The sequence below is a fragment of the Jatropha curcas genome, chromosome 5 (assembly GCF_041381405.1).
Source record: "Jatropha curcas cultivar XTBG-Jc1 chromosome 5, XTBG_Jcur_1.0, whole genome shotgun sequence".
NCBI lineage: Eukaryota > Viridiplantae > Streptophyta > Magnoliopsida > Malpighiales > Euphorbiaceae > Jatropha > Jatropha curcas.
The window spans coordinates 3,147,789-3,209,127 of NC_143155.1; the positions used below are offsets into that span (position 1 = coordinate 3,147,789).

At 31.8% G+C, this 61,339-nt stretch overlaps 6 protein-coding genes across 6 annotated transcripts; 1 reads left to right on the forward strand and 5 right to left on the reverse strand.

The window, feature by feature from the left end:
• Nucleotides 1–4,767: 4,767 nt before the first annotated feature.
• On the reverse strand, nucleotides 4,768–6,189 carry LOC149496075 (thaumatin-like protein 1b). The gene is made up of 2 exons (XM_089721019.1): nucleotides 6,045–6,189; nucleotides 4,768–5,537 (listed from the first exon to the last, which is right to left on the reverse strand). Exons 1-2 carry the CDS (start codon nucleotides 6,175–6,177, stop codon nucleotides 4,858–4,860), a joined length of 813 nt encoding a protein of 270 aa, XP_089577145.1. The 5' UTR covers nucleotides 6,178–6,189; the 3' UTR covers nucleotides 4,768–4,857.
• A 7,476-nt stretch (nucleotides 6,190–13,665) lies between these two features.
• LOC105635461 (stomatal closure-related actin-binding protein 1) lies at nucleotides 13,666–17,326 on the forward strand. The gene is made up of 3 exons (XM_089721888.1): nucleotides 13,666–13,824; nucleotides 14,177–14,326; nucleotides 16,991–17,326. Exons 1-3 carry the CDS (start codon nucleotides 13,705–13,707, stop codon nucleotides 17,033–17,035), a joined length of 315 nt encoding a protein of 104 aa, XP_089578014.1. The 5' UTR covers nucleotides 13,666–13,704; the 3' UTR covers nucleotides 17,036–17,326.
• A 1,346-nt stretch (nucleotides 17,327–18,672) lies between these two features.
• On the reverse strand, nucleotides 18,673–19,807 carry LOC105635117 (thaumatin-like protein 1b). The gene is made up of 2 exons (XM_020679711.3): nucleotides 19,653–19,807; nucleotides 18,673–19,485 (listed from the first exon to the last, which is right to left on the reverse strand). The coding sequence occupies exons 1-2, from the start codon at nucleotides 19,702–19,704 to the stop codon at nucleotides 18,698–18,700; spliced, it is 840 nt and encodes a 279-aa protein (XP_020535370.3). The 5' UTR covers nucleotides 19,705–19,807; the 3' UTR covers nucleotides 18,673–18,697.
• Nucleotides 19,808–28,171: 8,364 nt separating this feature from the next.
• On the reverse strand, nucleotides 28,172–29,516 carry LOC105635118 (glucan endo-1,3-beta-glucosidase-like). The gene is made up of 2 exons (XM_089721900.1): nucleotides 29,393–29,516; nucleotides 28,172–28,995 (listed from the first exon to the last, which is right to left on the reverse strand). The coding sequence occupies exons 1-2, from the start codon at nucleotides 29,442–29,444 to the stop codon at nucleotides 28,412–28,414; spliced, it is 636 nt and encodes a 211-aa protein (XP_089578026.1). The 5' UTR covers nucleotides 29,445–29,516; the 3' UTR covers nucleotides 28,172–28,411.
• Nucleotides 29,517–30,694: 1,178 nt separating this feature from the next.
• LOC105635462 (thaumatin-like protein 1) lies at nucleotides 30,695–31,387 on the reverse strand (the record flags this gene model as incomplete). Its single annotated transcript, XM_089720915.1, has 1 exon — nucleotides 30,695–31,387. A coding segment is annotated over one exon (693 nt), but the record flags the coding sequence as incomplete, so codon positions are not given.
• Nucleotides 31,388–40,538: 9,151 nt separating this feature from the next.
• Nucleotides 40,539–41,980, reverse strand: LOC105635107 (thaumatin-like protein 1b). The gene is made up of 2 exons (XM_089721740.1): nucleotides 41,834–41,980; nucleotides 40,539–41,315 (listed from the first exon to the last, which is right to left on the reverse strand). Exons 1-2 carry the CDS (start codon nucleotides 41,964–41,966, stop codon nucleotides 40,636–40,638), a joined length of 813 nt encoding a protein of 270 aa, XP_089577866.1. The 5' UTR covers nucleotides 41,967–41,980; the 3' UTR covers nucleotides 40,539–40,635.
• Between the last annotated feature and the right edge of the window lie 19,359 nt (nucleotides 41,981–61,339).

Below are 61,339 nucleotides of genomic sequence, written 5' to 3' on the forward strand. Positions count from 1 at the left end.
AATAGATTCATATTAAAATTACGATGTTATAAATTTAAACCCCAATCAATTAAAAAAGGTTAAAGAATTTAATTTTAACTAATGCGTTGACTTTAATCCTAATTAATCTTAGAAAGTGTGTTATTCAATATACATGATAAAAAAAATAACAAAAATGGCACCAAAATAAAATATTTAAGAAGAAAGAGATGATGGAAATTCACTCAATTCTATACATTCCAACCAAAATAAGCATTTCACCGCTAAAATACCACATGAGTAGTATCATCTATAGATGCGCGCATGCTATGAAAAATGGAAAAAATTTGCATAAATTGGGTCTAATTTAGGGGTGTCAAAACAGGTTGCTGTGTCGGGTTTGACACGGATTCGCCTAACACGCGACACAATTAGGGTCAGCATGAACATGATCCGTTTAATAATCGTGTCAAATTTCTCAACGCGAACACGACATAAGAATTAAGCAGGTGATATGAACACGACACGTATAATCCGCCTAATATCATAAGCAGGATAAGTGGGTCGTGTTGACCCGTGTAATCCGCCTAATATCCTAAATAGGTTAAGTGGGTTGTATTGACCCGTATATAACCCACTAAACCTGCTTATGATATTTTTAAGTTTTTACCTATTTAACTCAAATCATATCTAAAAATAAATTTTATACATAAAATGTATAGATTCTCCAAGATTCATAATTAAAATAGCAATAAATTTTAAATAGGATTTTAGTTGGGTATTTATATTTGACACTAAAATTATCTCTTTATCCTAAAGTAAATGGGTCACTCGTCTAACCCACGTGTCAACCCGTGATGCAACATGTTTATGTTCGTGTCATAAACAGGTGATACACTTGCTTGTGACACGAACTCCTTTAACCTCAATCCTAATCCATTTATTTCACGTGTTAAATGAATCGTGTTCGCGAGTCATGACCCATTTTAATACCCCTAGGGTCTATGGTCCCATTTATGGAACAAACAAATGAGATTAAATATTTTTTTTAAAAGCATTCTGACTTTATCTTTATTTTCCAAATGTATGGTCAGAAATGCTTTCATTTTAATAAAAATCCTTAATTTCTTTGGTTTGGTATATAAATGAGGCTATAGATCCGGTCTAGGTAAGGTTTTCCATAAAATACAAGGCCAAAATGTTTTAATTGGAGGATTAACTAATTAAGTAATGGGTGGTGAAATTTGATTAATTATGGTTCATTCAATTAAGGAATTATTTACCTGGATCCGGTCAATGAGCCAACCCATAAATTAAATCAACAAAAAAATAAATTTTTGTTGAAATGATGGTACTTCTTACTATACACCCAAAAAAAAAAAAAAAAAGAAGTATAAAGTGTAAAACAATATTTAGAAATGGATAAATTATAAATTCACTCCTTAACTTTGCAATTTTTAACTTTGTGGCACCCTGAACTTTGTGAATGACCCATTGCCCACTTAAACTTACAAATTTTGATAACATTGCATATATTTCCATGCTAATAGTAATATTTTTTAGGATTTTTTACTATTACATGCAAAATATTGATTCGATATATAGTTAGCATAATTTTTAGAACAATAATTTTCACATTTTTTAACTATGTAATAAATATTTAATTGATCTAATTTTACAAGTTGAAATGTTTAATAAAATAATCTTAAAAGTTGAAGTGTTTAATAAGTGCAATTTTATAAGTTAAAGTATTTAATATATCGAAGTAAAAATTGAGGATGTCACAAGGTTAAATTCACAAAGTTCAGAGGTGAATTTATATATTCAACCATTTAAAAATTTCTATTTCATTAGTTTGATTCATGAAGATACGTATAGGTTCAATTTTTTTACAAATCAATCCTTCAATTAATACCCTTCAACCCGTAATAGAAGCCACACAAACATAAATCAAGAGACTCAACAACTACAAACCCATTTACAATCTCGTCACGAGAGTTAAAAATATTATCTCCAAAGAAAAGATGAGCAAGATATGGAAATTTCTGCCTTTTTCTGAATGCAAATTTCTAAGCAGATTCAAAGTTGTAGGATCAAATTTCTGCCTTTTTCTGAATGCAAATTTCTAAGCAGATTGTACTTTCATCACTGAAATTTTCAACTTTATTCATAAACAATATATACAAACTTTTGTTTTTTTTGGCTTCAAACACCAAACCGTAACTAATAGATAGGCATTATCACAATCTTATAATCTTTCGAAACCATCAGTTTTAATTTTAAAAAAGGGTGAAACCATAATCAAACTCTTCTTAGACAGCTTTTAAAATAATTTTAGAATCTTCAATTTTAGTTTAAGATCAGATTTAGACAATTAAGCAGTGGAGGGTTAGATTTACTGAAAATTTACTGATTATGGGTCATTCAATCAATCACCCCTTTTTCAAAAAAAAAAAAAAAAAAAAAAAAAAAATTCAAAACATCACTCTAATCTTTTTTTTTTTTTTTTTTTTTTTTTTATAAAGGGCAACTGGTGAGCTCCCTTTTTCCTTCGCTAGTTTTTTTAATTTTCTTTTATTTTTTTTATTTCTTTTTCAAATAATTCTTAAATTTGTATTTTTTTTTATATAGATTTAAGTTATTGTTGCCTTCTTGGGATTAGTTTTATACATAATTAGGGATTAGTGTTCCCCATATCTTGGAATTCATCATCCCAATGATTTTATTTATAGTATTTTATTATTTGGGCAATTATGTAGAAAAAGTTAAAGATATTCTCTCTCATAAAATGAAGAAATTAGAAAGTAATCAAGACCATAGAGTCAAAAAGTGGTCATAAATACCTACCAAGTGAAACAAGCGGCCGTCTATGACACATATATTATATTCTATCGATTTGATCAGATATTTCAAATAAGATTGCATTTTTTTAAAAATGATTTATTATTAGACTTCCTATACACAAAAAGAAAAATCATTCATCAATATTCATACATGTATATTGTTCACCCTTAATGAAATTCTTCTGAAAAAAAAGTCAATTACCGCTTAACCCATAACAGAAGGCAGAAGCCACACAAACACACAAGTCAATAGACTCCACACCACCACAAACCCATTTACAATTTTCTCACGGGAATTAAAATCTTGTCTGCAAAGGAGATATGGTCAAGATAGGGAAATTTCTGGGTGTTTTCGAATGCATATTTCCAATCACAATAACAATTGTAGGACCAAATTAGGCACAGCTGATGGTGAATGTCACCCATTAATTCTGGTTTCCAACCTTAATTGGACTTCCATAAACAGATAGACAGGGCATTTGGGTGTCTAGTACTCTTTTTTAGTGGCTTCAAAAATTAAATCGTAACTAGTAATCATTTTTATTTTTAAAGAAGGAAAAAAATAAATTGGTCTCTTAGTTATTATTAAAGAAGAGATGGGCACGAAATATATGTTTGAGTGCATATACCTTTCATTATTCCAAGCACAATCAAAGTTGTAGGAGCACATTAGGCACCGCTGATTGGTGAATGTCACCCGTTAATTTCGGTTTTCATCAATTAAAATTTCCACCTTTAATTGGACTTAGAAAAACAATAAACCTTTCATCTTGCAATCACATTAAAGGAAGTAGAAGTAATTAAATATTATGTGTTATTGCAAACTCCAAATGCCAATAAAAGTGACTAAAATAAAGATGAAAATTAATAAAGTGGGAATTGTATTGAATAGTACTAAGAATTAAGAAAATGACGAAGTCACAGAGAATTTGTCCACTATAAAAAATGATTTTAATATTTTTAATAAATATACTAAAATATTAATTTTTTTTTCCAAATTTAAGGGAGCCTATTGTGCCCTTGGCCCATTCTGGGTCCGTCCTTGGCCACAAATGCCGAAGCAAAGTTAATCTTATAACAAAAAAAATAGTGGCTTCACCTACTAGCTGTGATTAATTAAGTTGGCAACGCAGGTCAAATATATAGGAAGAGCTCTTGGATTTGATTTTCATTAAATATACCTGCAGGAAAGGGTAAAGAGCATTAACTGTGACTAAATTCCGAACCGAATTAGGCGGTCCCTAGTAATAAAATCCGGATAGCATTAACTGTGACTAAATTCCGAACCGAATTAGGCGGTCCCTAGTAATAAAATCCGGATAGCATTAACTGTAACTAAATCTAAAGCTGGATTAGATGGTACATGGTAATAGGTTCTAGATAACCTTAACTATAATTAAGTCTAAGCCGGATTAGGTGGTCCTGGTAATAGGGTTCGGATACTGATGGTTTACCTTAAAAAAAAATAGTTGCTTCAAAAATCAAACCCTAACTAATATATATATTGACATGATCCTTATTTTAAAATTGCCGGTTTTCAATTTCAGAACCAATTGTAGATTAAAAACATTTTGAATTTTAATTTTATAAAATTATAATAAAATAAACTGTTTTTTTCTTTGATTTCACAATTCTTTCATTTCTTTATGTTAATGATCTCAAATCGGAACTACTAGCAATAAATTCAAACAGTTGGTTCGGGTTTTAAAAAATTAGGAATTAGAACCTATGTTAGGCACACAATCTCAATTCTAGTTTGAAATCGATTGAGCATCATTGATCAAAGTTTAATTCTAATTTTTACTTTTGATTTTGGTTTGATTTGAATTTAAAATTGAACCATCATAGTATAAGATACACAAAATATTATGTTTTGCACAAAATTGAAACAATCAAAACATTTTCCAACTTTTACACCAAAAGCATAATGTAATGGTAAGTGCATATAGGACCTGCAATAGACCCAGATTCGAATCTCCTTTCTGTTATTAAAAAAAAAAACGCATTTCCCAACTTTTCATTTTTTATTGCCTACAAATAAATAGTCCCAAAACAATCATGGACAAAATGTGATAAGATAATTTGCTCCACCACTACATGTAAAAGTGCTAGTCTTATCGTCGTAAGCATAACTATAAGCTTGAGGACATTGTTGCTTGAAAATCAGTGAATATTTCGTCGGCAGACATTTCTCTGGTGTACCAAACTCTCCGGTGCAACAATATTGCGGTTGATTAAATGCTACACATGCACTCTTGCAAGCAATAACCCCACCTACTCCAGTAACTGCAAGTTCCGGTGGACAATGGGGATTCAAATTAACCGGACAACCAGTGCTCTTACACTCACCGGCACCAACACTGCCTTGTGGGGTCACCGAAATGGGCAAGTTAAAGCCATCAACAAGACTAACATCATAAAAATCCCTTCCATTGTTTGGTGCTATAGAGAACTCTACAAGAGAGGCAGGTGGACTTCCGGCAACACCGTTACATTGGACTTGGCCGGTGCCACAATTTGCCTTGGCACAGTTGAACTTGCAGGAAGGGTCTGTAGTGCAACCGGTACGAGCCCAGAATCGGCCGCTCCATGGTGGCAGGGCGGTTAGGGTTAATGATGCTTTGGAGGCTAATTCAAAGCCAGTCGAAGACAATTGAGGGCCACTGCCTGCCAAGTTTGCCGGCCATATAGTGTAAGGACAATTGTTTGTGATGGTGAATGTTGTTGCTTGAGAACCTGCATGAAAAATTAGAGCTATTAATTTCTTGCAAAATCATTAGTTTTTAAATGGATCTCGTAAATCATCATTGTCTTCTAAAAGAAAAATCACAATCACTCATTTCCTTTTAAACAAACATTGATGTTATATAATAAAGTATTTGTCTATTGGGGATCCATATAACAAACCAATCAACAATAACTCTTTGGTTGAAATAATGGTATTTTTGACTATTGACGAAAAAAAAAAAAACAAAAGAAAAAAATTTATGGATTGACTAGGTATATGGATCAAGCGTAGACAATAATATATGTAATATATATATATATATATATATATATATATATATATATATATATATATATATATATATATATATATATACCATTAAATATGTTAGATTAAGAGCAAAAATATTTAAATCATTTCTTGAAAAAATGAGATTATAAAGAAAGAAAAAACAAGAAAACCAAACCTATATGATTTTTTTTTTTTTTTTAAGAAATAACAAGGAGGTTATTTACTAGAGAAGAAGAGGACGATCAAGGAAATGCCAAATATTGCTTCAATCGCCATTCTTGAGACTTCTTTGGTAATTCCTTTTTTAAGATAATTTTTTTGGGTCGAGATTCGTTTTATGTTGGACGAAACCCTCATATATAGGTAGGGCCATGCAAATCCCTACTTATATATAGAGTTGCAAAAGGCAATTAGTTGAGCAAATCCCTATAAGCATGACCTCTATATAATTTCCATTAGAGTGTGTCTTAATCTAGTAAAAAAAAAAAGGTAAACTTATGGTGTCAAAATTCAAATCTTCCTCCATCAAAACTTGGAAAAAAAAAAAACCTAATTTGAATTAGCAATCAATAGATGCATTCTATAATGGTTAGTTTTCTAATTCTAAGTTGGTTAGTTTCCTAATTTGGTTTGCTATTTTGGTAAGCATTTATTTTAATAAGTTGGTTAGTCCAGAGTTGCATCTTGTGCATATTGCTTTTGGAGTATGTCTCCTTGTTTGGTAAGTAAATCTCAATAATTTTTTTTTTAAGTGATATGAATCTATTTCAAACCAAAACATAAAATATAACATTTTAGTATTAGAGGAATTTTCAATTTAAGTAAAGAGATTGAAAATTTTATGAATCATTATCCTTGCAATAGCTTACCAAATGAATTCCAAAACATGACAATTTCTTATCAAAAGTTAAAAGAATAACATTTTCTTTTATTGTTCTATTTATCATGCTGTAAGCCCAACCATCACATGGCTCAGCTTTTTGATCTAATACTTTAAGAGTTCAACTTAGACTAAGACTATATTCGTCAGTAACTTTTTAAGTAGTTTTTTAGTGTTTTAATCAGTCAAAACGATAAAGGATATGTTTTATACTAATTCATATAACGCTTGGCTTTTAACGTTTTATGAAAAGCTACCGAAACAGCTAACAATTAAATGCACGTTTTATAAAAAATTTATGAAATAATTAACAATTAAATGCTACTAAAATAATTAACAGCGACCAAAACATCTAATTTTATCAAATAGACCCCTTATACAACGAGATCTAGGACACGTGGGCTCAAGTCAGGAATTGATTTGATTCTCATATGATTCTAAATATGCTCTTACGTGAATTTCTATAAAGGCTCTCGGGGTCTCCTTTGTTCCTTTTAAAATAGCTATTTTTGTTTGGAAAGCTTATTTAGATAGAATCCCGGTAAAATTATAACTTGGAGGATTGTGCGTGCCCTCCATGCGAAAAGGAAATTGAAACTCCAGATATCATTGTTTGATAGAATGTGATTTGGCTCATAATGTGCAGAATTCTTTTTTTGTTTTTTCTTCGTGGAATATCTCAATATCGCTTCTAAGTCCTTCAACAATCTAGGTTGGCAATGGGAAAGCATGGTCACTGTGAGAAGTAAAAAAAGCAGCTTGGAAGGGTGTCTTCTCATTTCCCATTTAAGGATTAGAAGAGAGTTTGATCCTTTTTGGGCTAAGCAGTGATTATATTTAAAGCCCTCCCTAAAATGCTAATTCCACGACTCGATGCTGTTATCACCGCTATCACCATGATGGTATCTAATGTGGTTTAACCACTAAACTAAACTATCTTGAGACGGATGTTTCTGTTTTTCGTTGTAACTTTGTCGTTGTGGTTGGAAAACAAAGCCTTATTTAGTTCTACCACACGAATTAAGTGATTGACAGTATAAAATTCAGAAGTTCAAGTGTAAATGTCATTCCCTTTCTTATGATGTTAAGACTGGTATTATGAACCTTTGCGTTGGAAATCTCTAACTGGTACTAGCTTTAAATTCAATGTCGATAGAGCCAATATAGTATTGGACAAATTTCAACTTAAACAGAGAAAAAGAAAATTTTATAAATCATTATCCTTGCAATAGCTTACTAAATGAGTTTTAAAACTTGACAATTTCTTGTTAGAATTTAGAAGAACAATATATATATATATTTTAATTGTTCTATTTATCAATCTTTAAGCCAAAACCATCACATGGCCCAACTTTGGCCCAATATTTTAACGGTTCAGCCCAATTCAATAAGGGCTAAAACAGATAGGCTTATGTCAGGAATTGATTTTGGCTAAAAATGAAATTTTGATTTTGAATGATAAATTCATATTTAAATAATGAATAACAATTAATTCATCCATCAAGCACTTCGAGCAATCATCATTACCATTATCATTATCATTATATTATTTTTTTTTATATAAATCTTATTTTTATAGTATTTTTATTAGAATTTTATAGTTTTTAATTATGTTGATTAATTTTTATTTAGATTTATTTATATTTTTAATAAATACTTTCTTGAATTTTATTTACTTGATTTGAAAGGCTTTTAATAGGAAAATAGCCATAATTTGCATCAAAAAAAATTAGAGCTAAAAATTAAAAATAAAAGTTCAACATGGCTAAGTCAGTAAAGTATACGATTTAGCCATGTCAGATGCGGCGGTCATATCTCCAAGAAAACTGAAAATTCAAGTGGCCTAAAATTAATTATTTCTCCCGTGTAGAATTGAAGCATGGACGTATCTTGTGCATAGAGCTGCATGGAAATAATAGAAGACTTACCTTGTTTCACTTCCGGCCCTATTTGGTCAAAGAAGACTCATAATTGGGAAGAAATACAACACAAAATCAGTTTCCTATTCAAATAATATTTCTTCCTAATTAGTTCAACTAGTTTCCTACTCTGATTCAAAAACACCTTATGAAGTCTGTATGAAGAGAGATCACAACAATAATTAAAGTATCAGGGATCATGGATCTTAGATCTGTATTCTACTCTTTTCTTAGTTTTCTTTTTTTTTAAGACTTCAAGTATTCAAGTCTGTGTAAAGAATCAAAGAAGTCGTCCACACTATTTATTTACTAATTTTATTTCTAAACTCTTAATCTTGTTTCTAATTTTCATTATTCATATTGACTATGCAATTATTTTCAAGTTTAATTGAATTTTATTTAATTACTATGTCAAACTAAATTTTCATATTAGGGATTTATTGTAGCTTAATTTCTATTCTAATTTATAATATTAGATTTGTTTTTCCTTGTTTAAGATATAATTTATTATAGAACTTAATACTTCCAGGCAAAGTCTTCTCCGAATTGATTTATTTCATTAATCACTATCGGGAGAATGGTTTTTGATATGAAAAAGGTAATAAATTACATGGGATAATAACTTGATGCAAAAGTTATATGGTTTGACTCATGGAGGATTTTCATTAGTTAACTACCTTAGATTATGAATTCATAAACAAATTATAAAACTTAATGATTTAATTTATATTTGATTGCGCTACTGGAATATAGATAATTATTCGGGTTAAAATAGCTATAATACATCAGGAGAACTTGTTAACGATTTTAGAGTTGTTTCGATTTTTGAAAAATCAAAATTGATTATCAAATTAATAAAATAAAATGGATATAATTAAGTGAAGTCAAAATTTCCAGTAGTTTTTAATCCTTTTTTTTTTCAACAATTGCTTGCTTAAGTTCTTTTTCATCGCTTTATTTTATTTCTTTTATTTTTACAATTATTCTCCTTATTATCGTTTAAAATAATAATATATTAACATAATTTTAGTAATTGGCATATAATTCTCGTGGAAATGATACTCTACTCATTCATTATTACTTATTTGAGATTTCGTACACTTGCGAATTTGCCCTGTCATTATTATTATTATTATTATTATTATTATTATATAATAAAGGAGAATCATAGAAGCTGACATGACGCTCTCTTTGGAGAGTGAAACTCTCTAAAAATTGAGAATTTCATTTTCACCTCATTAGAAAAATTGAAAATTTTGGAGAGAAAATATGTCTTCCTTGCCTCTTTCTAATTTAATGACTTTTATGAATTTTACTTTAAAATTCATTCTTTTTATGACTTTTGAGTACAATGCCTTCTTTTATGGTTTAACTTTTTTCACTTTCTTATTTTCTTTCCTATACTACTTTAATAGTGATGTTTCACTTTAACTAGAATAAAAAATTTGTATTTCTTCGTGATACATTTAAATTTTAATTGTATATAAATCTGCAGCTATACATTTAAATTTTAATTGCACCCATTTTCTAAGCAATTTACTTGATACTTAATAAGAATAACAACAATAACAACAATGGTATAAATCTGCAGCTATAACAATAAACAATCTAGCTATAAATCTGCAGCTGCACTTGCCATATCAGCAAATGGTATCATTTTGGAAAAATCATAACCTTGAATATTTGCAGAGGAACTATGTATGAAGAATGACACTAATATAGTACTTCGAAAGAAGTTCCACCGATGAAAAAATAAAAGGACTACTTATCGAAAAATACTTGGAACATTATGTGTGGAGAAGGTAAGGTAGAAGAAGATACAAGTAATAGGACAAGCAAATGCAATGAATTCAATAGAGGAAGAAATATATTACTTGAGACTGCTCTTGAGCTATGTTAAAATTACGGATTGTGAGATGATTACAATTATGCCATATAAATTATTATTGGTTGTTAATTACATGGTTTTAGGAAAAAACGATTATAAATACACACGTACATCAATTGAAACATGTTTATTAGATGATATTGTGATATTACACATATTTAGAGTGGATTTTAGATAAATAGTGATTTATAAATTGTTTTGACTATTATTTATTATTAATTTCAATATGAAATCATATTTATAATATGAGAGAAAAAATTATTATCAATACTGAATAGTATACAAAAATAATAATAAATGAATAACAAGTATAAAACGAGTAATGATAATATGCAATGCATGTGAAGGAAAAAACTAGTATATATAAAAGAAAGGATGTAGAGGAGAAACATTAGGGTTGACAAAATACCCTTGCTAAATTTTTGAATTGAAAAAAATATCTTTAAGGTTTTTAATTCCATTGATTGAAAAAATAAGGTGATTTAATTTGATTGATTAAATTGGTTTTCTATTTAAATCTAAATTTTATTGTCTAATAAACAAAATAAAAATTATTATTACAAAATACCATAATTATAAAATTTATTTTAGGAAGTTAGTTGTATGTTACACTTTACCCCCTTATGGGACAACGTCCTAGTTGAGGTTTGTCCCACCACCAATTAGAGGAGCAAGAATCGACACTGATACTAGATGCGGTGCTAGCTTGAGATGTTAGCTTACCGTTAGGCAAATTCCACATTGGATAAGTGCGCGAGAGAAGAGGTGGATATGTAAGTGCTAATATACTTTAGACTTGTAAGAGATTTTTTGAGGGCGATGGATTATCACTCTTAGAAATAAAATCAATATTAAGGCTTACCAATTTAATTAGAAACTTTTTTTTTAATTATAGGGGCAACTCTCCTCTTGGCTCACTAAATTGATGAAAACAACTGTGGTCGAAAGAACTCGAACTCGAGACCTTCCACTCTTCACATAACTTAATTAGAAACTTGAGACCTTGCACTCCTCATATAACTTAATTAGAAACTTTAAAGATTAATATTTTATAATTGACAGTAAAAAGAATCCATATTTAAAATGAATTATAAACTAAAAATTTTTAAAAAATGATATTTCAATATCAAAATTTATTAGAAAAGACAAATATTAATAAGAATTAATATTTAAATTTAAATTTATTATTAAGAAATATCAAAACACGGGTATGAAGTAAATGTTGTTAAAACCCAGTTCTCATAGAAACATATAACTTGGGAAAGGGAGTAACCATTGTTGTTATAATATTAATTTATCATAATTATTGTTATTTAAAAAAGGAGTCTAATATCATAATAATGGCTAACATTTACAGAATATTTAATTATATAAATTAAATTTGAATATTGCCATTTTCAAAATCATTTATGTAGAGATCCAAGTATAAATATTAAAAAATAATTTTAATGAAAAATGAAATATTAAAACTGCAAAAACTATAAAAAAAGACTAATTTTTTCTATTAAATTTGTATATGGCTACTATATCTAATAGTTATTTTACCAATGAAGTTAATTTAAAGACATATCGCATTTAACTATGTAGCTGGTCAAGACCCATAATATCTTCAGATATTTATGTTATGGTATGTCAGACTTGACACCTAATTGACTAAAAATAAAAATTCCAAATTTAAACAAGCTACAAATAAAAATTTAAAGGTGTAATTAACTTAAATCTATATCTATCTATACTATTTATAAAAGTGAGAATAGGAAGATAATGAGATTTTCGATGGCGCTTTTAATAAATTTTAGGATATTCTAAAATAACCTTAGTCATAGCGAATTAGAAAATTACATTTTATTAGAATACATTTATAAAAATTATTTTTTAAATGAATCATGTGTGGTCTAATAGTCTTTTCAACTTAGGATATCATATTGCATTACAATCTTCTTAGATAATTGAGGGGTGAGGATTGGAGATTGAAGAGACATGGAGAGGGAGGGCAGTGAAGAGATATGCAAGATTGGGAATAAAGAGGGAACCTGACCACCTCTTTAGAATATGTGGGCAATGGGAACTGAGACTTGTTTGTGTCCTTTTGCTCTTACATTCTCATTGTCTTGAGGCAAGAGTTTAAATAAATTAAAATAAAATTCATCCTGGTGTAAGGGGTGTTGAAGATTCAAAACCCACTTTGTCTTTTTGTGTTAGCTTAAACATTTTGGTCGACTGATTATTCAATATTCAACTCTCATTGAGCTAATGATTTCCAGCTACATTGCTCATATTTTTCTTCGTAATTGTTTTTTTCTTTCATATTTCAACAATTTTTTTTTTCTAATTGTTTACCTCTTATTTTATAATTGATAACTGTGCCTATAAGGCAATAACCTTTTATGTACCTGTTAAAACTGTTTCCATAACAATTTAAGAATAGTCTATTTCATAGAAACAATAATGCATAGCAATTTAAATTGGATGAGCCTGTATTTGTCCATTGTTCAATCAAAATTAATGATAAGATGAACAAAGATATGTCAGCAATTTGAGCCTATTTGAATTGGAAATTATGTCACCAAAGCTTTACAATTCAAATTTATAGGCGTCCTAGCAGCTATTCTTAAAGAAAATTAAAAAGAAATGTAGTAATTTTTTTCATTAAAATTTTTTATTATCAGTTATTTATTTTTAATTTACGTAAATGTATGAATGTGGGGAAATATATGGATTGTGCAAAACGGACATTAATATTGTTTATATTTACAAGAAAAGCCAGTAGTGAATCTTAATTAAATTTATTTACAGCCCCATAAATGAACTTGATCCATAATTTTAACCATATATGTGTTTCCTAATTAACGTAAACTGCTTCCTAATTAATATATTTTTAGTTCTTTCTGTTTAATTTCATTGAGTTGTAATAAATATGGTAGTAATACATATGTTCAATATTATATAAACATAAAAGTAAGTATATTTGAAGAAAAAATATAGTAAACGTATTTATTTATTTTTTCTTGACTTATTGCTTTAATACATGTTCTATTTATTATCATCCTTAGATGGATATTGTTACTGTCATTAGTATTAGTTAATATATTTTTAGTTGAACATGTTGCAAAATGTGTTAGTCGTTGCTTGAATCCCATTGGACTTCGTGTTCACCATATTTATGCCTTTTTGCCACTTAGGTTGTTGTCACACAAATGAATGGTGTAGATTATAAATCAGACTCAATTCATGTGCTTCATGTGGGAAAGATGAGAATGAAGCTTCGTAAAGGAAAGTCGACAATTACTAAAGAGTACTACTCCACTTTAATGCAGGTAAATGATTTGCAAGTTAATCCTCTTCTTGGAAGATGTTTTGATGTTTGAATTTTTATTCCTTTTTTCAAAGATCATTTTTTTCTTGTTCATTAGTCTTCCCATAATTTTTAATTAACTATAAATCGTTCTGTTCCACTTCTGTCAATCAAAGAACTGTTATGTGGAGCATTGATTGGGGGAAGAAAATAAATTCATTATACTCATTTCAAGCAATGTACCTAATCCACATTTATTCTTGTGCTCCCTCTCTTCTCTCTCTGACATAAGCACGCACTTGTTTTATGTTTAACTTTTTAGTTAAGTGAAAAATGGTTATACTTATACCTGTTGCACTTTCCTTGTATCTTAGCTATGTGGGGTTAGAGGAGGTGGGAACGCTGCAGCGCAGGCCTTGTATTGGCAAGCGAGTAAAGGACTTTCTTTTGTATTAGCATTTGAATCAGAGAGGGATAGAAACGCAGCCATTATGCTTGCAAGGAGGTTTGCCTTTGATTGCAATGTAAGTATTTCTAAAATTTATCAACTTCTACTTGTACACAATTTTTTGTTTATTGAACAGTATTTCTTTTCTTTCTGTTAGCCGCCATTGTTGAAAACAAAAGAAAAAAAAATATAAAAAATGTTTTTGCTCAATCCCACATCGGTGAGATTGAGTTTTGAGGGTAGTAGGTTTGGTTATAAAAGAAAGCTAATGTTTAGCTTTCTAAACACACCAAAAACACTTGAATGTGTTTTATATTAGGGAGTCTTTTGGAATCCCTTGGAGTATAAAATATTTGGGGTGTTTTGAGGGTGTCGGGTAGAAAAATATTTTGTAATTGTGGTTGTAACAATTTGCCACATAGTGAATATTTTTCTTGATTGTCGTTTGGCAACGGCCGTGGTTTTTCTCCACTTGGGGAGTTTTCCACGTTAAACTATCGTGTTCTCTTTAATTTCTCAGTCATTATTTTATTTTCTCATTTGTTCCTGCTTGAAGCCGATCCGAAGGGCGGGAAAATAGCGAATTTTCCCAACAAGTGGTATCAGAGCCTAGTTGTTAGGCGGAGTTTTTAGTGTTAAAATAATTTCTTGTAATTATAAGTATGCTCTGTGGTTGCGGCTTAGTCTGATCTTCCACATCAGAAATACTGTTGTTAGAAATTATTTTATTTTAAAAGCAGGTGGAGTTTTGGAAGTCTTGAAGCGGGTGGAGTTTTGCTTTGGTGTGCTTGAGTACCAGTGGTGAATGTCCTGACGATAATTATTGAAGTTATTCTGATACGAAAGTTCTGATAATATACCGTGCACGTAACTTCTGTCTAGAAAGGCCGGATTTTAAGTGGGACCACTTGTGACCCCTCCGTCCAACTGAGATTTTACGTGGAATGGTAATATTGTCTAGGAGATCATTGTGATCTTTCCTGGGTATTACCGAATCGGTTTATTTCACTAATTATTGGATTCACTGTTATAAGCACAAGTAAGCATGTCGGCTATGAGATGTGAGATTGAGAAATTTGACGGGAGAATGAATTTTGCACTGTGGCAAGTGCAAGTCAAAGACGTGTTGATTCAATCTGGACTACATAAGGTTTTGAAGGGTAAACCAGTCAGCGGAAAGAATTCAGGAAAAGACAGTAGCAGTGGAGACTCAGAAAAATCCAAGATTAGCGATGAAGAATGGGAGGAGCTGGATATCAAAGCGGCAAGTCAAATTCGCATGTGTCTAGCAAAAAATGTTCTTGCTAATGTGCTTGGATTGTCCACAACAAAGGAGTTGTGGGAAAAACTGGAAGAATTGTACCAGGGCAAAAATATATCCAACAGGTTATATTTGAAGGAGCAATTTCATACGTTGAAAATGGCGGAAGGTACAAAGCTGTCAGATCACCTGAGTGTTCTTAATGGCATCGTCTCTGAATTAGAAACTCTTGGAGTGCAAACCGAAGATGAAGATAAAACTCTCCGACTCATCCTGTCACTTCCTTCGACATATGAGCACATGAAACCTGTTCTGAAATATGGTAGTAAGGAAGTGGTGTATGCGGATGTAGTTAGTAAGCTCCTTACTGAGGAGAGAAGACTGAATGAAATGAAAAATAAATCATATGAGGATTCAGCTTTATTTGTCGGTACCAAGAAAAAGAACAAAAGCTCCGGAAAGATGAAGGTTGTCTGCTGGGTTTGTGGTCAAACTGGACACGTGAGGAAGGATTGCCCGAACGGTGGAGCTGATTCGGCTAGAAGCTCTAATGTTGTTGCTGCCAATGTGATCTCCTGTGGCGAAGGAGATGATGTGATCTCTCTGTAATTGAGAGATGTGTGTCCTCATGGCATGATTGCTACCTGTTGAGATGCCATGAAAGAGGACGGATTATTGGTAGCTGGTCCACGGAAATGCGCACGGCATTGGTTGACAGTTGATGCAAAGTGTGTGGTGGAAAAAAAATATGTCGATGGCTAATGAACTCTCGGAAAAGTCAACAGGAGGGTTGCACCATAAACTATTAGCGGGATCCGACATGGCCGATGGAAAATTCTTGGAATCGGTAAAGTAGTTCCAAATGGCGATACTCTTTTATGGTGGAGTATGATAATTCTTGACGATAAGAATTATGATTGTCGGTAGCAGACAATGTTGTGTTTTTTTTATTTTATTTTCAAGGTGGAGATTGTTAGCCGCCATTGTTGAAAACAAAAGAAAAAAAATATAAAAAATGTTTTTGCTCAATCCCACATCGGTGAGATTGAGTTTTGAGGGTAGTAGGTTTGGTTATAAAAGAAAGCTAATGTTTAGCTTTCTAAACACACCAAAAACACTTGAATGTGTTTTATATTAGGGAGTCTTTTGGAATCCCTTGGAGTATAAAATATTTGGGGTGTTTTGAGGGTGTCGGGTAGAAAAATATTTTGTAATTGTGGTTGTAACAATTTGCCACATAGTGAATATTTTTCTTGATTGTCGTTTGGCAACGGCCGTGGTTTTTCTCCACTTGGGGAGTTTTCCACGTTAAACTATCGTGTTCTCTTTAATTTCTCAGTCATTATTTTATTTTCTCATTTGTTCCTGCTTGAAGCCGATCCGAAGGGCGGGAAAATAGCGAATTTTCCCAACACTTTCCACCTTTTTTTTTTCTTTCTGTTCCTTCCGTATTATAATATCAAATTCTTGAAATGCCAGATCATGCTTGCCGGGCCTGATGACCGGAATCCGTTAGGAAGTTAACCAACTCCACATATGGTATTCCAATTCAGCAACTGTAATTATCACATTGAGTTTCCCCCTGTATTATAGGTTTGAAACAGTAGGAGGTTGCATTGTATGTTATGTTATGGGCTTCCATCATTCTTTCTTTCTTTTGTTTTTGTTTTTGTTTCTCTTATTTTCTTCTCCTGCCCTAACATCAAGGCATCCTTTTTCTTTGCCTTTTTGTCTTTTTGTCCAAGTATAACATAATCCCAATTACATCAGGTGTTGTATGATTTATGTACAATGATTAATACATGATTGGTGTTTTGCTATCAGAGAGTTTTATCGTCTTTTCTTGGCTGGTTGATATTGTGACTTCCTGTTTGACAGTTCATATTGAATCTGAGCATCCTCTTTGCTTCATTGTTGTTGCTAGTTAAGAGAATGAACATAGCCGTAATAGAAATCGATTTTCGGACCGATGGTATCTATTCTTATAGTATTGTTAGGGAAGTCGATAAGCTAATTCCTATAGATATATTTGCGGCGGGATTTTTTCATCAATATCAGCTTGATTGCCACAGGAAAAGTATCAAGTCAGGCGAGCTCCAAATTAGTTGCTTTTCTAGTTTGAGCTACTAAACTACTACACTATTGGACTTGAATTAGTCAGACTTAGGGATGGAAGGGCTACCGTGCCGCTCTGATCCGTTCAAAGAGGATATGGGTAGTTATAAGTAGATTTAAGATGGATACGGATAATAAAATTATTACCCGTAACGGATGCGGGTAGAGTATGGATATAGATCTTTAGATACCCGTTACTTGTTGCCTGCTATATTAAACGGGTTTGATAACGGGTACCCAAAATTGTCCTACCTCAATTATAAGTAAAAATTATATTTTCAATGAGTACGAATTTGGATAATGTAAGATTCGCGGATACCTTATCTGTATAAGGGTATTTTAATTGAATGGGTATGGATAGTAAAAATTTAAATGAGTTCAGATATGGGTATTTAATTAGATATTTAATGGATTTGAAATGGATATAGATAATAAAATTTTAAATTAATACAGGTAGTTTAAAATTTGTAGGGGTGTGCGTCCGCTCTATCCCTACTCAGACTAATCTCATGCATTAAGAGATTTTAAACAACCTACTTATAAGCTACTAGAGGAGCAAGCAACGGTTTTCTTGAGAACTCCAAGAGATCAGTAATAGTATTACACGCAGTTGATCATTTTTTTTATCATCGATAGGATTTTCACCATCAGCATTTATAAGCAGTTATATAAGTATTACTTGACTGGCTTAAAAAACCATAACCAGTAGTACTTTTCAATTAGCACAGAATTCGTTTAACCACAGCCCAATGAACCGTTCTAGGATTATGCAGGAACTGATTGAGCTTGTCAACTGCAAAAGCTATGGACGTGGCAAATGATGGTTGATACTGTCATTGGTCAACTGCTATGTTGAGTGGAATTCCCCACCGCAAGTACTGTTACTATTCAAAATTCTCCTAATAGTGGGTAGAGAATCATATCCAAGGTGTGCAAGCCACTCTTGATGGCCTCAGTTATATTCTTTATACTCTTTTTTATTCCTTTTTTTATTGATAGACAGACGGATTTAGAATATTTGGTTCGGTAATGCATACGAATAATAATTTAATGAGAAAAAAAGGTAAAAGTTTAATGGAGAAAACTCAAATTATTGTTATATACACTGAAATTTAAAAAACCAGTAGGGCAGTTGGCCCAACTCCTATTATAGATTCTTCCATCTGGACAAAAAGTGATATCATAATTAGCTCCACTGGTGCAAGAAAACGTGCTTGTTAAATAATCAGTAGCGTAGCTATAAGCTTGAGGACACCGATCCTTGAAAAACATTGAATAATTTGTGGGTTTGCAAGTATCTGGCGTATTAAAGCTTTCTGTACAACAATATTCTGGCTGATTAAATGCTTGACATGCATTTTTGCAGCCAATCACAGAATTTCCATCTTGCCCTTTAACAGCTAAGTCATTAGGGCAATCGGAGTTCACATCTCTTGCACAACTAGCAGTAATGCAAGTATTGCCGGAACCGCCACGTGGAGAGATTGACACTGGCACGTTAAAACCATCGACAAGACTAATATCGTAGTAATCGTAGTAACCTTGACGGCCTTCTTCTGCCAAAGTGATTTCTACAAGAGTAACCGGCAGGATGATTCCTCCGGCATCGTGACACGAAATTTGTCCGGAGCCACAATCTCCAGTTGCACATATGAACTTTCCGGTTGAATTGGTGGAACATCCTGTCCGGCCCCAAAGCCGTCCATTGAACCGAGCCGGAACATTTACGGATTGGGTTGCTTTTGTCGGTAACTCAAAGCCAGTCGTTGAGAGTTGAGGCCCATTGCCGAGGGTACGAACTGCTGCCCAGACTTTGTATGCACAATTGTTGGAGATAGTTATTATTGCTGAGTGAACTCCTACATTTGCATATGATTATATGATTAGATATTATTAATTTAAACTAAGGATCATATAAGCATGAAGAAGAAGAAAAGGACAGTACATATTAAAAAAAAAGAAGGGGGGGGGGGGGGGGGTTGCCTTATATAAACACCAGATGACTAAATAATTAAATATAAAGTACCATAAAAGAGGAAAGTGAAGTAAAAGAGCAAGAGGATGGCTAGAGTTTTCATGATTGAATTTCTTTCATTGATTTTGGAGTAGTTAGGAAGAAGACGATGTATTGGTTTATATAGCCTTCAAAAATTGGAAAATTCAATGACTTATGGTTTGGGGTAGACTAAATAAGTTTTATTCCTTTCAGATTACCTGTCGTGTTCCCATGTTATTTTCTTCGATGAAAGACAAAAATAAATGGAGAAGAACTTTTGGAATGTACCAAAAGTTAAAAGATACACTTGAATAAAAAATGAGATGCAATTAATAAGATATAAGAGACTTTTATAAAGGGAGGACATGCATGCATTGGAAATTTTTAATGGGGTAAGACTTGAGTATGGTTATGAAATCTTTAAAATGTAATATTTTCAAAATTATTATTTATTATTTTTTCAGTTTGCATTTGTGCTTTGACATTTTAGTCCGAGTAGTATTGATAGCGGCAACTTGAAATTTTGAACCTTAATTTTGTCGGTAAAGTTTACTTCGGTATTGCTTGTTGGTATTATCAAAATTAATATTAAAGGCGGAGTGTGTATTAAAAAAATTGAAATTCTTTTTTTGAAATTGGAAATGACTTAAATATTATTAGAATCAGAAATCAATACATCATAAATTAAAGAAGGTGACTTTATAGTCCATCGGACATGGAACCTGAAATTACGAATTGAAATTTAATAATTATAAGAGGTAATTAATATTTAGCAGAGATGTTAAAATCATATAATATTTAATTACCAAAAACATGCTAAGATATTAAGATTTAATGATGTCCCAAATAGGGATGAACACGATTCGATATCAAATCAGAACTGAACTAAAATCGAAACCGGTCAAACCGGTACTAAATTGTAGTCAACAGTTCTGGTTGTAAAATCATAATCAAACCATGAACTTAAAGTTCAGTTTTGATTCTTCATTTTTTGAAACTGAAATCGGCGGTTTCGATTTGAAACCGTGAAAAATATATTTTTAAAAAAATCTCAACTTTTTTTTTGTTTTATTATAGTTTTTTTAAAGTAATTTTTAAGAAATTTATTAAATTGATTTAGTTTTTTTCAATAGTAATATTTATTATTATTATTATTATTATTATTATTATTATTATTATTATTTATTCAACCTAAAAATCTTTAAAAAAATTTTAAAAATTTAAAATATATTATTTAATTTCGATTTAAAATAAAAAAAAGTCAAAATCAGCAATTTCAAAACCGTCTTAAAAATCATCTAAAAGTAGTTCAATTCCGGTTTCACCTTGTCTACAATTGGAATTGACAGTTTTAAAATTGAAACGGACGGTTTTGGAATTGTGGTCATGTCTAGTGCCAAAGATCTAACAATTTAAATTTAATTACAAGAGAGCCGACATTTTTTATTGAAATTTTAGGATGCAAAATGATGTTGCCTCCGTATATTAATGAATTTTGATTGTTTAATGATAATAGAATCATATTAAAATTACGATGTTATAAATTTAAACCCCAATCAATTAAAAAAAATTAAAGAATTTAATTTTAACTAATGCGTTGACTTTAATCCTAATTAATCTTAGAAAGTGTGTTATTCAATACACATGATAAAAAATAATATAAAAAAAGACACCAAAATAAAATATTTTAGAAGAAAGAGATGATGGAAATTGCGCGCATGCTGTGAAAGATGGAAAAAATTTGCCTAAATTGGGTTTAATTTAGGGGTGTCAAAACGGGTTGGAGTGTCGGGTTCGACACGAATTTGCCTAATACGTGACACAATTACGGTCAACATGAACATGATCCGTTTAATAATCGTGTCAAATTTCTCAACACGAACACGACAAGAGAATTAAGCAGGTGACATAAATACGACACGTGCAACCCGCCTAATATCATAAGCAAGTTAAGTGAGTCATGACCCAAGTAACCTGCCTAATATCCTAAACAGGTTAAGTGGATTGTATTGACCTATATATGACCCACTTAACCTGTTTATTATATTTTTAAGTTTTAACCTATTTAACTCAAATCATATCTAAAAATAAATTTTATACATAAAATGTATAGATTCTCCAAGATTCATAACTAAAATAACAATAAATTTTAAATAGGATTTTAGTTGGGTATTTATATTTGACACTAAAATTATCTCTTTATCCTAAAGTAAACGAGTAACTCGCCTAACCCGCATGTCAACCAGTGACGCGACACGTTTATATTCGTGTCATAAACGGGTGATCCACCCATTTAACCTCAATTCTAACTTGTTTATTTCACATGTTAGACGAATCGTGTTCGCGATTCATGACCCATTTTGACACCTCTAGGGTCTATAGTTCCATTTATGGATCAAACAAATGAAATTAAAAAATTTTTTTAAAAGTGTTCTGACTTTACCTTTATTTTTCAATTGTATGGTCAAAAATACTTTTATTTTAATAAAAATCCTTAATTTCATTGGTTTGGTGCATAAATGAGGCCATATAGTCGGTCTAAGTAAGGTTTTTCCATAAAAGACAAGCCAAAATGTTTTAATTGGAGGATTAACTAATTAAGTAATGGGTGGTTAAATTTACTTAAATTTGATTAATTATGGTTCATTCAATTAAGGAATTATTTGCTTGGATCCGATCAATGAGCCTACCCATAAATTAAATTAATAAAAAAAAATTTTATTGAAACGATGGTATTTCTGACCATTGAAAGAAACGAAGCATAAAGTGGAAATAATATTTAGAAATGGACAAATTATAAATTCACTCCTTAACTTTACAATTTTTAACTTTGTAGCACCCTGAATTTTGTGAATGACCTATTGTCCACTTGAACTTACAAATTTTGATAACATTACATATCTTTCCATATTAATAGTAATAGTTTTTAGGATTTTTTACTATTACATACAAAATATTGATTCGATATGTAGTTAGCATTATTTTTGGAATAATAATTTTCATATTTTTTTAACTATGTAATAAATATTTAATTGATCTAATTTTGCAATTTGAAGTGTTTAATAAAATAATTTTGAAAGTTAAAGTGTTTAATAAGTGTAATTTTATAAGTTAAAGTGTTTAATATATCAAAATAAAAATTGAGGATGTCGCAATGTTAAATTCATAAAGTTCAAAAGTGAATTTATATATTCAACTATTTAAAAATCTCTATTTCATTAGTTTAGTTCACGAAGATAAGTATAGGCTCAATTTTTACAAATCAATCCTTCAATTAATACCCATCAACCCGTAATAGAAGCCACACAAACATAAATCAAGAGACTCAACAACTACAAACCCATTTACAATCTCGGAGAGTGAAAATATTATCTCCAAGGAAAAGATGTGCAAGATATGGAAATTTCTGCCTTTTTCTGAATGCAAATTTCCAAAGCAGAATCAAAGTTGTAGGACCAAATTAGGGACAGCTGATTGTACTTTCATCCCTGAAATTTCCAACTTCATTCATAAACGGCATATACAAACTTTTTTTTTTTTTTTTTTACCAAACCGTAACTAATACGTAGGTAGTATCACAATCTTAGCATCTTTGGAAACCATCAATTTTAATTTTAAAGAAGGGTGAAACCATAATCAAACTCTTCTTAGACAGCTTTTAAAATAATTTTAGAATCTTCGATTTCAATTGAGTTTTAGTTTAAGATCAGATTTAGACAATTAAGTAGTGAAGGGTTATATTTACTTAAAATTTACTGATTATGGGTCATTCAATCAATCACCCTTTTTTCAAAATAATAATAATAATAATAATAATTCAAAAAATCACTCTAATCTTTTTTTTTTTTTTTATAAACGGCCACTGGTGAGCTCCTTTTTCCTTTAGCTAGGTTTTAATTTTTCTTTTATTTTTTTATTTTTTTTCAAATAATTCTTAAATTTGTATTTTTTTATATAGATTTAAATTATTATTGCCCTCTTGGAATTCGTCTTATACATATTTTGGGATTAGTGTTCCCTATATCTTGGAATTCATTGTCATATAGTAATTTTATTTATAGTATTTTATTATTTGGGCAGTTATGTAGAAAAAGTTATAGATATTCTCTCTCATAAAATGAAGAAATCAGAAAGTAATCAAGTCGGACTTGAGGAAAGCCTATAGAGAGTGGTCATAAATACCTATCAAGTGAAACAAGCGGCCGCCTATGACATATGTATTATATTCTATCAATTTGATCAGATACTTCAAACCAAGATTGCATTTTTTTTATAAATTATTTATTATTAGACTTCCTATACAAAAACAGAAAAACTCATCCATCAATATTCTCTATATGTATATTGTTCACCCTTAATGAAATTCTTCTAAAAAAAAAAAAGTCAATTACCCTTTAACCCATGACAGAAGGCAGAAGCCACACAAACACAAGTCAATAGACTCAACACCACCACAAACCCATTTACAATTTTCTCACGGGAATTAAAATCTTGTCTGCAAAGGAGAAATGGTCAAGATATGGAAATTTCTGGGTGTTTTCGAATGCATATTTCCAATCACAATAACAATTGTAGGACCAAATTAGGCACAGCTGATTGGTGAATGTCACCCATTAATTCTGGTTTCCAACCTTAATTGGACTTCCATAAAACAGATAGACAGGGCATTTGGGTCTCTAGCATTCTTTTTTAGTGGCTTCAAAAATCAAATCGTAACTACTAATCATTTTTATTTTTAAAGAAGGGAAAAAATAAATTGGTCTCTTACTTTTTCTGACTTTAAATTGGTCTCTTACTTATTATTAAATTAATACATGAGGATATTTATTTTCAAAAACTAATTATAAAGTTGCCATCCAAAATAGCTTCTTTTATTTATCAATTGATTAAGAAATTGGCCTCTAAAGTATAGTCAAACTAACTATTAGATTTCTAATTTATAATCTATATTAACACTTTAATCATCTGCATATGATTTCCATTAACACTTTGATTCTCTGTCGTCTATTTTGAACTATAGAACCAAAATGTTAATAAATCATAATTGAAGGATTTCATAGTTAGATTTTGAAAATAAAGGTATTCATATATTAATTTGACTACAAGTCCAGGATCAATTTATTTTTTCTCTTTAAAATCCAATTGTTTTTCTAAAGGAGACTTATTTTCCTTTTTTATTTGTCTCAAATTGTGAGTCACTCTCCTTTTTAAAGGTACAATTAATTTCTTAATTCTTTAATATATCACTAATTAGTATGTTCGGTTATGAAACACTCCGAATTTTTATTTTCAAAACTTTTAAATTTTTATTAAATCAAAAATCAGAAATTTTGACTGTGTGGGCTATAGGTACAGCATAGTCTCAATTCGAGTCCGAATTGGCAAGTTGGGCCCAAGCCAAAAATATATTATCGAAATTTTTGATTTGAGAATACTTAAAATTTTCGAGAAATAATATGGAACTTCAGTCACTAATCTATTATGAATATATATATGAGGGTGTAACTACTATATAAACTAATTATCCTAAAATAAAATATTATTATTATTATTATTGTTTTTATTATTATTGAGTAAATTGGGAAAATGTTCTAGAACCTAACTAAAATAATTAAAATAAATCAAATCGGACCCGAAAATCAATCTGATTTTTCAAAAAAAAAAAAAAAACCACACGAAAAACCCGAAAACCAAGCAAATTGAGCCAAATAATTGAATTAGATCAAACCGGTTCGAATCGAACCGAAATAGTCTAGAAGCCTAGATTTTTCCTTCATTGTCTTTTTCTTTTCTTCTCCTTTTTCTTCCTCCATCACGCGACAGTCTCCTCTTCCCCCATGCACTGCGTTTTCGGCCACCGCACGACGAGCACGAGGTGGCGGACGACTCACCTTGTGCCGCTGACTGAGTTTCCAGCCTCCTCTCACGCGAACGGAGCTCCAGCAGGGCGATCGGGCCTGTTTCCGCAAACCGCACCCTGCTCTTCAATTTTTCGACGAAATCTCGCCGTTCAGTGGATATCAAGCGTCGGGAAGGGACCCAATCGACGCCTAATCACGTCCAGAACATTTCCCCTCCTTTAATTTTGAAGATGGAGCCCGTGAAGTGGAAGTGCCATTGAAGGCGGCGGTGAAGCGGCTGTCGAGCCCGCTTCGTCCAATTACAGGGCTGATCTCACTAAAATAACGCCGGAAATGGAATCCTTGGTGAATTTTAGGTCGAATGGTATGATCGTTGCAAATTTCTGGGCGATTTTGACTTTGCCGGCCACTGTGAACGGCGGCGGTCCGGCGATCGGCTGGCTATACTCCGGCGAGGCAGAATGACCTCCTCTTCGCCCAGATTCTGGAATCGTAGTCCGATTTTCAATCTGTATACTCCCAGACTCAATTCGCAAATTTTTGAATAAATTTTGAATTAATTAATTAATTAATTTAATTGAGTATTTAAGTCAATTAAATTGAATATTACTAAATATATTCCATGAGCATTAATTATAACTATAAGGTTGATATTGAAATAAGAATTTCTAGCTAATAATTATGTAAGTTAATTTTAGGAAATAAGTATTGTTAGGAAAAATTATAATTCATGGTATAAACAAGTAATTAATTATAGAACAATTAATTATATCATGAGAATTTAGCTTGATTAAGAATGTGTCCGATGAATGGGCTATGTGAATTGAATGAATGAATGATTGATGAATAGGGTTAGGGCGGATGGGATGAGTTGATATGAGTTTACCCATGGGATGAGTTGATATGAGTTTACCCGATAGATGGCTGTGTGGATTTGTACGACATATAAAATTTGGATAGTCTATTTTACAGAGGAAGCGCTGCCGAATTTTTGGCAAAACACTTAATAGAGAATTAAATTAGTTGTATCCTTAATAGGTAGTAACAACTAAAACTTTTAGTATTATTATTATGATTATTATTATTATTACCATTATTATTATTATTACTATTATTATTATTATTATAAAAATATTATTTACCAAATAAATAGAAGCTTTGTTACAAGTTATAAATCAGAATAATAAAATAAATAAAGGAACTTTACATATAAATAAATAAATAAAAAAAAATATATATATATATATAATTAAGTTCGATGAGGTAAGATAAATAGCTATAGAGCCTCAAAATTTATAAATGAATGTAAAGTACATTTATGGAATTAGGATTCTTACACATAATTTTCTTTCTAGATGCTTATAAAAATTCCAGGATGGTAAAACAAAAGCTGGAAGGATGCAGCAGTAGAGATAGCCCATTAAAGGACAATAAAGAACTGTGAGTAATGTTAGATAATTCGCATCATCCGCCTGCATTTTTGCATTCATACATTCACGGCTAAATATTATCATGCACTACTTGGTGAATTGCTATATTGTATGCACTATTTGTTGCGATTAAAAATTGTTTGATTACCTGCGTTATGATATTGCTGTACCTTGTTTGTGTGGAATTAGGATGAAGTGGGTCACCATAGGTTTGTGAGGACGGTCTATAAAAATATGGATCCTGAATATGATGAAATTATGGAATTTGACTGTCGGCCAGGTATGGGAGATCGGCGCCTCCGTGTGCACCTGATGATATGATATGGGTGATCCTCGATAATATGATATAGAAAACCACAGGGTGGCCTCCTGTTCGTATGGAAAAGAAAAGAGCGAATGGAAAAATAATGAGAGGGCAGATCAAGTATGGATTAAACCTGTTGGCCATCTATTGGGGATCGGCTCCCTGGTGCACATGTAATGAGAGGATGGGCCATGTGGGAGGACGGCTCATCGGGGGTTCGGTGATGCCATTGACTAATTTCCACGTGATGTGAATATATGAAGATGATAATAATTGTGATTGCTGTTGTATTGCTATTTGTATGACAAACTGCATGATCATATAACTAGTCGAAGGACTAAATTGATTTATTATAGCATATGTGTGATTGTGTGGGGTGAGAGGATTATCTAACCATACTCATTGAGTTTGGCGCTCACCCTTGCCTCCTGTTTTTTTTTTAGGTAATAGGAAGAAAGAAAAGTCCTATGGATCCAACTGAGTCGAAACGTTAAATATAGAAGACTGTTAATAGTTGTAATAACGATGTAAATGTAAATGACTATAAATTATAGAGTTCCGCAATTGTATTTCAAATGGATTGTAAATGAATAATAAGAGTACATATATTAATCATATGAACTGTACTTTGGATATGGTTGTGAAATAAGTTATTGGGCCTGAAGCTACAATTATGAATAGAATATGAGTTTAATTAAATTAGGTTTACTACGGGTTTCGGGGGCGTTAAGCCCACTCAGGTCTTAGTGCCGGTCCGATCCACGAAAATGGGTCGTGATAGGTTACCAATAAATTTTCGACTCTGATCTTTATTGAAAACACTTTAATATTAATAGAAGGCTAAATTTGAAAAAATGTAGGTAAAATTTATTGTTCAAACAATATTAATTACTTCTTTTTAATATAAAAATAGAAATGAGTTTATCTTCATGCGATGAATGGAGTATTATTCATGTGAGATTCATCTTCCAAATACTGCAAGCATTCAGCCTCTAAACTAACAAATTTATTAAAAAATTCAAACTCAATTCACGTGAGATGAGACTCAAAATTAAAACTCAAAACTATAAATGATAGTTCAATTTGCCACCACTGGTGTAACTGTGAAAGCAAAATCATGAGGACTTTTTGGCTTGCGGAATCTAATCTAGCAGTCTTCCTTTGCGAAATATTGCAAAGCAGTCTTCCTTTTCTTCATGGACAGAAAGTGATATCATAATTAGCTCCGCCAATGCAAGAAAATGTGCTTGTCAAATCATCATAAGCATAGCTATAAGCTTGAGGGCACCCATTCTCGAAAAACATTGAATAATTCGTGAGTTTGCAAGTAGCTGGCGTACTAAAGTTTTCTGTGCAACAATATTCTGGGCGATTAAATGCTACACATGCACTTTTGCAACCAATCACAGAATTTCCATTTGGCCCTTTAATAGCTAACTCATTAGGGCAATCAGAGTTCATATTTCTTGCACAGCTACTAGTAATGCAAGTATTACCGGAACCGCCACTTGGAGAGACTGACATTGGCACATTAAAACCGTCGACAAGACTAACATCGTAGAAATCTTGACCACGGTTTTCTGCTAAAGTGAATTCTATAAGAGAAACTGGTGGATTTCCTCCAGCACCATTGCATGAAACATCTAGAGATTGAGTTGCTTTTGTTGGTAACTGAAAGCCAGTTGTTGACTGTTGAGGCCTATTACCAGCGGTAAGGGTTGCTGGCCAAACTATGTATGGACAATTGTTGGTGAAATGTATTGTTGCGGGGTGAGCTCCTACATTTGTACATCATTGCATGATTAGACATTATTAAAATAAACCAAAATGTATGTTCAATATATATATATATATATATATATATATAACCCTGTAATGTTTTCTTTTTTTTTCCTTTCAATTTCATAATTAAGTGAAAACTAAAAATTTACTTATGCCTTATAAAATTATGATAGATGTTAACATAATCATACAAGTATATATAATGTTATTCTTTTGTTATTCTAATGAAGAAGAAGAAGAAAAAGGCATTTAAAAGAAATAATTCCTTAAAACCGTTAATCAGCAGTAAAGAATGCTCTTGATAGTATAGGAAAAACAAAGTTCTTTCTATGCATAAAATGAATTTTTTATATATGGACACACTAGATGAATAAATTATTAAATAGAAATTACCATAGAAGAGGAAGGTGAAGGAAAGGCCCAAGAGGAAGACTAGATTTTTCATGGTTGAACTTTTTTGATTGATTTTGGAATATTTAGTAAGAAGGAGATGTATTGGTATATATAGCCTCCTAGAATTTCCTTATCATTATTGGATAAATTTATGATAGATGTTAACATAATCATAAATATATATATATATATATATATATATATATATATATATATATAGATTAGCCTCCAAAACTAAATTCAAGAACTGGAAGATAAAAATCGCTTCTAGAGGGAGATATGTATATATTGGAAATTCTTGATGGGTTAAGAGTGGAAATTTCTAATGGAAATTTTTAATGGCTTAAGAGTTTAACATGATTATGAAATCTTTAATCTTTAAAATTTGATATATTAAAAAAAAAATTTTATGCTTTTCCGCTCTAATTGAGAGTGATATTTAGTTAAAGTTCTTTCAACAGTGATCATTTTAAATATTTTTAATGATTCGAGCATTAATTAATTAATTAATTGAGGATTAGATTTACTTAGAATTCCTTAATTTAGTAGGTTCAGTTTACTCTTAAACCCACATAAGTCAACAGCAGCACAAACCCATTTACAATTTTGTAATGGGAATTAAAATCTTGTCTCCAAAAGAAGAGATGGGCATGATATATATATGGAAATTGCTGGCTATTTTTGAATGCTTATGGTTTCATTATTGCAAGCACAACCAAAGTTGTAAGACAAAAATTAGGCACAGCGGATTGGTGAATGCCAGCCGTTAATTTCGGTTTTCATCAATAAAATATCCAACTTTAATTGGACTTACATAAACAATGTAGACAGCACATTTGGGTCTCTAGAAATTTTTTTTCTTTTTTCCTCAACAAGTTTAACTGCACATTACAAACCCATGAGTGGTTTGGTTCAAGTCGTAAATTTAATGGATAATTTATTTAAAGTCAAAAATCTAAACCTAGTGAAGACATTTATATATAGGAGGAGGCAGCCATGGATGCACAAACGAAATTAATTTTATAATAAAAATAAAATTTCCAATTCATTAATTACTGTTATTTAAACCATAACAACAGTAAAATTAAATAGAAAAATTTCCAAGATAGGGGGAAAACATACCAATTACAATCAATAATTTATATATAGATAATATAATTCATCAAGAAAAAGAAAAGATATTAATATTGCATTAGAAATAAAAATATTTCATTCTCTCTATTACATGAAGATTTTACTTGCTTTTATTGAATTATTTAATTAATCCAAACACTATTTGTGGATTTATTGCAAAGTCATTCTTCATGGACAGAAAGTGATATCATAATTAGCTCCACCAACGCAAGAAAATGTGCTTGTCGGATCATCATAAGCATAGCTATAAGCTTGAGGGCACCGATCCTTGAAAAACATTGAATAATTGGTGGGTTTGCAAGTAGCTGGCGTATTAAAGTTTTCTGTGCAACAATATTCTGGGCGATTAAATGCTACACATGCACTTTTGCAACCAATCACAGAATTTCCATCCGGCGCTTTAATAGCTAACTCATTAGGGCAATCGGAGTTCACATTTCTTGCACAGCTAGCTGGAATGCATGTATCACCGGAGCCACCACGTGGAGAGACTGACATTGGCACGTTAAAACCGTCAACAAGACTAACATCGTAGAAATCTTTACCGCCGTTTTCTGCTAAAGTGAATTCTATAAGAGAAACCGGTGGATTTCCTCCAGCACCGTTGCATGAAATTTGTCCGGAGCTACATTCGCCAGTTGCACATGTGAACTTTCCAGTTGAATCGGTAGAACATTCAGTTCGGCCCCAAAACCTTCCGGTGAATGGGGCTGGAACATCTAGAGATTGGGTTGCTTTTGTTGCTAACTCAAAGCCAGTTGTTGACTGCTGAGGCCTATTACCACCGGTAAGGGTTGCTGGCCAAACTGTGTATGGACAATTGTTGGTGAAAGTTATTGTTGCCGGGTGAACTCCTACAATTGTACATCATTGCATGATTAGATATTAATAATTTAAACCAAAGATTATATATGTATGTACATACATAAATACATGTAACTAAAATGTATGTTTAATTATTTTCCATTTCATAATTTTTCTATATATACTAGCCAAAAAAAATTGAAAATTAATAATTTACTTATGCATTATAAATTTATAGCAGATGTTAACTATATATATTGTTATTCTTATGAAGAAGAAGCAAAAGACACTTAAAATAAGAAATGCCTTGTAACAATGGTGGTTGATGATGGGAGCGGGTATAAAGCGGAAACAACCCTCATCGAAACCATATGAGGCAAACTAAAAACATTATCGAACAAATCAATAAACTGACCTCTTGAAGCGCAGAATCGCTCACCGGTCTTCTTTACAGAGATCTTGGAGTCACCCACGATCTTCTGCAGTAATCCCTAACTATCTCTCTTTTGGAACTCTCTGAGTGGCAGAGAATAGAATAACGTGCGTCACGCTCACCTTAGGGTTTTCCAATCTTATATTAAAAAACCTCTCTTCGATAGGAAGATATTTTTTAATATAAAATAAATTAAATAAAAAAATATTTAATTAAAATAATTATCAATTATTTTAAAACTAAATAATTTATCTATTATTTAATACACCCTTAACTTTCCAAATAATTAGGGCACTACAGGGACCGCAGGAATAAAATAAATCAGGCTACTAATTATAATAAGAACCTATGTAGACCAACATATTCTTATTATAATTAATCATGAATTATTCCACTAAAAACTCATGACTGAACTCCTTATTTATTTTACAATTCCACAACATAATAAAATAATGTTCCCCACGTTAAGATTACAAATGCTGTCATTTAAATAACTTACTGACAATTTATTTAACTCATAATATAACTTTAAGATTGTCGCTCAACTTATTTCATGTGTCGGATTCAAAATCCACCTGCAGGGTTTACACTATGAAACCTTATAAGCTTACTTAAAGTGCATCATCAATCTCTAAACCGAGACATGGATTCTATCATTAATTAATATTTCACAAACAAAAAATATCTTTGCCCAATTCACCGAGAATATTATTCCAATAATGAAACTCACCCTTTAATGAATCAAAGCACAAGACAATCAATGTTTGCTCATATTAAAATAAATCAAGATTAAGAATAATAAACATTATTTCTAATGTCCTAGAGAATATGTTTAACAGTCAGTACTAAACATCCATTCTCTACTTGGTCCAATTAAATACATACAAAATGTACTAATCACAATTATTGTTCTTATGCTAATAACATTTATTTAATGCAAATTTCCAATTAAATACAAAGAAATAATTGTCAATAGAAAATCATTCATAGCTATACTATTATATATGCATGGTTAATAGTATATCTCTATCAATCTCCCACTTAGACTCATAACCATGCATCTATGACTTTAACTCCCATTCCTTCTACATGACTGTCAAAAGTCTTTGCTGGTAAGCTTTTTGTAAAAGGATCTGCCAGGTTGTTTTCCAATGCAATCTTTGTCACTACCACATCTCCCCTTTGAACTATGTCTCGTATCAAATGATACTTCCTCTCAATGTGTTTTGCCCTTTTATGGCTCCGTGGCTCCTTCGAGTTTGCAACTGCCCCACTATTATCACAATAAAGTGTAATAGGCAATTGCACTGAAGAAACTACGCCTAGATCCATAAGGAAGTTCCTAAGCCATACAGCTTCCTTTGCAGCTTCAGAAGCTGCCACATATTCAGCTTCCATGGTGGAGTCAGCAACATAAGTTTGCTTAATACTCCTCCAACTTATGGCTCCACCTCCCAAGACAAAAACATTACCAGAGGTTGACTTCCGAGAGTCCTTATCAGTCTGAAAATCTGAATCTGTATACCCAATGGGTACAAGATCGTCAGATTGATAAACTAACATATAATCCCTAGTCCTTTTCAAGAACTTGATTATATGCTTGACTGCAGTCCAGTGTTCTCGCCCAGGATTAGATTGAAATCTGCTAACCATGCCAACAGCAAAACAGATATCAGGTCTGGTACACAACATTGCATACATAAGGCTTCCAACTGCAGAAGCATATGGAACTGCCTTCATGTTCTCTATCTCCTCAGGTGTCTTAGGACATTGGTCCTTAGATAGAGTGATTCCATGTCTGAAGGGTAGAAAACCCTTCTTGGAATCCTGCATGCTGAAACGAGCAAGAATGGTATCAATATAAAGTGCTTGAGATAAGCCAATCATCCTTTTCTTGCGATCTCGCATAAGCTTAATCCCAAGAATATGAGCAGCCTCTCCCAAATCCTTCATATCTTAACGTTGGGATAGCCAATCTTTGACAGAATTCAACATACCTACACAATTCCCTATAAGCAGAATATCATCCACAAATAGTACCAGAAAAACAACCTTACTACCATTCCATTTCTTATACACACAAGACTCATCATGACACTGATCAAAGCCAAAACTTTTAATCGCCTGGTCAAAACAAGTATTCCATGACCTAGATGCTTGTTTAAGCCCATAAATGGACCTATTCAATTTGCAAGGCAAATTTTCTTGTCCATTGTTTATGAAACCTTCTGGTTGCTTCATATAGATGCATTCATCAATACTTCCATTTAGGAAAGCTGTCTTGACATCCATTTGCCAAATCTCATAATCATAATGAGCTACAATGGATAGAAGAGTTCTAATAGACTTTAGCATGGCTACCGGCGAAAAAGTTTCCTCATAATCGATCCCTTCTTTCTGAGTAAACCCTTTCGCAACAAGCCTTGCCTTATAAGTTTGCACTTTACCGTCTATACCCCTCTTTTTCTTATAGATCCACTTGCATCCGATGGGTTTAACCCCTTCAGGTGGTTCTACAAGTTCCCAGACTTGATTAGAGTACATGGACTCCATCTCAAATTTCATAGCTATAAGCCACTTATCAGCATCTTTATCTTGTAGTGCTTCATCGTAACAGACAGGTTCAATATTCACTTCTTCAGGGATTCTATCAAAAGCTTCTCCCAAAAGTGTATATCGAACCGGTGGTCGTCTAATTCTCCCACTACGACGAAGTACTACAGGTTCTGCAATCACACCTTCATCTTGCTGTGGCTGTAAAGCCGGCAAGTCCATGACTGGTGGGACTACATCTTGATCATGTTCTGGAACTTCAACATGTCTGCCCCAACATTGTGCTCCTGTATATTTGGATCAACAGCTGCCACTTCAGTTTCTACATAACTCCCACTACTTTCAGGTGGTAGTGAAAAGTTAGGTACTGAATATTCAGGCTGATGTTGATTTACTGGTCGACTAACATTTCTTCCACTACGACTAGGCAATGGAATGTCAGCTCCAACCATTGATGGTTTAGGTTGTTGTTCTAATGGGAAGGTTCTAGTTGGTATATTTTCTCCTCTCAATTCATACAAGGCTAATTGACTTTTGGGAATATGGTTTTTAATATAGTCTTCCTCAAGATAATGTGCATTGGTGCTAACAATGACCGTTTTATCTTGAGAACTATAAAATAAACCACCTTTCGTTCCTCTAGGATATCCAATAAAGAAGCATAAGTCTGTTTTTGATTCCAACTTATCTGCTTTCCCTTTCAGCACATGGGCTGAACAACCCCACATCCGAACATGTCTTAGACTTGGCTTTCGCCCAGTCCACAGTTCTGTAGGAGTTTTAGGTACTGACTTAGATGGAACCAAATTCAGAATATATGCTGATGTTTCTATGGCATACCCCCAAAACGAAATGGGCAAATCTGAATAACTCATCATTGATCTAACCATTTCCATAAGCGTTCTATTTCTTCTTTCTGCTACACCATTCTGTTGTGGCATACCAGGTGCAGACAACTGTGAAGTAATTCCTTGTTCTGATAAATAAGTAATGAATTCCCTAGAGAGGTATTCGCCACCATGGTCAGACCGTAACGACTTGATATATTTTCCATGTCGTTTCTCCGTTTCTGCCTTGAACTCTTTGATTTTCTCAAAGCATTCAGACTTACGGCGCAACAGGTAAATGTATCCATATCTTGAGTAATCATCTGTGAAAGTCACAAAATACTCAAAACCACCCCTAGCTTGGACACTCATTGGACCACACAAATCAGAATGAATTAATTCAAGTACATCATTATTTCTATTACCCTTTATAGGAAAAGGCCTCTTAGTCATTTTACCTTCTAAACAAGATTCACAGGTTGGTAGTGCCTCCACTTTCAATGAACTCAATGGTCCATCCTTGACCAACCTAGAAATCCTATCTAAATTAATATGACCAAGCCTTAAATGCCACAAATAGGTATGACTAAATTCAATAGGACGTTTCCTCTTCCAGTCAACATAGTTTGGACTCTCAAGTTTGTTTTGGGTTAAGATGTGCGCAAGGGGACTGAATGATGCCATTTCTATATCATGCATTAAACAAAAATAGCATATCAATAATAAACATTGAATAAATCAAAATTGCAAATATACAATATTGATATCACAATTCAAAAAAAATACACATTCACAACATTCATGAATAGCAACCTCGATGGGAGAATTCAACCAATCACATGTTTTGCATATTATAATTAGATAAGACCGGCACATACTACTCGATGGGAGATAACATGCCTCTTAAATTAACATTAATGTGTGAGAAAATATTACATCTGATTCATGTCACTAATTAATTTACTCAGATGAAGAGTTAAATCAATACAGACAAATTAGACTAGTTCAGTAATTATATTAAAACATGACATCTTCCGATGGGGAAGAAATGCAAATAATTACAACTAGAAAGTAATAAAAAACCACTCACAAATTAATTCATATAATTAAAATAAATTAATTATAATCAAAATTGCAAAATAATATATTTTTAAGACAATTTTGCAAATAAAATTAACATTTTTGGTTGAAAATGTTAAAAATTTAGTGTTCTGGTCTATTTATGAAAAAAAAAATTAAAACATTCTGGGTTTATCTTGCAAAAACAGAAAAAATCTGGGCCATTTCGCAAATTTCAGAACTTGTTCGGACTATTTTGCATAAAACAGAAACTATTGGGCCAAAATTGCAAAAACCGAAAATAGTCTAGGCAATTTTAATAAAACCAAAAACAATCAGGGTCACTTTATAATTTAAATAACTCCAGGGGGCCAAAACGGAATAACTGATACTTTCTGGGTCAAAATTAAAAACTAAAAGATCAGGGGTCAAAAATATAAAATTTAAAAAATTGAGGGACCAGACGGGAATTGTTTTTCAAACAGCAGCTTCTTCTTCACGAAGAAGCCCTAGCCGCCGCTGCCCCTTTTTTTTTCCCTTCAACCTCCATTTTTTATTTTTTATTTTTTTATATTAATGCCCATTAAAAACCACTGTTTCAAAAACAAAAGTTGTATCAGGTACTGCACTTTTGTGCTGCTGTCGTTCAAAAACTCTTGAAGCTCTTGTAACCATGTACCAATCAAACAATCAAAACAGATTATAGATACACGATTGAAACATGACAAAATAGCCACCATCATATAGTTTCGTATGGCTCTGATACCAATTGATGGGAGCGGGTATAAAGCGGAAACAACCCTCATCGAAACCATATGAGGCAAACTAAAAACATTATCGAATAAATCAATAAACTGACCTCTTGAAGCACAGAATCGCTCACCGGTCTTCTTTCCAGAGATCTTGGAGTCACCCACGATCTTCTACAGTAATCCCTAACTATCTCTCTTTTGGAACTCTCTGAGTGGCAGAGAATAGAATAACGTGCGTCACGCTCACCTTAGGGTTTTCCAATCTTATATTAAAAAACATCTCTTCGATAGGAAGATATTTTTTAATATAAAATAAATTAAATAAAAAAATATTTAATTAAAATAATTATCAATTATTTTAAAACTAAATAATTTATCTATTATTTAATACACCCTTAACTTTCCAAATAATTAGGGCACTACAGGGACCGCAGGAATAAAATAAATCAGGCTACTAATTATAATAAGAACCTATGTAAACCAACATATTTTTATTATAATTAATCATGAATTATTCCACTAAAAACTCATGACTGAACTCCTTATTTATTTTACAATTTCACAACATAATAAAATAATGTTCCCCACGTTAAGATTACAAATGCTGTCATTTAAATAACTTACTGACAATTTATTTAAATCACAATATAACTTTAAGATTGTCGCTCAACTTATTTCATGTGTCGGATTCAAAATCCACCTGCAGGGTTTACACTATGAAACCTTATAAGCTTACTTAAAGTGCATCATCAATCTCTAAACCGAGACATGGATTCTATCATTAATTAATATTTCACAAAAAAAAAATATCTTTGCCCAATTCACCGAGAATATTATTCCAATAATGAAACTCACCCTTTAATGAATCAAAGCACAAGATAATCAATGTTTGCTCATATTAAAATAAATCAAGATTAAGAACAATAAATATTATTTCTAATGTCCTAGAGAATATGTTTAACAGTCAGTACTAAACATCCATTCTCTACTTGGTCCAATTAAATACATACAAAATGTACTAATCACAATTATTGTTCTTATGCTAATAATATTTATTTAATGCAAATTTCCAATTAAATACAAAGAAATAATTGTCAATAGAAAATCATTCATAGCTATACTATTATATATGCATGGTTAATAGTATATCTCTATCAGTTGAAACTCTTGGTAGTCAAAAAAAAAGGGAAAAAAAAGGTGCCTTTATGTGATAAGTTATGTGCATAAGATGAATATATATATATATATATATATATATATATATATATATATATATATATATGAACACATACACATAGTAGATGAATAAATTAAGAAAGTACCATAAATGAGAAAAGTGAAGGTAAGGCTCAAGAGGGCTAGAGTTTCCATTGTTGAATTTTTTGTAATGGTTAGTTAGAAGCGAATGTATTGGTATATATAGCCTCCAAGAATTGGAAAATTCGAGGACGTGTGCTTTGGGGTACACTAAATAAGTTGTATTCCATTAGCATTAGCTATAGTGGTTTTTTTTTTTTTTTTTTTTTTTTTTTTTTTTTTTTTTTTCAGTTGAAGACTTGAAGAGAAATGAAAATGGAATGAAAAAGGAATGTGTATCGGAAATTTTTAATGGAATAAAAGTGGACTATGATTGTCAAGTCTCTAAAATTTAAATTTTTATATTTATATATATTTTTACATTTGGATCAAGAGTGGTATATTCTAATTTAAAAAAAAAAAAGAGTGCATTTATCAAATAATTAACTTTTAAATATTACTTATTATCAATAAAAGAAAGAATTTAAAAATATTAAAAATAATAATAGAAATTGTCCTTACTATTAATTCAAATTCTCTCATCCACATAAATGTATGAAGTTAATCCAAGTTCAAGGTCAAAAGTGAACTTATTTTTTATTTACAATTTAAGTCTTAATTATAATTTAAGGTGCTATTACAACAAAAGGTCAAAATTCAAGATGAAATTGGTATAAAAATAAAATTAGAGTGAAATTGTAATAAAATATTAAAATGAGGTGAAAATTAATATAAAAATCAAATCAGAATGAAATTACAACAAAACGTGAACAATATATTAAGTCATTAAAATATTATCTCCAAAGAAGAGAAGGGCATGAAATATATGGTTGAGTGCATATACCTTTTCTTATTCCAAGCACAATCAAAGTTGTAGGACCACATTAATTAGGTACGGCTGATTGGTGAATGTCACCCGTTAATTTCGGTTTTCATCAATTAAAATTTCCACCTTTAATTAGACTTAGAAAAACAATAAACCTTTCAGCTTGCAATTACATTTTTTTTTCTTTTATTTAACGGTCAATAATCTGAATGTTTTTCGTTCGATTCAAAAGGCAGGGAACTAAGTCATTAAACAATCAAATAATAAATTTATAGGCTAATTGTAGATAAAAATTTTAGAAAATTGAACTTCTCATATAAAAACTCATCATTTTCACAAGAAGCAATTTTCTTCAATCCACAAAGGAAGTAGAAGTAATTAAATATTATGTGTTATTGCAAACTCCAAATGCCAATAAAAGTGACTAAAATAAAGATGAAAATTAATAAAGTGGGAATTGTATTGAATAGTACTAAGAATTAAGAAAATGACGAAGTCACAGAGAATTTGTCCACTATAAAAAATTATTTTAATATTTTTAATAAATATACTAAAATATTTTTTTTTTCCAAATTTAAGGGAGCCCATTGTGCCCTTGGCCCATCTGGGTCCGTCCTTGGCCACAAATGCCGAAGCAAAGTTAATCTTATAACAAAAAAATAGTGGCTTCACCTACTAGCTGTGATTAAGTTGGCAACCCAGGCCAAATATATAGGAAAAGCTCTCGGATTTGATTATCATTAAATATACCTGCAGGGAAGGGTAAAGAGTTTTAACTGTTACAAAATTTCGAGCTGAATTAGGCGGTCCATAGTAATAAGATCCGAATAGCTTTAACTGTGATTAAATCCTAAGCTGGATTAGATGGTACCGTAATAAGTTTTGAATAACCTTAACTGTGATTAAGTCTAAGCCGGATTAGGTGGTCTTGGTAATAGGGTTCGGATAATGATGGTTTACACTAAAAAAAAATAGTGGCTTCAAAAATCAAACCCCAACTGATATATATATTGACATGATCCTTATTTTAAAATTGCCGGTTTTCAATTTCAAAACCAATTGTAGATTAAAAACATTTTGAATTTTAATTTTATATAATTATAATAAAATAAACTTTTTTTTCTTTGATTTCACAATTCTTTCATTTCTTTATGTTAATGATTTCAAATCGAAACCACTAGCAATAAATCAAACAGTTGGTTCGGGTTTAAAAAAATTAGGAATTAGAACCTATGTTAGGCACACAATCTCAATTCTAGTTTGAAATCAATTGAGCATCATTGATCAAAGTTTAATTCTAATTTTTACTTTTGATTTTGGTTTGATTTGAATTTAAAATTGAACCATCATAGTATAAGATACACAAAATATTATGTTTTGCACAAAATTGAAACAATCAAAACATTTTCCAACTTTTACACCAAAGGCATAATGTAATGGTAAGTGCATATAGGACCTGCAATAGACCCAAATTCGAATCTCCTCTTCTGTTATTAAAAAAAAAAACATTTCCCAACTTTTCATTTTTTATTGCCTACAAATAAATAGTCCCAAAACAATCATGGGCAAAATGTGATAAGATAATTTGCTCCACCATTACATGTAAAAGTGCTAGTCTTATCGTCATAAGCATAACTATAAGCTTGAGGACATTGTTGCTTGAAAATCAGTGAATATTTCGTCGGTGTACATTTCTCTGGTGTACCAAACTCTCCGGTGCAACAATATTGCGGTTGATTAAATGCTACACATGCACTCTTGCAAGCAATAACCCCACCTACTCCAGTAACTGCAAGTTCCGGTGGACAATGGGGATTCAAATTAACCGGACAACCGGTGCTCTTACACTCACCGGCACCAACACCGCCTTGTGGGGTCACCGAAATGGGCAAGTTAAAGCCATCAACAAGACTAACATCATAAAAATCCCTTCCATTGTTTGGTGCTATAGAGAACTCTACAAGAGAGGTAGGTGGACTTCCGGCAACACCGTTACATTGGACTTGGCCGGTGCCACAGTTTGCCGTGGCACAGTTGAACTTGCCGGAAGCGTCTGTAGTGCAACCGGTACGAGCCCAGAACCGGCCGCTCCATGGTGGCAAGGCAGTTAGGGTTAATGATGCTTTGGAGCCTAATTCGAAGCCAGTCGAAGACAATTGAGGGCCACTGCCTGCCAAGTTTGCCGGCCATATAGTGTAAGGGCAATTGTTTGTGATGGTGAATGTTGTTGCTTGAGAACCTGCATGCAAAATTAGAGCTATTAATTTCTTGCAAAATCATTAGTTTTTAAATGGATCTCGTAAATCATCATTGTCTTCTAAAAGAAAAATCACAATCACTCGCTTCCTTTTAAATAAACATTGATGTTATATAATAAACTATTTGTCTATTGCGGATCCATATAACAAACCAATCAAAAATAACTCTTTGGTTGAAATAATGGTATTTCTGACTATTAACGAAAAAAAAACAAAAGAAAAAAAATTTATGGATTGAGTTGGTATATGGATCAAGCGTAGACAATATATATATATATATATATATATATATATATATATATATATATATATATATATATATATATATATATATATATATATATATATAATTATTTACCATTAAATATGTTAGATTAAGAGCAAAAATATTTAAATCATTGCTTGAAAAAAGGAGATTATAAAGAAAGAAAAAAAAAGAAAACCAAACCTATATGATTTTTTTTTTTTTTTTTAAAGAAATAACAAGGAGGTTATTTACTAGAGAAGAAGAGGACGATGAAGGAAATGCCAAATATTGCTTCAATCGCCATTCTTGAGACTTCTTTGGTAATTCCTTTTTTAAGATAATTTTTTTGGGTCGAGATTCGTTTTATGTTGGACGAAACCCTCATATATAGGTAGGGCCATGCAAATCCCTACTTATATATAGAGTTGCAAAAGGCAATTAGTTTAGCAAATCCCTATAAGCATGACCTCTATATAATTTCCATTAGAGTGTGTCTTAATCTAGTAAAAAAAAGGTAAACTTATGGTGTCAAAATTCAAATCTTCCTCCATCAAAACTTGGAAAAAAAAATACCTAATTTGAATTAGCAATCAATAGATGCATTCTATAATGGTTAGTTTTCTAATTCTAAGTTGGTTAGTTTCCTAATTTAAGTTGGTTTGCTATTTTGATAAGTATTTATTTTAATAAGTTGGTTAGTCCAGAGTTGCATCTTGTGCATATTGCTTTTGGAGTATATCTCCTTGTTTGGTAAGTAAATCTCAATAAATTTTTTTTAAGTGATATGAATCTATTTCAAACCAAAACATAAAATATAACATTTTCAATTTAAGTAAAGAGATTGAAAATTTTATGAATCATTATCCTTGAAATAGCTTACCAAATGAATTCCAAAACATGACAATTTCTTATCAAAAGTTAAAAGAATAATATATTCTTTTATTGTTCCATTTATCAGCCTGTTAGCCCAACCATCACATGGCTCAACTTTTTGATCTAATACTTTAAGAGTTCAGCTTAGACTAAGATTATATTCGTCAATAACTTTTTAAGTAATTTTTAGTGTTTTAACCAATCAAAACGGTAAAGGCTATTTTTTATATTAATTCATGTAAGGCTTAGCTTTTATCGGTTTATGAAAAGCTACTGAAACAGCAAACAACTAAATGCACGTTTTATGAAAAGCTACTGAAACAACTAACAACTAAACGCTCCTAGAACAACTAACAGTGACCAAAACATCTAATTTTGCCAAACAGACCCTAATACAATAAGGCTCGGGACACGTAGGCTCAAGTCAGGAATTGATTTGATTCTCATATGATTCTAAATATGCTCTTAAGTGAATTTCTATAAAGGCTCTCTGAGTCTCCTTTGTTCATTTTAAAATAGATATTTTTGTTTGGAAAGCTTATTTAGATAGAATCCCAGTAAAATTATAATTTGGAGGATTGTGCGTGCCCTCCATGCGAAAAGGAAATCGAAACTCCTGATATCATTGTTTGACAGAATGTGATTTGGCTCACAATGTGCAGAATTCTTTTCTTGGTGGAATATCTCAATATCGCTTCTAAGTCCTTCGACAATCTATGTTGGTAATGGGAAAGCATGGTCACTGTAAGGAGTAAAAAAAGCAGTTTGGATGGGTGTCCTCTCACCTCCCGTTTAAAGATTAGATATGAGATCAATCTTTTTTGGTCTAGACAGCAATTATATTGTCCTTGTTAAATAATCTTTGATATAGCCCAGATCTATTGTTCATAGAATTTGTTTGACAAGAATATATAATAATCGGAAGCGTACCTTGATCCATAACGGCAGATCTATGTTATGGGTTACCTCATTGGGGCAATTCGATTGTCACCGTAACAGCAGATCTACGTTTCTTCACTCTGGCCTTTTTGTCCGTAAGTGCTCTCTTAATGGTCAGAGAATAATCAACAGCTGCAGGAGTTTCTTTTATGAGCTTTCTCAAACAAACTATCTCCGTATGTGTTTGAGAGAGCCGTCACACTCTTTTGTTTCTATGTTAACCCTAATCTGTTGATTCTTTTTTCTTTTATAAGGCAGAGGAAGGGTATTAAAACCCTAACTGACTCTTATCCATTAAGCCCAATAACCATCATCTTGGGCTACCTTAATTAGAACCAGCCCTTTAATCACATGGGCCACATACAGATTATTAAAATAATCTAACAATATCCCACTTGGCTCATGTGCATTTCTTGAGTCTATCATGTTTACCTTAATTTGAATTAAGATGATCGGATTATGGCGGTCACAAGTCATTGAACGACATGATTCCTTCCATATATCACAGACCACTTCAATTCATAAAACTTTAATAGAGAAACTATTCAACAAACAATACATTGTTACAATCAACTGTTATTGTTATCTCACTCAAACCATTATTGTATACATCTATAATGTGGATAACACATAAATAAGCAAAAACACATCTTTAATTGAATTTTCAAATGTCACAATAATATGAGCAAAATAACCATATGTAAATATATATACAAGTCTGAACATCATGCTAACAAGGACTTATCTATAATGCCCATTCTATCAACATGGCCAGTGAAGATTTTGGGCGGTAAGCCTTTAGTTAGCGGATCCGCTATCATCAGATCAATACCGATATGCTCAATTGACATTTTGTGTTTTTGCACTTCTTCTTTCACAGATAGGTACTTTAAATCCATGTGCTTTGCACCCTTAGAGTACCTATCATTCTTAGAGAAGAAGACAGCTGCGGAATTATCACAGTAAATTCTCAATGGTCTAGCTATACTGTCGATAATGCCTAGACTTGAGACAAAGTTCCGCAACCACAATGCATGAACAGTGGCCTCAAAGCATGCCACAAATTCAGCCTCCATAGTGGAAGTAGTAATGACAGACTGCTTTCCATTTTTCCATGATACTGCTCCTCCAGCTAGAAGAAACAAGTAGCCAAATGTAGACTTTCTCGAATCTACACAACCGGCATAGTCTGAATCCGAGTATCCCACCACTTCTAGATGGCTGGACTTTCTATAAGTGAGTATATGATCCTTAGTGCCTTGTAAATACCTAAGTACTTTCTTTGCAGCTTTCCAATGGTCCATCCCGGGATTACTTTGATATCGCCCTAACATTCCTACGGCGAAACTAATATCCGGTCGAGTACATGTGTCTGAACATACATTAAGCTCCCAACCACTGACGCATATGGAATAGACTCCATCTCTTTACGTTCCAAATCATTTTTAGGACATTGCATTTCGCTGAACCTATCTCCTTTCTGAATTGGAACTATTCCTGCGGAGCATTTTTCCATTCTAAATCTCTCTAATACCTTATCAATATAAGCTCTTTGAGACAATCCTAACAGTCCTTGTGATCTATCATGGAATATTTCTATTCCAATCACAAAGGATGCCTCTACCATATCTTTCATTTCAAAGTTCTTAGAGAGAAAACCCTTTACATCATGCAACAACCCAACATCATTCGCAGCAAAAGAATGTCATCAACATATAGGACTAACATAATGAGCTTGCTCCCACTGATCTTCATATAAATACACCGATCAACAGTGTTTTCTATAAAACCATATGAAGTGATGGTATTATTTAACTTAAGATACCATTGACGGAAAGCTTGCTTCAGTCCATATATTGACTTCTTTAACTTACACACCAAGTTTTCCTTTCCTGTGACCACAAACCCCTCTGGTTGATCCATATATACTTCCTCCTCTAAGTCACCATTAAGAAAGGCTGTCTTTACATCCATTTGGTGAAGCTCTAGATCATAATGAGCCACCAAAGCTAAAATAATTCTTAAAGAGTCCTTTTTGGAAACTGGAGAAAATGTCTCTTTATAATCAATGCCATCCTTCTGAGTGTAATCTTTAGCAACAAGTCTAGCCTTATATCTTTCAATGTTGCCCTTAGAGTCCCGTTTGGTCTTAAAAACCCATTTACAACCAACTTGTTTTGACCCCTCAGGCAACTCGACTAAATCCCAGACTTGATTGTCACTCATTGATTGCATTTCTTCCTTCATGGCATTAAACCACTTTTCAGAATTATCACATTCCATGGCTTTATGGAAAGAGACTAGATCCTTATCAATGCTCAATTCACATTCATGCTCAAGTGAGTAAACCACATAATCACTAGAAATAGCTCGCCTTCTTTGCCTTTGTGACCTTCGTAATGCTATTTCTTGTGAAACCACTTGATCATTCGTGAATTGTTCATTATTTGCTGGTTCATCATTTATATGGTCATTTTGTGGGTTCGGAATGTTGTTTTGTTGTTCAACCATGTTGTTAAACTGTGATACAACAAGTGGAACAACAACCGAAGAAGAGACATTAGGAAAATCCATCTGAATTGGATTTGCAATCTGAATCTCTTGCACATTCACCTTACGTGGTTCACTACTCCCACTAATTTGGCCATTTTCAATAAATCGAGCATTACCAGACTCAACAATTCTCGTACTATGGTTAGGACAATAAAATCTGTACCCTTTTGACTTTTCAGGATATCCTATGAAAAATCCACTAACCGTTCTAGCATCAAGCTTCTTTTCATGTGGATTATATATCCTTACTTCCGCTGGGCAACCCCAAACATGAAGATGCCTCAGACTAAGTTTCCTTCCCGTCCACAGTTCATAAAGGGTCTTAGGAACTACCTTACTAGGAACCCTATTAAGTAAATATGTAGCAGTCTTTAATGCATGCATCCATAATGATAAAGGTATAGTACAATTATTCAACATACTCCTAACAATTTCCATAAGAGTACGATTCCGCCTTTCAGCTGCACCATTCTGTTGAGGTGTACCTGGCATTGTGTATTGCGCACAAATGCCATGACTTTCAAGGAACTTTGCAAATGGACCTGGGCATTGTCCATTTTCATTAAATTTATCATAATATTCACCACCTCTATCAGATCTCACCACTTTAACCTTTCTATTTAACTGTCTTTCTACCTCATTAATGAATATCTCAAGGATATCCACCGATTGAGTCTTTTCATGCAGTAAATATACATAACCGTACCGTGAGAAATCATCGATAAAGGTAATAAAATATTTTCACCACCCCAAGAGGGAACATCAAAAGGGCCACATATATCAGTGTGTATAAGTTCAAGCAATTCACTGCTTCTTGTGGCTGGATTCTTTAATGTGTGCTTAGTTTGCTTACCTTTAATGCAATCTATACACACATCCCAGTCAGTGAAATTCAATTGAGGTAAGATTCCACCTTTCACTAACCTCAAAATCCTTTCTTTGGATATGTGACTTAACCTTTGATGCCATAAGAAAGCAGAACATTCATTATGTGCACTACGTTTAATACCTATATTGTGTTCAACATTAAACAGGGATTCAATAAATTCAGCATCAAGATTAAAACGATACAAATTATCAATCAAAGTACCAGAACCATAATAGTACTTAAGTTTGTATAATGAAAAAACACCATTATAAATCTTAAAACTGAAATCAACATTATCCAATCTCCCTATAGAAACTAGATTTCTAGCACATTCAGGAACATAGAGACACTTTTCAAGATCCAGATAACAACCAGTGTCTAGGATCAATCTATAAGTCCCAATTCCTTCTATTCATGCCTTCATTCTGTTTCCCATGAATAGGAACTTTTCAGTTTCGTTTATGGGTTAGATCGAAAGAAATCTCTGTATAATATGAGACACATGAGTAGTTGCACCAGAATCTAACCACCAGGTATTATTAGGCACTTCAATAAGATTTGATTCAAAACATACTGAAACATAAAGTATACCTTTCTTTTCAAACCAAATCTTCCTTTTAGGACAGTCCTTCTTGAAGTGACCATTCTTCCTACAGAAGTAGCACTTCAATTCCTTACGGATTTGGCCCTCATTAACCTTCATTGGGGCACTGTCCCTTTTCTTGTCTTTCTTCCCTGATTTGTTGTTGCTGCTACTAGCTCCATTATGAAATGTGAGATTGATGGAGTGTTCCTTCAATTTCTTTAATCTCCCTTCCTCTTGTATCAACATGGCCTTGATTTCCTGAATGTTCCATTTTTCCTTAAGGGTGTTGTAATTCACCTGGAACTGACCAAACTCAAGAGGAAGTGAGTTAATAATAAATTGAACTAAAAAGGATTCACTCACATCCATTCCCATTGATTTCAGTTTGGCTGCCAAATTCTGCATGCCAGTCACATGATCATGAATGGATTGTGACCAATCAAACTTCTTGGTCGTTAGCTCACTCATCAAGGATCCTACGATGGACTTGTCAACTATGTCCGATTGGGAGTATTCCTTAATTTTTAGCATGTACTCTCTAGCATTGTCTATTCTGGGCATTGATGGCTTAACATTTTCAGCCATTGTCATCCTCATTAAGTTCAAGCTCAGCCTGTTAGACCGCTCCCAAACCTCATAATGAGACTTGTCAGCTTCAGTGCTGGTCTCTGTAATGGCTGCTGGCTTTTCAGAGACTAATGCCAAATCCAAGTCCAGAACTCCTAACTGATAATGGATTTGTTCGGACCAATCAGCATAGTTAAATCCATTGAACTTAATCAACCCAGTGCCCATAGCAAACATGTTAAAAGAAGCTGCAACATTACACATATACTCATACGTTAATGCTTTAAGTAAACATAAAATGGATTCAAACCAATAACAACTTTAATTATGCATCTAGATTCACCTTTGGGTAATATTTAAATGCATAACTTTAATCAATAATGATGCCAAGAAGAAAAATACCTTAATAGACTTTCATTGTGGAGTAACTTGCGAGCCTTTATGCAAGTCAGAGAGAAGCACGCCCGTGTTTCATTACAGCACGCCCGTGCTCCTTTTTGGAATCTAGTTACCTTTTTTTTTATTCCATTCAACTATTCAATAATGCTCCATACAATATGCATGTTATCTTTGGATATACATTCATATTAATTAGTACAATGATAAGTCTCTTTAATGCCATTGATTATAATTAATGGTCTACCTTTGGGTAACCTAACAAATTATAATCAACAAACTCAATTGTTCAATTTTAACTTTCATGTCATATAACGGCATCACACAAATATGAACAATTGAAAATTGCATAATCAATGTCTAAAACAATCCAAACAAGGCCACTTTGGTGACTAACAAGTTTTCCATTCATTAAACATTGATTTATGCAGAACTTTTATGAGATTAAATTAAGATCTCAAAACTTTAACGACATAACCCAATAATATGTCATAACCATTCTCTATAAATAACAACATAATAATTTATAAAGTATAAAGAAAACAAACAGTTTTCAAATTTCTATAATTTTGGCTTCGCTTATACCATATAAATCAGTTTCACAATACGAAATTAATTTTCATTAATTAAGCCAAACAAAACATTATCAAACAAATCTAGAACAGGTACAGGCTCTGATACCACATGTTAAATAATCTTTGATATAGCCCAGATCTATTGTTCATAGAATTTGTTTGACAAGAATATACAATAATCGGAAGCGTACCTTGATCCATAATGGCAGATCTATGTTATGGGTTACCTCGTTGGGGCAATTCGATTGTCACGTAACAGCAGATCTACGTTTCTTCACTCTGGCCTTTTTGTCCGTAAGTGCTCTCTTAATGGTCAAAGAATAATCAACAGCTGCGGGAGTTTCTTTTATGAGCTCTCTCAAACAAACTATCTCCGTATGTGTTTGAGAGAGCCATCACACTCTTTTGTTTCTGTGTTAACCCTAATCTGTTGATTCCTTTTTCTTTTATAAGGCAGAGGAAGGGTATTAAAACCCTAACTGGCTCTTATCCATTAAGCCCAATAACCATCATCTTGGGCCACCTTAATTAGAACAAGCCCTTGAATCACATGAGCCACATACAGATTATTAAAATAATTTAACAGTCCTCTCCAAAATATTAATTCCACGACTCAATTCTGCTATCACCATGGTGGGATCTAGTATGCTTTAACCACTAGACCAAGTTATGTTGGGTTGGATGCTTTTGTTTTTCCTTGTAACTTTGTCGTTGTGGTTGGGAAAACAAAGCCTTATTTAGTTCTACCACACGAAGAAGTGATTGACGGTATAAAATTTAGAAGTTCAAGTGTAAATGTCCCTTTCTTATGATGTTAAGACTGGTATTATGAACCTTTAACAATAGTTAGTAGTTGAATGGTGAAATATCATTCTATATATGATGAAATATCATTTGCGTTGGGTACCTCTAACTGGTACTAGCTTTAAATTCAATTTCGATAGAGCCAATATAGTATTGGACAAATTTCAACTTAAATAGAGAAAAAGAAAATTTTATGAATCATTATCCTTGCAATAGCTTACTAAATGAGTTTTAAAACTTGACAATTTCTTGTGAGAATTTAAAAGAACAATATATTTTTTATTTTTAATTGTTCTATTTATCAATCTTTAAGCCAAAACCATCACATGGCCCAATAGTTTAACGGTTCAGCCCAATACAACAAGGCCTAAAACAGATATGCTTATGTTAGGAATTAATTTTGGCTAAAAATGAAATTTTGATTTTGAATGATAAAATTCATATTTAAATAATGAATAACAATTAATTCATCCATCAAGAACGTCGAGCAATCATCATTACCATTATTATTATCATTATATTATTTTTTTTATATAAATCTTATTTTTATAGTATTTTTAATATAATTTTTATTATGATTTTATAGTTTTTAATTACTTTGATTAATTTTTATTTAAATTTATTTATGTTTTTAATAAATATTTTCTCGGATTTTATTTACTTGATTTGAAAGGCTTTTAATAGAAAAATAGCTAAAATTTGCATCAAAGAAAGTTGGAGCTAAAAATTAAAGATAAAAGTTCAATATAGCCAAGTCAGTAAAGTACACGACCTAGCCGTGTCAGAGTCAAACACCACGGTTGTGTCTCCAAGAAAGCTGAAAATTCAAGTGGCCTAAAATTAATTATTTATCCCGTGTAGAATTGAAGCATGGGCGTGTCTTGTGCATGGAGCTACATGAAAATAATAAAAGACTTACCTTGGTTGACTTCCGGCCCTATTTGGTCAAAAAAGACTCTTAGTTGGAAATACAACACAAAATTAGTTTCTTATTCAAATAATATTTCTTCCTAATTAGTTCAGCTAGTTTCTTACTCGAATTCAAAGACATCTTATGAAGTCTGTATAAAAAGAGATCACAACAATATTTAAAGCATCAAGGATCTTAGATCTTTGTTCTACTCTTTTCTTAGTTTTCTTTCTTTTAAGACTTCGAGCATTCAAGTCTTTGTAAAGAATCAAGTCGTTCACTCTATTCATTTACTAGTTTTTATTTCTAAACTCTTAATCTTGTTTCTAATTTTCATTATTCATATTGACTATGCAATTATTTTCAAGTTTAATTGAGTTTTATTTAATTACTATATCGAACTAAATTCTCGTATTAGAGATTTGATGTAGCTTAATTTTTATTCCAATTTATAATATTAGATTTGTTTTTCCTTGTTCAATGTATAATTATTACTGAACTTAATGCTTCCAGCAGAATTTCTTCTTCGAATTGATTTATTTCATTAATCACTATCGGGAGACTGGTTTTTGATATGAAAAAGGTAATAAATTACATGGATTAATAACTTAATGTAGAAGCTATATGGTTTGACTCATGGGGGATTTTCATAAGTTAACTATCTTAGATTATGAATTCATAAATAAATCATAAAACTTAATGATTTAATTCATGTTTGATTGCGTTATCAGAAGATAGGTAATTGACCGGGTTAAAATAGCTATAATACATCAGGAGAACTTGTTAGCGATTTTAGGGTTGTTTCGATTTTTGAACAATTAAAATTAATTATCAAATTAATAAAATAAATTGGATAGAATTAAGTAAAGTCAAAATCCCTAGTAGTTTTTAATCCTTGATTTTTTTTAACAATTGCTTGCTTGAGTTCTTTTTCATCGCTTTATTTTATTTCTTTTATTTTTACAATTATTCTCCTTATTGTTGTTTAAAATAATAGTAGATTAATATAATTTTAGTACTTGGTATACAATTCTCATGGGAATGATACTCTACTCATTCATTATTACTTATTTGAGATTTCGTACACTTGAGAATTTGCCCTGTCATTATTATTATTATTATTATTATTATTACATAATAAAGGAGAATCATAGAAGCTGACATGACGCTCGCTTTGGAGAGTGAAACTCTCTAAAAATTGGGAATTTTGTTTTAGCCTCATTAGAAAAATTAAAGATTTTGGAGAGAAAATATGTCTCCTTGCCTCTTTCTAATTTAATGACTTTTATGAATTTTACTTTAAAATTTATTCTTTTTATGACTTTTAAGTACAATGCCTTCTCTTATGGTTTAACTTTTTTTACTTTCTTATTTTCTTTCATATACTATTTTAATAGTAATGTTTCACTTTAATTAGAATAAAAAAATTTGCATTTCTTCATGATACATTTAAATTTTAATTGTATATATGCGCCCCATTTTCTAAGCAATTTACTTGATACTTGATAACAACAACAACAATAACAACAATGGTAAAAATCTGCAGCTATAACAATAAACAATCTAGCTATAAATCTGCAGCTGCACTTGCCATATCAGCAAATGGTATCATTTTGGAAAAATCATAACCTTGAATATTTGCAGAGGAACTATGTATGAAGAATGACACTAATATAGTACTTCAAAAGAAGTTCCACCAATGAAAAAATAGAAGGATTATACTTATCGAAAAATACTTGAACATTATGTGTGGCAAAGGTAAGGTAGAAGAAGATACAAGTAATAAGACATGTAAATGCAATGAATTCAATAGAGGAAGAAAGATATTACTTGAGACTGCTCTTGAGCTATGTTAAAATTACGGATTGTGAGATGATTACAATTATGCCATATAAATTATTATTGGTTGTTAATTACATGCTTTTAGCAAAAAATGATTATATATACACACACGTACATCAATTGAAACATGTTTATTAGATGATATTGTGGCAATACACATATTTAGAGTGGATATTAGATAAATGGTGATTTATAAATTGTTTTGACTATTATTTATTATTAATTTCAATATGAAATCATATTTATAATATGAGAGGAAAAATTATAAACAATACTTAATAGTATACAAAAAAAATAATAAATGAATCACAAGTATAAAACGAGTAATAATAACGTGCAATGCTGTCAAAAAAAAAAACTAGTATATATAAAAGAAAGGATATGGAGGAGAAACATTAGGGTTGATAAAATACCCCTGCTAAATTTTTGGATTAAAAAAAATATCTTTAAGGTTTTTAATTCCATTTATTGAAAAAATAAGGCGATTTAATTTGATTGATTACATTGATTTTCTATTTAAATCTAAATTTTATTGTCTAATAAATAAAATAAAAATTATTATTACAAAATACTATAATTATAAATTTTATTTTAGGAAGTTAGTTGTATGTTACACTTCACTCCCTTATGGGACAACGTCCTCGTTGAGATTTGTCCCATCACGGATTAGAGGAGCAAGAACCGACACTGATACCACATGTGGTGCTAGCTTGAGATGTTAGCTTACAGTTAAGCAAATCCCACATTAGATAAGTGTGTGAGAGAAGAGGTGGATATATAAGTGCTAATATACCTTAGACTTGCAATAGGCCTTTTGAAGGCGGTGGATTATCACTCTTAGAAATAAAATCAACACTAAGGCCTACCAACTTAATTAGAAACTTTTTTTTTAATTACTGGGGTAACCCTCTTCTTTGCTCACCAAATTGGTAAAAATAACTATGGCGAAAGGACTCGAACTCGAGACTTTTCACTCCTCACATAACTTAATTAGAAACTTTAAGGATTAATATTTTACAATTGATAGTAAAAAGAATCCATATTTAAAATGAATTATAAACTAAAATTTTTTTTAAAATTATATTTCAATATCAAAATTTAATAGAAAAGACAAATATTAATAAGAATTAATATTTAAATTTAAATTTATTATTAAGAAATATCAAAACACGGGTATGAACAACAAGTAAATGTTGTTAAAACCCAGTTCTCATAGAAACATATAACTTGGGAAAGGGAGTAACCATTGTTGTTATAATATTAATTATCATAATTATTGTTATTTTAAAAAGGAGTCTAATATCATAATAATGGCTAACATTTACAAAATATTTTATTATATAAATTAAATTTGAATATTGCCATTTTCAAAATCATTTATGTAGAGATCCAAGTATAAATATTAAAAAATAATTTTTAATGAAAAATGAAATATTAAAACTGCAAAAACTATAAAAAAAAGACTAATTTTTTCTATTAAATTTGTATATGGCTACTATATCTAATAGTTATTTTTCCAATGAAGTTAATTTAAAGACATATCGCATTTACATATGTAGCTAGTCTAAATGGTCAAGACCCATAATATCTTCAGATATTTATGCTATGATATGTCAGACTTGACACCTAATTGACTAAAAATAAAAATTCCAAATTCAAACAAGCTACAAATAAAAATTTAAAGGTGTAATTAACTTTAATATATATCTCTATCTACACTATATACTATATAAAAGTGAGAATAGGGAGATAATGGGATTTCCGATAGCGCCTTTAATAAACTTTAGGATATTATAAAATAACCTCAGTCATAGTGAATTAGAAAATTACATTTTATTAGGATATATTTATAAAAATTATTTTTTAAGTAAATCATGTGTGGTCTTGTCACGACCCATTTCCATGGACTGGATCGGCACTAGGACCTGAGTGGGCTTAAGGCCCCCGACGCCTGTAGTAAGCCTGTATTATTTAAAACTCGCATTCTATTCACAATTATATCCAAAGTACAATCCAAACAATAAATGTCTATACTCTATTTATTCATTTACAACCCAGTTGGAATATAATTACGGAACTCTACTCCATAATTCACTATCTTTTGCATTTACAGAACCAATGCAATGATTATTACTCCTATCGATCCGTATCTCGTTCATTCGATTGGACTCCAGGGTTCTTTTTTCCATCTATTACCTGGGGAGAGTTGGAGGGGGGTGAGTACTAGACTCAGTGAGCAGGATTAGATAACCCTCTCACCCCACACAATCATACAAATGCTAAAATATTTTCATGTGATTTCTCGTTTAGTTATATGATCATGCAGTTTGTCACACAAATGGCAATACAACAGCAATCACAGTTATTATCACCTTCATATAATCATATCACGTGGAAATTGGTCAATGGCGTCACCGAATCCCCCGATGAGCCGTCCTCCCATATGGCCCATCCTCTCACGTGTGCACCAGGGAGCCGATCCCCATTCTGGCCGACCGGTCTAATCCTCACTTGACCAGCCCTCTCATTGTTTTTCCATTCTCTTTTTTCTTTTCCATACCAACAGGAGGCAACCCGGTCGTCTCCATCAAATCTAGATCATCAAGCGCTCACAACAGGAGGCCACCCTGCGGGCTGCGATCAAACCTAGATTATCCAGTGCGCCCAAATAAAGAAGCCAACCTGTGGTTAACAGTAACGGTAACAGTAGGTGCACACGGGGGCGCCGATCTCCCATTTACCCGGCTAACAGTAATCAGTATCAGGATCCATATAACAGTAACAGTTTCACAAACCCATGGTGACCCACTTTATCCCAATTCCACACAAACAAGGCACAACAATATCACATTCACAAATAATCAAGCAATATATAATATCAACAAATGGTGCATCACAATATGACAATAATGCATGATAACATTTAGCCGTGAATGCATGAATGCAGGTGGATGAGGCGAATTATCTAACACTACTCACAGTTCTTTATTGTCCTCTAAAGGGGACTGCCTTTCTAGCCACATGCTTCCAGCCTTTGTCCTCACATTTCAGAATTTTATAAACCTCTAAAATAAACAATAAAATTCTAAGTAAGAATTTTAAATATGAAGATTCTATTTTATATTCGTTCATTAGTTTTGCTTATCAGTTATTTAACTCACTCATTAATTTAAACTATATATATATTTATAGATGTATAATGGGTTTCCTTATTTATTTATCTATTCTAACGTGTCGCCTTTAAATAAAAGGTTTAGTTATTTGTTAAGTAATGTTTTATGATAATACTAATCACAATATTAATAATAATAATAATAATATTAATATTAATAATGATAATAATTTTAGCCGGTATTTAATCTTATTCTAAAATATTAATAATGATAATAATTTTATAAATTATTTAATTTCTATAAGTAATTTAATTTCTATAATTAATTTTATTTCCTACCGAAATTTCGGCAGCACCTTTCTTAAAATTCAACTATCCACAATTTAACTCAATCAATCATCCATCAAGTTCTCACAGCCCATCCATCGGGCAATCAATTCAATCAATTAGTCCCGTCCTCCACATTTATCCACATCAATAATATTTTGTTAATTTTTCTATAATTCCATAAAGCATAATTTCCTAATAATTTATTTATTACTATAATTAAATTTTATTAACCAAGTAATTTTAATTTATCAATAGATCAACACAAATTAATTTAACTAATCGCAATTGCTAGAATTAAATCAACGAATCTCAATTGCTTCAATTAAATCAATTAACTAAAATTACTAAAAAATTACTTAATTTCTGAGAATTAATAAAAATTAATTTATAGCCAAATATAATATCGCCGGCAATTTGTTTGATCGGTGACGAAAACTACGCGTGCTAGAAAGGAGTTACGTGCAATGGGACTGCAAGCCGAGGACACGATGCGACTGGCAGTGGTAGAGGGGCGGCGGCGGCGACAGATCGGACCCGCCGGGGGCGCGCTGGAGCAACGGCAGTGGCAGCGGTGGGCTGTGGCGTGGCTGCAAGGCGTCGGTGGTGGCGCGACGAGCTGGAGGAGGAGCTGCGTTCGTCTGATCGAAGGCAGGGGAGCTGTGCTGCGCTGCGCGATCTGGCCGAGGATGAAGGGGAGCTGCTGCGACGAGGAGCGGCGGCGAGGTGGCCCGATGGAGGTCCGCTCGCTCTGATGGAGTAGCGAGTCTGCTGCCAGGAACGCAAACGCAGTGAAGAGCAAAGAAGAGGAAAGAAAGAAGAGAAGAGGAAGAAGAAAGGAGGAGGAAGGAGGAGGAGGAGGTCGACGCTAGAGAGGAAAGGAAGAAGAAGAAGAAAAGAAAAGAAGAAAAAAACAATATGTCGGTTTCTAGATCATTCTGGTTCGAGTCGAACCGGATTGGTCTGATTCAACAACTTGACTCGATTTTACTCGGTTTGTAAGTTTTTTACTCGGTTTTTAGGTTATTCGTCTGGTTTTCAAAAAAATCAATTTGATTTCCGGGTTCGATTCGATTTATTTTGATTGTTTAATTTGGTTCCGTAATATTTTCTCCAATTTCCCATTAATAATAAAATATTAATAAGAATTATATTTGATTTTTTTTTTTTGGATAATTAATTTTTAATGTAGTTACATACATATACATAAATTTATAATCGTTCGTAACTAGAGTTCCATTTTATTTCATCAAAATATTTAGTGTTCTCCGAGCGAATATTCCGGATAATCAGTTTTTGAGCTTGGGCCCAATTCGAAAATTTGGGCTCAAATTGAGACTGTATTCCATTTGCAGCCCACACGGTCAAAAATTCTGATTTTTGATTTAAATTAAATTTGAAAGTTTTAAAAATAAAAATTCGGGGTATTTCAATCTCCCCCTTAAAACAATTCATCGTTGAATTGAAATCTAGTAGGAGAGAGTAAAGATGAACACATAGGGAATTTCAAAACCATAAGAAATTACTTTACTTACCAAGGGGACAGCTCAAGAGTGAATAATATAGACCGAGGAAAGGAAGGAAGTGGAATATCTTCATTAGACTGCTATTACAGTTATCAAAATGAAAACAATATTTCGTTCAACTGTTAGTACCACCTACCTAAAGCTTATGAGAAGCTTATTACCGTTACCCTCCAATCGCTCTCATTTGTTAGCTACTGAAATCTTAAGAAATCTTTATATAAATGAAAATGTTATAATTAACCGAATTTGACAATATAATGCGTACTATATACTCTTCTCAAGTTTATTAAATTTTTCAGAAATTTAAATTTTAGTAAGCACTTCTTTATGAGTACCACATATTTAATTTACAAAAAGTAAAATAATTCGAAATTTAACTTTATTACCAGTATTACTGTTATTACTATCATTATTATTATCCTTATGTTATGTCATATATATATATATAGTTTTTTTTTTTTTTTGGCACTATTTAATCCATGTCAAAGACATCAGAATACTCTCCTTAATTATTTCATTTACTTATTCCCTCTGTACTACATCACAATTTCAATCATGATTTCGTTACTTACCAGTATTTCAACCTAATATTTACTACACCATAATTAGTTATTGTACCTACTATCCATCAATTCAGAGATCATCAATAAATGCTTAAACCTTGACCTTAATACTATCTTATCATTCAAATGTCCCATCCAGTCATTCAACTCTCAAGTCATCATTCAGGTTGTTTTAAACCATTAACTACGATAACTTTTGTCAAATCCGTTTCTCCTACTGATAACTTTGATCCTCTTGATCACCTTCCTTTATTTCTATAGTTGATTTGTATTTCCCCCCTACACCAAGAAAATTTTCCTATTGGTATTGTATGGTTTATCCACCTATCCAACTTATTTCCATTTCCTAATTTAATTTAGCATCAAAATTATCATAGGGACCAAGCTAAGAGTGGTAATAATTTAACTAAGCCTATTCAGCCTCTTCAACATGCTCAACATCACACTTCTCTTTATCAAATTCATGTGATTACACATTACGACATCATTAAAACCCATTCCAACCAAAGATCATACCTTAATCCAGTAGCCACTCAAATTACAATTATATTCAAACCCAAACTCAAATTTTCATAATTCATTCTTAGTTAAACACATGTAACCCAACAATCGAATTTAATCACATTAATATAATTCAAAGCAAAATAATCATCACCACAGCTACATAGGTTCAGTTTTCCTTGGGAAGTTCATGAAATTTTCCTTTCATCAGTTATACATAATTACAATACCAATTAGTCATACCAGATACAAGGAATTCGTTAATTCCAATTAATCAATTCAAGTCACAAGTTAAGTCATACCTTATTATTAATTCCAAAGGATTCCTTCAATTTTAAATAATTCTCTTATGGTCAAGTTAACTATCCGAACGTTTAGATTTAAAGAGCAATTTCCTCTAGTTCTGATTTGTTTGCAGTCTGTTGGGTATAGGACCACTAGTTTCAGTTCTTAGTGCATCTGTCTCCAAGTAACACCGATATTATATTTCCTATTTCAGTAAATTCATGTATATTAATAATGTATAACACTAGTTATCTCATAATTATGAATTTCATCAAATGAATTTACTAACTAAGGGTTTTTGAGCAATTTCCACATTCTCTTTTATTAATATTCCCAATATATATTATTCCATTGATGTGAATTGTTAAATTTCCTCGTTTAGCCAAAATTTTGATTAACAGTTATCCTCGACTACTACGTTGACGACCATAGCCTAGGTAGACTACTTAAATAGCCTATGGGTAACTGACTATTCAAAAATTTCCAAAAATAATTTTCCCTTTCCACTTTTGGAAACTTTGGCATGTCACACATACATAACTTTGAAATTCTTTGAATAGAAATTTGCATTTAACTTATATTTCATTTTTAAGACCAATATCAACGGTAGTATAAAATGTTTTAATGAAGTTTGGAAATCAATACTCATTGTATTTTCAAAAATCTTTTGATATTTAATAAAATAATTGTCTATCTCCATGAGGACAATCCTTAAATCATCAAATTTTCAAAATCTACTATCATATATTCTAACCATAAATGATTTTCTCAAGACATTATAATTTTACTATGACTATTCCATTTACTACAACTGGTTCACCAAATAAAATAGTTCACATTTTAAATTCCCAATTTCTTCCTCCAAACATAATTCTTACATCTTAACTTTACTTCTTTCTCGATTCATTTCTAATTACTATTCTAATACTCCGCAGTAGATAACTTAATTTACTCTTACCTTCTACATTAATTAACATCCGCTAATTATATCCAAATTCTTTAGATCTTTGACTCCCATTAATCCTTCTTTTATTCTTCATGTCTCCCTTAGTGTACCCAATCTCATTTGAGTCTTGTACTGAAAAGTGTTTAATAGTAGGACATGAATATAAGGCATAAAATCATCACTCTAAACAAAGTTTCATTCCATCCTAATTTCATTATGTCTTAGATTTCCTTATTCAAAAATTTTCACTATCTATTTACTCATTATAAGTTGCTCTTGACCTCTATTCTCATCTAAATTTCTATTACCTTTTATGGTCTTTAATTAGTATCTTGTTCAAATTTTGTACTTAATTCTTCAAAGTAGATCTTAAATTTCTTATGATTCATAACTCTCTTCCTTAAAATTAAACTATCTCTAATGATTTTTGTCTACTAAGATTCATCTCTTCAACTTCACTTAACTAGCAATGTATTAATCATCCTTTTGACAACTTATATTAATAAATAGTATTAGTCATTTTATTTACCTCTGTACCTAGGTACATCCAATTTCTTAATTTATCAAGTTTACCTACAACATCCACGTTCTTTTCCATTTTAATCTAATTTTTAACTTCGTACTTTTGCCAAATTATTCACTAGTCCCATTTTTGAGATTCTAATTAAAACACTAAAATCTTATCCGTCATGCTAATTTCTCCAAGGGAGTTTTACCCGTTTCTTTATTATGTTCAGATATTCTATTTCTCCCAACATAACCATCTAATTAATATTAATTCCTTCACATTAATTATTCCATATGACTTCTATATATAGAGATTCACCCAATCAAATACCCTTATTGTAATTAGAAACAAATTATTATTTCTATACCCGACTCTCTTCGATTATTCCCATACTTCTCTATTCTCCTCAATGTTATACTTAGGCAATTTGCAAATGTTATCCTCTTATTTCCTTAAGCTCCACCTTGGATTTTTTTTTTTTCTAATATTAAAATTTATACTTCTAGAATTTGATCTCAATATTAATTGAATTTATCATTCTAATTCATATTCCATACTATTCCCTACAAATTTCGTATTTTAATTCCTGTAGGTCTAATTTAGTCCTCGGGATAGACAATATGCAATCATTGTGAATAATTTAAATTCTAAAATCAAATAAATATTTGACATGCCGACAAAATAATAAAACCAAATAATTAATTGTAACTTCACAATAAAAATAATTTTCCAATAAACAAATAATAAAACATTTTTCTCAAATCATAGTTCAAATAAACTCACTTTCTTATTGTCTTTAAAACTCTGAATTCTTTTCTTAAACATTTCAAATAATTTTCGAAGCAGTGTCTCTTATTGGATCAAGGTGTACTGGGTGATCAGGCCATTACACCAATTTCAAACTGATCTTCTGCTTCTAAATGGATGGAGGGAATTTAGCAAAACCCAAAACATTTATTTTATAAACATCAGTTACCCAGACTTTTTTTTTTTTTTATAATTCACTATTATTTATGTACCTTTAGTTCGCATCCTAAGGTTCATATAGATTTCCTTCCATCCTCGTGTCGATGCGTC

Bases quoted from the DNA above. Each gene is read 5' to 3' on its own strand.
- LOC105635461 (XM_089721888.1), top strand. From the start codon at position 13,705: ATGAATGGTGTAGATTATAAATCAGACTCAATTCATGTGCTTCATGTG. The intron at 13,825-14,176 runs GTAAATGATTTG...CTTGTATCTTAG, and splicing joins ACTACTCCACTTTAATGCAG to CTATGTGGGGTTAGAGGAGG. The intron at 14,327-16,990 runs GTAAGTATTTCT...TTGAAATGCCAG, and splicing joins GGTTTGCCTTTGATTGCAAT to ATCATGCTTGCCGGGCCTGA.
- LOC105635107 (XM_089721740.1), bottom strand. From the start codon at position 41,966: ATGAGGGTTTCGTCCAACATAAAACGAATCTCGACCCAAAAAAATTAT. The intron at 41,316-41,833 runs GTAAATAACCTC...TTTTGCATGCAG, and splicing joins CATCGTCCTCTTCTTCTCTA to GTTCTCAAGCAACAACATTC.
- LOC105635118 (XM_089721900.1), bottom strand. From the start codon at position 29,444: ATGAAAAATCTAGTCTTCCTCTTGGGCCTTTCCTTCACCTTCCTCTTC. The intron at 28,996-29,392 runs GTAATTTCTATT...GTACAAATGTAG, and splicing joins CTTCACCTTCCTCTTCTATG to GAGCTCACCCCGCAACAATA.
- LOC105635117 (XM_020679711.3), bottom strand. From the start codon at position 19,704: ATGAAAACTCTAGCCATCCTCTTGCTCTTTTACTTCACTTTCCTCTTT. The intron at 19,486-19,652 runs GTACTTTATATT...ATGCAAATGTAG, and splicing joins CTTCACTTTCCTCTTTTATG to GAGTTCACTCAGCAATAATA.
- LOC149496075 (XM_089721019.1), bottom strand. From the start codon at position 6,177: ATGAGGGTTTCGTCCAACATAAAACGAATCTCGACCCAAAAAAATTAT. The intron at 5,538-6,044 runs GTAAATAACCTC...TTTTTCATGCAG, and splicing joins GATCGTCCTCTTCTTCTCTA to GTTCTCAAGCAACAACATTC.